General features: G+C 37.6%; 1 long non-coding RNA gene across 1 annotated transcript; it reads left to right on the forward strand.

Moving 5' to 3' along the window:
- The first annotated feature begins 221 nt into the window (after positions 1-221).
- Positions 222-40,508, forward strand: LOC116423296. Its single transcript, XR_004233849.1, has 3 exons — positions 222-406; positions 1,011-1,100; positions 37,698-40,508. It is a non-coding gene; the product is annotated as an uncharacterized LOC116423296 (long non-coding RNA).
- The last annotated feature ends 25,989 nt before the right edge of the window (positions 40,509-66,497 follow it).

Consider the following 66,497-nt stretch of genomic DNA (forward strand, 5'->3'; position numbering starts at 1 on the left):
CCTTCCTTTCCCTTAAGGAACCACTGTCTTTCTGCCCCAGTCACCATCTAAAGGAATATGAATGGAGCTATGTGTCTTGGGAAAATAAGACATGATTGGTTTTAAAACCAACATCTACAGGGCTCAATTCTCTCTCTCTCTCTCTCTGTCTCTCTCTCTCTTTCTCTCTCTTCTCTTTTTTTTTTTTTTTTTTTTTTTTTTTTTTTTTTGGTAATCCACTTTTGGGAGAAGAGTGTTAATTCAGGAATCTGGTTCAAGGGATTTTTTATTCTGGAAACTACCCAACGTCCTTCAAGTCCCTGAGATCCTGGTGGACCTCAAGGATTTCACATTGTGTACCCTGAGAGATAGATGCCTGCTGAATTGAACTAAACCAGGCTTCAGGAGTTAGGAAGCATTTCATCAGGTAATGAATGACACTATCTTTTGGAAGGAATTGGAGATGAGGCCCCGAATTTCAGTGAAACGCATTGACTGTAACTTCACTTTAGGGTAACACATTGTCAGTACTATGTAAGACGACGATATTGCTGTCGTTCTGTCCTTGGTACCTGCTCATTCACCCTTAATACTACTTAGCACAGTGCCATCTCTGGGTGGAACACTAGCAGTCCACCCAGAGGAATTTCTAGTCAGTCTCCTACAATTTGTATTGTAGACAGTAAAGGTGGCCGGCCCTTTGGGGTCATAATGATAAGATCGCACAGATCTAAAGCTGAAGACCGGGCCTGAGAAGTCATCTGGTACAGCTCCCTCATTTTACAGATGAAGATGCCAAGGCCCTTAAGCGATCTGCCCAAAATTACATTGCAAGTAAGTGGCAGACTGGCATTTGAACTGTAGTCCTCTAGCAGTATTCTGGAGTCAGGTAGAACTTCCCTATTGTTCCTCTCTTCCATTGTATGTCATGCTGGTCCCACTCCCTTTTCTCCAGTCCCTTCACATCATTGGTTTAGAACAATTTGAAAACCTGATGTCAATCTTTCTTATCTGAGGACTTTTTATTTCAGCCTTGCAGAGGAATATAAGCAATTCAGTTGGCCAGGCTAATGGAAGGGCAGCAGTGAAAATCCAGAGGAGCCAATAACTCTGAAGAACAGGTAATCCAAAATTCATTTCTTTTTAAATTCTTATACAAATGCATATTTGCAAACTTCCCTTCTTAATTAGACTTACCTCATGTTAAAATGTTTGCATTCCCTGAGTACATAGTGACAGATGGCCACAGGAAGGATGGTGCCTCTAAATCATCCTGGAAGGAATTAGAGAGTGAGTTGCACAAATTCACTACTCAGATCTTCTGTGTACATTGTGGTATTTTCTGATAGTGAGAGAATTTTAATTAGAAGACTTGTTGTCTATCTAGTATAAGTAATTTGGAACAGTATTCTCTTTTCTCCTTCCCTGAGGCAATTGTCCTTAACATTTGGAGTCTCTAAGTCTTTGTTTTCTAGGTATGTTTTAGAACTGAGCTTTCTCATTTGAAAAATAAGGGAATTTTGACTAAATGATCCTTAAGCTCTATTTTGACCCTAAATCCTCTGATTTTAGGTATACTTACTAACTTACCGTAAATGTCACTATCTAGCCAACAGGTATATGAAACTGCAGTAGCATACGTGGTATAGAATTTCCTCTTGTAGTGGCTCACTACACTCCTTGGACAGGTGGATATTCAAAGCTTTTGATCTCTTAATAGAACAATAACATCTCCTGTATCTTGGGCATATGGAAAAAGAATTGTGATTGGCATAGGTTTCCTTTTTTTAAAAATTTTTTTTTTATTTAATAGCCTTTTATTTACAGGATATATGCATGGGTAACTTTACCGCATTAACAATTGCCAAACCTCTTGTTCCAATTTTTCACCTCTTACCCCCCCCCTCCCCCAGATGGCAGGATGACCAGTAGATGTTAAGTACATTAAAATATAAATTAGATACACAATAAGTATACATGACCAAAACGTTATTTTGCTGTACAAAAAGAATCAGACTCTGAAATATTGTACAATTAGCTTGTGAAGGAAATCAAAATGCAGGTGGGCATAGATAAGGGATTGGGAATTCAAGTAATGGTTTTAGTCATCACCCAGAGTTCTTTTCTGAGTGGTTGGGTCATTACTGCTCCACAAATATTTGGTTGATCTGTTGGAGGATGGAGGTCCATCAGAACTGGTCATCATATAGTATTGTTGGAAGTATAAATTCTTGGTCCTGCTATTTCACTCAGCATCGTTGTAAGTCTCTCCCAAGCCCGAAATCATCCTGTTGTCATTTTTAAAGAACAGTAATATTCCCATAATATTCATATAACAATTTATTCAGCATTCTCCAACTAGGACATCCATTCAGTTTCCAGTTTCTAGTTACAAAAGGGTTAAATAGGTTTCCTAATGCCTTCGCTAACAATCTTTACATAGTAGGTGTCGAAAATATTTAGAAATGAATGATAATGCATTTTATCCCCTGGAGGCAGAATGATATATGATATTAATATATATGTGACTGAATTCTAAAGTTAAGTAAAAGGGATTTTAAAGTCATACTGTTTTTTTGTGTGCTTGATTTTGGTTTTATTAAGCAGTTGAAATTAAATATCTTGCCCAGGATCACATAGCTATACATATTAAGTGTCTGTGACTGGATTTGAACTTAGGACCTCCTGACTCCAGGGCTGGTACTCTATCCACTGTGCCATCTAACTGCCCCAATCATATACTGTTTTTAAGAAAAAAATAAAATTTTAAAAATTATACGCAGTTTCGAATTTTCTTGGAGAGAACGTCAGAAAACTCAGATTTGAGCCCTAGTTCTGCTACTTATTGGCAGTGTGGTCCTTAGTGGGTCATTCGATTCATCTCATCTCCATCTGGAAAATGGGGAATTGCACTATGACTACAGAGAGGAAAAATGGTGTAGTAATAGCTAGCTAGCCTAGGTTCGGATTCCACCAGTGACATGTATTATCTGTGTGACTGTGGCTTTAACATTCTCAGGGGAGTCGTGATCAAAGGCATGAGTTTCTCTTGACTAATACTGATTTGAAGCCGTCCAAACCTTCTTATCCTTTATGATTCATATTTATATCTTTCTATGAATCCTTTATAAAAGCTAGATAGTGGTTATCACATCCATCCCATACTCTAATCCCCAACTAACATATCAGACAAGTGATCATGCAACCTCTGCTTGAAGGCCTTAAAGATGGGGGGAGCCTAGCACCTCTTGAGGCAACCCCTGCCACTTTTAAATAAGGATAGGGGTTCACTGGTACAGGGGACTCCTTGGTTTAGAAACTTTTATCAGTGTTGGTTGGCATCTTCTTTGCAATTTATAGCTTTATCAATGCCTAGAGCGCTGATAGGTTAAGTAACTTGCTCAAAGTTCCACAGCAGGCATGAGGCAAAGATAGGATTTAAATCCAGTTTGTTGTTTCCAAAGTTGATTCTTTATCTGCTTGTCATTATTCCACTCTTGATTAGTTCTAATTGTTAGAAACTTCTTCCTAAAAACAAGCCTAAATTTGCCACCTTGAAGCTTCTACTTATTGTTCTCTGGTCCAGATTTCTGGAGTCAAATAAAAATAAATCTAATCCCACTAATAATCCTTACCCTAATTCCATCCTTTGAATCCTTCCCTGATCCTCATGTGACATGGACTCTGTATTCTTCAGCATCCTGGTTGGTCTCCTCTGGACATTCCAGCTCATCAATGTTCCTAAAATATGGCATCCAGAACTGAACATAACACTCCAGAAGTATCTGACAAGTACAAAAGATGATAAGATTGCCTTAATTGAGTCCACCAAAATGCCTAGACATTTTTCAGACTAACCGTTATCTGGCTACCATCATCTTTTTGTGCCCAAGTATTAAACTTAACATTGTCTTTGAATTTCAATTTATTAGGCTAGAAACTATCACCATCTTTTTAATTCCTATCATCCAGTTGGTGATTACCAATTATCTTTGTGTCACCTACAGATTGGACAAATATATCTTTTATGTCCTTATGCAAGTTTTTGATAAAAGTTTTAAACAGCACAAAGCAAAAACATAGATCCTTTGGGATACTCCAATGAATACTTCCTGCCATGCTGACATTGAACTCTACTTTTTGAGTCTAGCTATCCAAACAGTTCTGAATGTAGTTTTTATTAGCCTGTGTCCACATCTCTCCATCTTCTCAATGATAGAATTTATCAAAATCTTTACTCAAAATCTAGGTAAACTACATCTATGTATTTCTCTCATTTCTAATAATGTTTTTGTTTTTGGTTTTTTAAGTGAGATGATGAACAGTTCTTTGTGTGAAATCTTGCTGGCTCTTTCTAATCCCCATTTCCCTTCCTGTTCATCAACTGTCTCTTTAAACTTGGACTATTACAAAATGTTCCCAGGAATTAAAGGTAAGTTTACCAATCTATTGTTTTCAGACTCTGTTCTCTTCTGTTTTTTGAGAACTGTGATATTTGCCCTCACTTACTATTCCCATTTCCCAGTCTTTCAAATAATAATGACAGTAGATCAGCAATAACATCTGTTTCAGTATGAGAGCATGTAATTCTGAGCACCAGCTAATCTGAATTCATGGAGGTCAGGAAGGCGCTTTACTGATTGTGTACCCCACTCCCTGGGGCTACTTTTGTCCAATCATTTTTTTTTAATTTATTTATTTAATAGCCTTTTATTTACAGGTTATATGCATGGGTAACTTTACAGCATTAACAATTGCCAAACCTCTTGTTCCAATTTTTCACCTCTTACCCCCCACCCCCTCCCCAAGATGGCAGGATGACCAGTAGATGTTAAGTACATTAAAATATAAATTAGATACACAATAAGTATACATGACCAAAACGTTATTTTGCTGTACAAAAAGACTCAGACTCTGAAATATTGTACAATTAGCTTGTGAAGGAAATCAAAAATGCAGGTGGGCAAAAATATAGGGATTGGGAATTCAATGTAATGGTTTTTAGTCATCACCCAGAGTTCTTTCTCTGGGCGTAGCTTGTCCAATCATTTTTAAAAGAAAGTCATTCTCCTTAGCAGGAAAGAGAAGTAAAATGATTTAAGAAGATTGTTTCCCTTTGTGACTTTAGAATTTTATTTTTGATCAATTCCCATCCTTCCTGGACTACCTCCTATTAGCATTTTACTTAATGAAACCCTACCTAACCTTCTTAGCAACTGTGGATTTCCTGAAGTCTTGCTGAAATGAATAAAAAAGGGATTAGTAAATTCTTGTTATGTACAGTCACTATGCTAAATGCTGCAGATAAAAACAGAAAAAGTAAAACTATTCCTGAGCTCTAGGAAGTCATACTCTTATTGGAGGAAACTACATAGATAGCTGTTTAGGGCAGCTAAGTGGTGTAGTGAATAGAGTACCAGGCCAGGAAGATGACTTCTTGAGTTCAAATCTGGCCTCAGACACTTACCAGCTGTGTGACCCTGGGCAAGTCACCTAACTCATTTTATCTCAGTTTCCTCATCTGTAAAATGAGCTGGAGAAGGAAATGACAAACCATTCCAATATCTTTGCCACAAAAACCCTAAATGGGGTCATGAAGAGTCAGATATAACTGAAAACAACTGAATGACAACACACATATAAAAAAGTTTAGCAGATGGTGAAGCCCACAGGTCCTTTTTTTTTTTTTTTTTTTTAATTTTTATTTATTTATTTATTTATTTATTTTTATTTAATAGCCTTTAATTTACAGGATATATACATGGGTAACTTTACACCATTAACAATTGCCAAACCTCTTGTTCCAATTTTTCACCTCTTACCCCCACCCCTCCCTAAATGGCAGGATGACCAGTAGATGTTAAATATATTAAAATATAACTTAGATACACAATAAGTATACATGACCAAAACATTATTTTGCTGTACAAAAAGAATCAGACTCTGAATTATTGTACAATTAGCTTGTGAGGGAAATCAAAGATGCAGGTGTGCATAAATATAGGGACTGGGAATTCAATGTAATGGATGCCCACAGGTCCTTAGGATGAAGGGCCTAGAAGTCTGCAGAGAGTAGCAGCAGGTCAAATGAGAAAGCCCAAATGACCTTAGGATACAGTGGCAGGATAGATGTTAAGACCTAGTAGTCATCTCCCCACAAGGATTGTAGTTAGTCAGTCTCATCCCATCTTAGCATTCTGAATTGTCATGTTGTACTTTCTGCTTTGAAGGTGTTAGGATGTCTCCAGGCTTAAAGGAGGGATAAAGGCGCCTCCCTACCTTCAGCTTTTCCCACTTGGAGGCCCTAGAATTTCCTGTCCTCTGTCCCCAAATTTAGGAAGGAATGGTCATCTCCAGAAACTTCCCATCTTTTATTTCTATCTCAGCAACGATTTCTCTGTTAATAAGAATCAGATCTAGAATAGAATTTATTCTCATTGATTCTTCTACCTCTTGAAGAAAGAGATTATTATTAAGACACATCAAGGGGTTATTAGCTGCTCTAATTTGGAGCTCCAGCAGATGTCTGGATAATCAAAATTCCCAGTCACTAATATCTCATGCATGTATGCCAGGCCTGTGATCCTGTTTCCTAGTTTTCTCATCTCAATAATCAGAAGTGAATAAACATTTATTAAGCTCCTACTACATGCCGTGTACTGCTAAGCTCTAAGGATATAAATAAGAAAAATACCTGATTCCCAAGGAGCTATTTGCACTCTGGTAGGAATCCAGCACAGTTCCCACACAGGCCATGCCAGCACAGTCCTGGCCCCAACAAACCAGGAGTAATCCTTGGGGCCTCTGAATCATCAGCAGCACTGGTGGTTTCCAGAGCTCTCAGATCAGAGATATCAAAGACGACTTGGAAGGTCTACAAGAAAGGTTTGTCTCACGAGAACGAGTGACCCTTGGGAAACCAGGCCTTGAGAGCTACTGAATCAGCTGTGGCAACAGTAGTGATAGTGGCAGGAAAGGCAGTGGCTTCTAGAGGTCTCAACCCTTAGACAGTAAGAGAGTTAAACTGGCCAGGAGGTCTCTTCACTAGCACTGAGGAACAACACTTGCTTTAGCATACTAAAACTTATAGTCACAGTGGAGTGGGAACTCTCCTCATAGTTCCAGGGCAGAAGGGAATGCTTGTGGTCACTCAAGAACATTTCTCCTTGGATCACAATACCTTGGAATAACTAAAAACTTACAGATCCTTAAAGGATCTCTGAAAACAGCTATATAATACCTGTGAAACTTGGAACATTATACCCTCCACCCTGGAAACAGAGCCCTACTTTAATAAAGAATTAAAAGCTGAGTAATAGACTGGAGAAATGAGTAATACAAGAAACAAAATTGGCTAAAGTATTAAAACAAGAAGAGAAAACAGAAATAGGAAAATAAAAATACTCCTCCCCTCCTGAAAGAGATCCTATGAAGAAACCTATAGGAATATCATAACCAAATTCAGAAACCCCCCAAGTAAAAGAAAAAATACCACAAGCAACAAGAAAAAAAACAAACAATTCAGATATGATAGAGTCACAATTAGAATCACACAAGAGTTAGCAACAGCTACATTAAAAGACCACAGATCTTGGAACACTATATAGCAAAGAGCAAAACAGAAAACCTACAAGAAAGAAAAAACATACAAAAAAAACCCGAAAATAGTATTCTTCAATCCTCATTCAGTCTCCATAGGGTTGCAGCTGAAAATATATCCAGCAAAGTTAAGCATAATCATAAATAACAACAAAAAAGGATATTCAGTGAATTCCCAGACTTTTAGGATTTTGTTGCCAAAGACCTAAACTTAACAGAAAATTTGACTAACAAGATTTAAAACAAATATAAGATAAACATAAAAGAATAATTACAAGGGACTTAATAAGGATAAACTTTATTTTTTATACATGGAAATGTAAACTGTATATCTAAGATTGTCTTTAGTAATTGGGTAGTTCAAAAGAAAGATTGGGGTAGAGCTGAGGATGGTGTGATTCTAAAAATGCAAAATCATGTAAGATAAAAAGAGTAATTATCTTATACAAATGAGTTATAAGAAGAAGAATTGACACAGAAATTAGGGGAGGAGGGCTGGTAGTTCTGAAACCCTATTCTCATTGGGAGTGGGTTAAAGAAGGCTCTATACATATATATACACATACATACATACATACATACATGTATGTATGTATATATAAAGGGCTGAAACTCTGAATAGGTGTGCTGGAATCAGACAACCAAGCACATAAGGCTAATTACCTATAGGACAATACTCTATTAGCATATGCTTGGAATAATGGCCCTTCTCACTATTCTGTGCTAACTCAATCTTTTGGTGTATACAGATAATTGTAGGAGAGATTAGGGGGTGGAGTAAGACAAGCTAGAGTCACTTTGGAAGAGGACAAGGAGAAGGGAGGTCGGTAGGTAGAGAGCGTGTGGCAGTTTTGTTAATGCCCTTCACTTCTCCCCCTAAAGACCAAGGATTTTGCTTATCCTGGCTGGCTGATTCCGAGGCCTCCAAGGAGCTAACCCGGACTTCACATATATATGTATGTATAAAAGTCTTCTACATTCAGAAAGAAATAAAAGAGTAAGAGAGGGACTTTTATAGAGAACCCTACTCAAATTGGTTCTGGGTTAAAGAGGGAACAATATATATGTGGGGGTTTTTTCCCCCTCAATATTTTATTTTTCCAATTACATGTAAAGATAGTTCCTAATATTCATTTTTGTCAGATTTTTGAATTCCAGATTTTTTTTTCCTCCCTCCCTAAGATAGCAAGCAATATGAGAGAGGTTATAATAATAATGAAAAAATAGAAAAGAATATGAAACATAATTTTAACATCTTTCCATATTGGTCATATTTTGAAAGAAAAATCCGAACAAGAGAGAAAAACCACAAGAAAGAAAAAGCATACAAAAAAAAGTGAAAATAGTGTTCTTCAATCCTCATTCAGTCTCCGTAGTTCTCCGTTTGGTCACAGATGGCGTTTTTCATCCCAAGTCTATCAACATATGTATTTAAATATTCTAAATTTATAAAGAAATAAGAGGGTGAGGGAGTAGGATAAGAGGAAGTAAATAAAGAATAGGAATTAGCAGGAGTGGGATAAAGAGGGAATGACATATATTTGGAAAACTATAAAAGTCTTCTAAATTCAGATAGAAACAAGAAGGTGTGGGAGAGGATAAGGGAGGGATCTTGAATTGGGGAAGGGGTAGGTTAAGTAATAGGAAGGCAAGGTAGAGAATAGCAGTAATACAGAAAATCAGGAGAAATAGGAAATAGGAGATAAACAGCAAAATAAGTGTGAGGAATAGAATTTATTAAGTTAAAAAAAAAGCTGAGATAGTAATCATGATCTCAGACAAAGTTAAAGCTAAAAAAGATTCAATGAAAGGGGAAAAAAACTATACCATGTGTCAGCCATATTAATATTGTTTCAAACTATTTAAAATAACTAGCTAGAATAAGGTTGGAATATTGCTATGGTGTAGGAAATGAGTTGGTGGAGGTAAAAAAATATGGAAAGACTTGTTCTTATAAAGATATTATCTACCTTCAGAGAAACAAAGGACAAACATCTTGAGTTCAAATCTAACCTCAGACACTATAAGACCGTAGGCAAGTTACTTAACTACATTACCTATTCCTCACACTCCAAAATGAATAGTTTTAGTTTTTTTAGTTTTGAGAAGCTCTTTGTTATATTTTGGATACATTCCCCTGGGAGACACCAAACCTGATAATAGGTTGAAAAATGATTGCCTCAGAATCCCTGACCAGGAAATCATCAACTATTACCACCACCACTACTACTTCCTTCTTTCTCTGATTTTACTGTGTAACTTCTAAACTGATAGCTTTCGTGGCCCTACCATATCATGCTTTGAAGGACAATTTCATCATTGGTAGGGCATCCAGTTAATTCTTCAGGAAGAGCTAGCTTTACACCAGTTTATAAGTTCTAAACATACAGCTGCCCTTTTCTTTTTTCTCTTCTCTTTTTGTTCTTCTACTTTCCCATTCCCTGAAAAGGGTCAAATGTATCCTTGAATCCTTTTTCTTTCTCTCTCCCTCACCCTGCTTTGAAGCTTTATTTCTGTTTCCTTTAGGAACAGTTTTCTCAGGAGCTGGGAGTGGGGAGAGGTACTTCTGTAGTGCTTTTAAAAATAACTTGTGGGTATTCACACCTCACTCTAAATATCTGGATAAAAAAAATTTAGAGGCAATTGCCACATCCTAATAGCCTGATAATCCCCAACTGGGTGTGAAGCTTTTAACAATAAGATTTTGTGACTTGACTACAGAGAGAGGGAGACAGAAGCCCAAAGAGGTTACACAGAGAGTAACTTATTAGTCTTAAAAAACAGTTCCCTTGATTCCACATCTCTCCACCACATCATGTTGCTTTTCCAGACCCAGAAATTAACTATTAACTCAAGTGATAAATATGTTCAATTTTTAGATATGAGGATATTAGCTACTAAAGACATAAAAGGATAAATGAACTTTTTGACATTCTCCACTCATTTGGTTGCTTCTTTAGTTTTGCAGAATTTGTCTTTAAATTTTGGATTAAAGTTTGCAATGTTTGAAAAATTAGAAGACAATCAGATCAAATAACTTTTATAGCTATGCCACTAGATTACTTTTAACCAAATTTCATAGACACCCACCTTCCTCTTTTCCACTTTGCACCAAGGTTATCTATTTGGCCACTTTTGCCCCACTCACCAATCCAATCTACCTATTAAATTTAACCCTCCAATTTTTCTGCTTCCCTTTTCTTATTTATCCATCATTGTCTTGCCAACTACCTTCTGCCTTTCTTTTATCAGTCTTTCCTGAATCTTTGGTGCCTTTCATTTTCCTTGAGTCTGTTGGTTCTCTGTCTTCTTCAACAAAACCCACATCTGAATCAATATCTGAACCTGGCAATTATTCTCCTATAAACTGTTCCTATTGTCTTATGAAATTGTCCCAGTTTTTCCTCCTGCATTCAGCTTTTGCCCTTCTTGACTAATCCAGATTTCTCTACATTCTTCCTTATATTTCTATAAGAATTATCCAATTTCATATTTATATCCTTGTATCTTCCACACTTCTTGATTGTGATAACTGTTTTTAACTGAATTGCTTGTTTGTGAAATTAAATTGAAGTCAGGCTACCTGATATCTACATATGGTTTTGTCACCAACTAACTGAGTGCCAGATTATGGAGGGTGTAGGATGTCAAGCAAAGGATATTGATTAGCAAGAGGGGAACCTTTGAAGCTTTTTGAGCCTATATAGTGATATGACCAAAAACCAGGAACAATTAGTGTAAAACCTAAGGATAGTTTAAAAAAAGAACTTTGTAACAGAGCTGTCCAGTAATGGAATGTGTTCCCTTAGAACGTAGTGAATTTCCCATTTTGGGCAGTGTTAAAACAGATAGATGGTGAACGAACTTCAGTCAGAGATGTTATAGAGAACAGGTTGGCATCAGCTTGGAAGTTCTATCTCTTAGATGTTATGAATCTCAAGGGGAAAGCATGCAAAAGATCCAACAGTGAAATGGAATTTTTAATCTGGGAAACCTCCTTAAAGGAGTAGAATTTTGAGTAAGTTTTGAAAGGAGGCTATGAACTGGAGCAGAGGAAGTGGAATGAGCTTAGAAAATACATTTTATTCTCAAGGATCTCTTCCATTTCACTGAAGAAAAGGGCTTCTTCAAAGGTTAATCTACCTCTCAGATCTGTGGAGAAGGAAGTAATTTGTGGTTGTAGAAGAATTATGGAATGCAAAATGGATAATTTTTATTATATTAAGTTGTAAAGTTTTGTAAAAAATGTTTTACATTCAAAGGTTATAATAAAGGTCTCATTTTTAAAATATATAGAGAATTGACTCAAATTGACTCAAAGAATTCAAGCCATTCTCCAATTGATAAATGGTCAAAGGATATGAACAGACAGTTTTCTGATGAAGAAATTGAAACCATTTCTAGTCATATGAAAAGATGCTGCAAATTAAGACAACTCTGAGGTACCACTACACACCTCTCAGATTGGCTAAAATGATAGGAAAAGATAATGACAAATGTTGGAGGGGATATGGGAAAATTGGGACACTAATACATTGTTAGTGAAATTGTAAACTATTTCAACCATTCTGGAGTGCAGTTTGGAAACTATGCCCAAAGGTCTATAAAGCACTGCATATCCTTTGACCCAGCAATGTCTCTACTGTCTCTGTATCCCAAAGAGATCATAAACGAGGCGAAGGGACCCATGTGTGAAAATGTTTGTGGCAGCCCTTTTTGTAGTGACAAGAAACTGAGCGGATGTCCATTAGTTGGAGAATGGTTGAACAAGTCATGGTATATGAATGTTATGGAATATTATTGTTCTGTAAGAAATGATCAGCAGGATGATTTGAGAGAGGCCTGAAGAGACTTACATGAAGTGATGCTGAGTGAAATGAGCAGAACCAGGAGATCATTATACACGGCAACAACTCTATGATCAATTCTGATGGGATTTTGTAGTGTTGTGGTTGGTTTTCTGGTGGTCTTGGAACCAGCCTTCTTTTCGGTAGAGTAATCACCCCGAGAATATCCAGGTATTAAGTCCATATTCTTTATTGTCTCCTTGCCAATACCTGGGGCCTGTGCTAGCTTGGTCTCAGTGGAGGAAATGCAGGACAGGCCACCCACCAGTGGTGTGAGATGGAGTGAATCTGTCTGGCTGAGTTTGTCCCAGCTTATGTGCTCTATTATAATTAGATCATTTATGGTATACTAAGTATAAACCAATCATTATATCACTAGGGAACCATTATTTGTTATAAGATTAAATCAATCATACTGAGCTAAAGAACTATTAGTCAGCATGCTAAACTAGATAACCATTATCTTATCAATTCCATTGACTTAACACCTTATAAGAATCCTTGTTTCAAGTACAGAGTTCTGGCCCATAACAGGATGAGGCTCTTTTCAACAATGAGAGGATTCAGACCAGTTCCAATGATCTTGTAATGAAGAGAGCCATCTATACTCAGAGGACTGTGGGAACTGAGTGTGGATCACAATATAGTATTTTCACTCTTTTTGTTGTTGTTTGCTTGCATTTTGTTTTCTTTCTCTTTTTTTTTCCTTTAATCTTATTTTTCTTGTTTAGCATGGTAATTATGGAAATAGATATAAAATTGTGCATGTGTAACGTATGTTGGATTACTTGCCGTCTAGGGTGGGGGTGGAGGAAGGGAGGGAAAAAATTTTAGAACATAAGCTTTTGCCAGAGTGAATGTTGAAAACTATCTATACATCTATTTTGAAAGTAAAAAGCTTTATTTAATAATAAAAAAGAAAAAGAAAAGGGTTTCTTGATTTGGTAGAAGCAGTAGGAGGTCATTTAGTTCATTCTCTAGTCTTACAGTAGTTCTTCATTCATCTCAAAAACAAGAGTCAGACCTCTCCATTCTCTAAGAGTATTATTGATCTTCAGATTGTGGGAGAAAAAGATTAAGTCCAAGTTCTGCTCAAAAGTCCAGGGTCTACTGGACAGCTGGTTCTGAAGCTTCTGGCAATAAGATTTTATGATTTTATTGATTACAGAGAGAGGGAGACAGAAGTCCAAAGAGGTTACACTGATAGTAACCATTAGTCTTAAAAAGTAGGTCCCTTGATTTCACCTCTCTCTACTACATCATGCTGTTTTTCCAGACCCAGAGATTAACTGTTAATCCAAGTCAGAAATATGTTCAGTTCTAGATTTGTGGACGTCAGCTACTATAGATATAAAAGGCTATGTGAATTTTTTGATACTCTCCACTCATTTGGTTGCTTCTTTAGCTTTGCAGAATTTGAATTAAAGTTTGCAATGTTTGAAAAATTAAAAGACAATAAGATCAAATAACTTTTACATCTGTGCTACTGGGGAACTTTTAACCAAATAAGAAATAGAGATAATCACAAAATATAAATAATTTCCGTTACACAAAATTGAAAAACATATGCAATAATGTAATCAGTTTGACTAGGATAAAAAAGGAAGCTGTTTATTGGGGAGAATAAATATATCTTGTAGTGTGCCTTCTAGAGCCCCCCAAGTTGAGATCTCAAATGTGCTGTGCTTTCTAGAGCCCCCATGTTGGGTCCATCCAGAGTAGCTTTCTGGAGGATCTCAGTACTAGCTCGAGTCCTTGGTCTTAGTGGAGGAGTGATGAGGCAGGAACCCACATGGATGGTCAAACAGGGAGTCCATTTATTTCATGTTCTCTCAGCCCTAATTACCTTAGTAAAATAGACATTGAAATATCCCTCAGCACACTGAGCAGGTGCTCACTATCACCACAGCACACTGAGTAGGTGCTAACTCTAATATGATGATTACATCACTACAGCACACTGGGGATGTGCTAACTAGAAGCACCCTACTTTTACTATGTAAATGCATCTTCTACTGCAAGTCTCTCTGCTTTAAGTACAACACAGGTTGTCACACCTCCTCCTGCCCCTCCTCCCCCCAACTTTTCAGTAAGGGTGAGATGCCCCAAGAGCAGGTTCCCTCAGGGCTAAAGGGTCTTAAATCTCACTGAGAGTGCCCTTACCATTTGTGGCTTTCTACAATGTCTGATAAGGATCTGATGTCCAAAATGTATAGGGAACTAAAACAAATGCTACAGCTATTTCCCAGGAGTTAAGTGATCAGAAGATTTGAACAGTTCTCAAAAAAAAAAAGAATTGCAAACTATTGGCAATCATACAGAAGACTTGTCCAAATCACCAATAACAAGGAATGCACATCAAAACCCTGAGCTTTCATCTTACACCCAACAAATTGACAAAGACAACAAAAGATAATTATGATCAGGGTTAGACTGAAGAAAATCAGACATTAATACATTGTTTATGAAGCTGTGAGTTGAGCCAGCCATTATGGAAAGTAATTTGGAATTAATGATAAGAAAGTTACTAAAATGTATCATCCCTCTACCCAGAGAGTTAATTGCTATTCATATAGCTGTGGAAGGTAAAAGATAGAAATAAAAGCCTCATAGACATTGAAATAGCCCTAGAAGCACTTTTGTGCTGAAACTGGAAACAAAGGAGATATGTATAGATGGACAGCTAAATTGTGGTATATGAGTATAATGAAATACAAAAATATCATTAGAAATTATGACTACAAAAAGTTCATAGAAAGTTGGAAATATAATTTAAACTGATGCAAAGTGAAGATTACGACAGTGAAATTGGAAAAATCCTAACCCCCAAACTTAATGGTGTATGATTATAATTAGCAAATTTACCTCAAACAAATTGGTGAGAAAATGCATCTCCTTACCTTCAATGGAGAAGTAGAAAACTGGAATAAACTGTCAGACTCAGCTGATGTGCTGGTTAGTTTTCTGAACTATTCTTTTTCTTTTTTTTGGGGGGGGGGTTGTGGTAAAAGATGACTCGGGTCAGTCTGGAATTCAAGTTTGAGATTGGAATGAAATGAGAAACTCTTAGATCATCTGAGAGTTAACAAAAGGAAGTCTATTTAGTCATAGGAGGAAAAAGAATCTTCAACCAGGTTAAAGCTATGGTTCAGGTGGATATAGCCACCTTCATCTCCATGTAAAAAATACCATTGATCATCAGGATATAGTTAGCATGTTGTGATAGCTCAAATGACAGTAAGATATTTACCAGGTCTTGAGAGGCACTGGAGGTTTTTTTTTGGTTTTTGTTTTTTATTTTTTTAATGCTTAAACCTGGATAGATCTTAAAACCTTAGCCTGGGTGTGATTGCAATACCTTTGAAAAAAAATTAGCCTAGCCTTCTTGGCTAGCACATGGCAAATATGGCTACAATCTACAAAGGATGGCTCCCTGGGTATGGGGTGGTGAGGAATGTATTTGAAAATGAAGGTGATATCACATGACAAATATGGAAATATGTTAAAAAGGATTGTTCATGTATAACCTAGAGGAGAAAAAATTTGGAACACAAAGTCTTATAAAAATGAATGTTGAAAACTACTTTTATATGTATTTGAAAAAATAGAATACTATTTAGGGGAAAAAAAGAAAATGAAGGTGATATAAAAACAAGTTTTTTTTTTTTTTAAAGGAAAAAACATTCAAACTGAGTAAATCTTTGAAGAAAGTTGAGAAGGTGCTTCTCAACCCTAGGAGACAAAAGTAAGATTCCCCATTATGTGCTTACCTTGATCTATCCCATACTAAATTCTCAAGCACATCAGAAAACAGGTAGGGATGAGGACAATCCATATTATGCCTGTTAAGAATCCTTATATTCTTCTTTTGTTTTGTTTTGGGAAGTGATCAAGGTTAAATGACTTACCCAGGTCATTCAGCTAGTAAATGGTCAAATTTGAAGCCTTCTGATTCCAAGCCCAGTGCTCTAGGTATTGCATCATCTAGCTGAATTCTTATATTCAAGATTGCTCAAATGTCCCCTATATCTACACCTAGAGTACTCCATGAGTCAAGTTGCTCTTCCTTATCAAATGACTATATATTGAATATTTTCTTATCTAAATTTTCATTATTGATGATGCCATGTTGCATTTTGTCTTTGCACTGACTAATGCTTTATTTTTCTGAACTATTTGGTTGGGTTTTTTTTTTTTATTTTTTATTTTCACTAATGCCCTTTGTTTTGTTTTTCATAATAGTTGCTTTGACACAACTACTGTCTTCTGGGGCAAAGGAAAAATTAAACAAAAACATTCAATACAGAAATTCTAGTGATGTATGCAATATTTTGTCTACCCCTTTGCTTAAAGGAAGAAGGTACGTTTTTTTTACCTTCCCCAGGTACTTGATAGGCTTTTCTCTTATTCATCTGTTAAAACAATTTGTTTATTGATCTTTTGCTTTATATTGCCATTATTTGTCAATATCATTCTCTTTGTTCTACTTTTTTTATTCTGCATTATACAAATCTCTCTTAGTTTTTCGTTTTTTTTTTTTTTTTTTTTTATTTAATAGCCTTTTATTTACAGGATTTATGCATGGGTAACTTTACAGCATTAACAATTGCCAAACCTCTTGTTCCAATTTTTCACCTCTTACCCCCACCCCTTCCCTAGATGGCAGGACTGACTCAGTAGATGTTAAATATATTAAAATATAACTTAGATACACAATAAGTATACATGACCAAAACATTATTTTGCTGTACAAAAAGAATCAGACTCTGAATTATTGTACAATTAGCTTGTGAAGGAAATCAAAAATGCATGTGTGCATAAATATAGGGATTGGGAATTTAATGTAATGGTTTTTAGTCATCTCCCAGAGTTATTTTTCTGGGCATAGCTAGCTCAGTTCATTACTGCTCCATTAGAAATGATTTGGTTGATCTCGTTGCTGAGGATGGCCTGATCCATCAGAACTGGTCATCATCTAGTATTGTTGTTGAAGTATATAATGAACTCCTGGTCCTGCTCATTTCACTCAGCATCATCTCTCTTAGTTTTTCATAGCTAATATTTATTAATCAGAAACATTTTGGTATATTATACCATAGATTTTTTTCAGCTGTGGCCCAGTCCATGAGTACTCACCTTATTTGAAGTTCTTTGATATCACAAAAAGTACCTGTTGTGAATATGTTGGCATATATTAGACTTTTGTTTCTATTTTTGACTTTGTTGGGGCATATCCCCCATATGTGTCAAATGTATGACTTTGAAAAATAGTCATTTTTCTTGAATAATTTTAATTGCTGTTGCTTCAATCAATACCAGAGATTTCACCAAAAACCCCACAAACTTCAGTTTACTATTTAAGAACAATATATATACTTCTCATAGAGGATTTTTAAAAAATTGAAATCCAGCATGTTTAGGCTATCATCGGTTCTATCAGTGCAATTGTCACCACTTCTGTTAGCTTTGCCAATCACATGTCTGTGTGGAAATCCCTCTATCAGTAAAGATCAACAAATGTAACTTAATAGTCTATTAAGAGTTACCCAGGGTTCTGACAGGTTCCATGGCGTTCCAGTGTATATCAGAAGTAGAACCTGGGCCCAAGTTTTCTTGACTTGTCATCTAAACTACCATTCTATAAGGTTATGTAAGGAAGTAAAAGTTCACATAACATGTAAATGTATTCATTAATGAACTTCCCATTTATGGAGAAAGCCCTTATTCAAATATCTCTCTCAGCTTAAATCTAGATACTGACCAGCCTCATGTCATTCTTCATAATCTAGACCTCTCCTACTTTTCCAGTCTATTTATACCATATATTCTTTGTTTCAGTGACTGGCCTCCTTGCTATTCCATGAACAAGATAATTCCCTATTTATCTTGTCTTTTTTTTTCCTGCGGCAACTGGGGTTAAGTGACTTGCCCAGAGTCACACAGCCAGGAAGTGTTGTCTGAGGTCTGATTTGAACTCGGGTCCTCCTGACTTCCCAACTGATTCCCTATCCACTAGCTGCCCCCCTATTTATCTTGTATATAGCACATTTGTATATATTTGTTTGCTTGTAATCCCTATTAAACTGGTAGCTCCTTGAAGGCTGATTTTTGCCTCTTTTGTATTCTTGATACTTAGCACAGTGCCTGGCACATAGTAAGTGCTTAATAAATGTTTAGTGACAATCAGCTGACAAAACATATCCCTAAATTCTTTGCATCAATCTCTAGGGCAAATAACGATATTCCAGGCAAATTCCTGAGGAGTAGATTGGAGGGTGGTGAAAGAAGGGGAAGCATATTGGCCATAGACTTTTTCCTCCCTTCTCCCATTCTCACCCTTCCATTCAGCTGGTAAAGAACCTTATGAATTTCAAAGGTTCTTAAGGATTTTAGATGTCTATTGGCAGTGTCTAAAGTAGGAAGCAGTCATTTGGGACTTCCTGCTGGATTTTCTGCCAGATGCTCAAATAACTTGGGTTCTAAACTGGCCTTCTTATTTATAGAAGAGTCACAGGGCATTGGTTAATCCGCCAATTCAAACACTTTGAGTCAATGTCACTCCATTCACTGCAGCTACATTTCCTACTTAATCTAATGTTTGGATTGATAGTTTTTCAAGTATCTGGGCATCTTATCACATTAGGTAGTGGGGCAACTTGCTTTACTCAGCCAATTCTGCTTTTACATTTAGTTTGATTACACAAAATGAAGTCTTCAATAGAATCATATTATCAGTATTTGCAAGGAAAGATTACTTCCCCAGTTTTAACTGGATTCACTTTTAAATGGCCTTTTCAAGTACCAATGGTTCCCAGATAAGAACTTCTTGTATTATATTTATCCATGTATATGTTGAAATTCCTATCCTGTCCACCAGTAGAATGAAAGCTCTCTCAGGCTTGGGGCTTTTTTTTTCTCTATTTGTATCCCTCCCCCCTTGCACCCAGAACAGGGTGGGTCCTTAATATTTGTTGTTTTGAACTGAAGGGATTTCAGATTCCATCATGGTCAAGGACTTCATTTTAAAGGAGAGGCAATTGAAGAAGGGAGTGGTGTGAGGGGGAAGGGAGGAGAATTGAACATAATTGGAATTTAAACCCAGATCTTCCAGCTTTATCTATCTTGACACATACCACCAGTGGCTTGTTTCTTCTGGCTGCTGGGGAAGGTGGAGGGCCAGATGGGCGTTTTTGGATAGCCAAGAAGGGAAGAGGATCAGGGATTTAGCTCTTAGAAATCATCCAATCCAGAAAAGGAAACTGAGGTCCAGAAATTTAAAGGCCTGTGTGTGTGTGTGTGTGTGTGTGTGTGTGTGTGTGTGTATGTGTATGTGTAGGGGTGGGGTGGGGATCGGTGCTGAGGAAGCAGAAGTATTTCCTCCGAAATGTCTCCGAAGTCTGTATTACTCCCGCTTCACTCGGGATTGGGCAAAGTGCGAACGCGCTCGCTCTGCGCCAAGCCCTCCCAGCTCCGGATTCGGAGACCGAACCTGGACTCTGGGTTCCGGCCCCTCACCTCGGGTCAGAAAACAAACTGGGAAGTTGGGGGATGGGGGCGAGCGGGGTATATAGGGGCACGGATTTGGGAGCCCGCACCGCCGCTTTCGCCCTGTAGAGTTAGATCGGGGTGACGCTAAAGCCTGCGCTCCGTCTGCTCAAGTCTGGCCCGCAGGGCTTCCCAGTCCGAGTCCACAAAACAAAGTGGGAAGTTGGGGGCGGGGGAGGAGGGTTAGGGTTAGCATCTGTGTATGTAGTGTATAGGGGAAGTGGGCGTGGCCGTGGCAACTGTCGTTGGGCAAGGAGAGGCTCTTGCGCGTACGCATTTGAAATTATTGGATACTTTCACTTCTCTCTTCCAGCTTCAGTCTAAATGTTTGTCGGTTTTGCTACTGGGCTTCTAGGCTTTGTCTTAAGAGGTGTCTCTGGGACTGCATTTATCGCTGTCCCTCTTTTCTTTTTGTCACCAACCGCAACTGGGTTGGCGATAGGGAAGTCTAAGGGATTAATGGGTCTGTCACCAGCTGTCAATCCTTAATAAGCCCTGATTTTTAGGGTGTATTTAGTCTTCTATAGATATTTACTGTCTTCCCGCACTACTTTCCAAAGATTATAGGGTCTCGTATTTAGAACTGGAAAGGAAACCTTGCTTAGCCCTCTAATACAAATGAGGAGAGGTTGGGACTTAACTTAAAGTTCCCCAGGTAATAGTAAGTCTTCTGAGTCCCGAGCCAGTGAGTTTGAGTTAGGTGCTGCCAGGATAATTTTCCCATTTCACAGAGAATAGTCTAATGTGGATCTGCAGACCCCGGGCCAGTGCCTGGGGCCAACTATTTAGCTGTGTGAATAAAACTCAACACCACTAGCTAACTAGTTAAGAAATTAGTCTATTGGAGTGTATAAAGTGCAGAAACTTTTTCTTTTCTACTATATACATGGAAATTCTGCTTTAATTTGTTTTTTTTTTTTTTTTTTCTAAATTCAGCATAAAAAATAGTGGAAGAAATTAATGAGGAAACACTGTTACAGCTTCTTGTTTTTCCATTTTGAGGAAGTATGACTTAAATCCATTGAACAAATGGGGGAATGAAATTACCAAAATTTGGCAATTAAATGTATATGGGGGGGGGAGGGGAGGAGAGGTGAGTGAGACTGAGGAAGCAAGAAAGATACTGAGGTTGTTTACCTCAAGAACTGGAAAATGATGATTGCCCTTGGTATCAATAGTTAAGGCCAGAAGAGAGGTGGGTTTAGAGGGGAAGAGATAGAGTTCTAGTCTGGACATGGTGAATTTGAGATGATTACAGACATCTAATTTGAAACATCCAGTAAATAGTTAGAATACTGAGAGGGTGGAAGGGAGTTTGTCACTAGCAAGACTTTTTTTTTTTTAAATTAAAGATTTTTATTTACACAACATATGCATGGGTAATTTTTCAACACTGACTGTTGCAAAATCTTGTGTTACAAATTTTCACTACCTTCCCCCCACTTGCTCCCCCAGATGGCAGGTAATTCAATACATGTTAAATATGTTAAAATTATGTTAAATCCAATATATGAACGCATATTTATGCAGTTATCTTGCTGCACAAGAAAAATCGGATCAAGAAGAAAAACAAAATACAAGCAAACAACAACAGAGTGAAAATGCTATATTATGATTTGCACTCGGTTCCCACAATCCTCTCTCTGGGTGTAGATGGCTCTCTTCATCACAAGATTACTGGAACTGATTTGAATCATCTCATTGTTAGAAAGAGCCATGTCCATCAGAATTGATCATTGTATAATCTTGTTGCTGTGTACAATGATCTCCTAGTTCTGCTGATTTCACTTAGCATCAGTTCGTGTAAGATTCCCCAGGCCTCAATGAAATCATCCTCCTGATTGTTTCTTACAGAATAATAATATTCCATAACAGTCATATACCATAATTTTTTCAGCCATTCTCTAACTGATGGGCATCCACTCAGTTTCTGCTTTCTTGCCTCTATAAAATAAGGGCTGCCACAAACATTTTTGCACATGTGAGTCCCTTACCCTCCTTTAAGATCTCTTTGGGATATAATCCAGTTGCTAGATCACTTTTTTTTTTTTTTTTTTTTTTTATTTAATAGCCTTTTATTTACAGGATATATACATGGGTAACTTTACAGCATTAACAATTGCCAAACCTCTTGTTCCAATTTTCACCTCTTACCCCCACCCTCCCTAAATGGCAGGATGACCAGTAGATGTTAAATATATTAAAGTATAACTTAGATACACAATAAGTATACATGACCAAAACATTATTTTGCTGTACAAAAAGAATCAGAGTCTGAATTATTGTACAATTAGCTTGTGAAGGAAATCAAAAATGCAGGTGTGCATAAATATAGGGATTGGGAATTCAATGTAATGGTTTTTAGTCATCTCCCAGAGTTCTTTTTCTGGGTATAGCTAGTTCAGTTCATTACTGCTCCATTAGAAATGATTTGGTTGATCTCGTTGCTGAGGATGGCCTGATCCATCAGAACTGGTCATCATCTAGTATTGTTGTTGAAGTATATAATGATCTCCTGGTCCTGCTCATTTCACTCAGCATCAGTTCGTGTAAGTCTCTCCAGGCCTTTCTGAAATCATCCTGTTGGTCATTTCTTACAGAACAGTAATATTCCATAATTTTCATATACCACAATTTATTCAGCCATTCTCCAACTGATGGACATCCATTCAGTTTCCAGTTTCTAGCCACTACAAAAAGGGCTGCCACAAACATTCGTGCACATACAGGTCCCTTTCCCTTCTTTATAATCTCTTTGGGATATAATCCCAGTATAGATCACCTTTTGATAGCCCTTTGGGCATAGTGTTCAAAAGACATTTAACAGAAGTAGGAGATTACCAGACTCTTGGCATTAACTTTATTAATTTCCAGATTATCTATAGTATATACATATATATATTATGTTTTGTTTATCAATTTTAGGAAAGTCTGATTTTTTCAGGACCCTTTTTGAGGTTTTCATGGCAAAGATATTGGAGTGCCATTTTGTTGATGAAGAAAACTGCCCAGGGTCACACAGCTAGTTAAGTGTCTGAGACAGATTTCAGTTCAGGTCTTCCTGACTCTAGGAGTATTCCTGACTCCACTTTGCTCTCATTCCCAATCCCTCCTGGACTCAGCTGCCTACTTGATTTTCCTAATACATCTGCCTGCCAATGCTGCTCCCTTATTCAAACTCCAAGGCTCTCTATTACTTCCCAGAATAAAATATAAATTCCTCTGTTTGGCATTTACAGTTCTTCATGACCAGGACCCTTCTTGCTTTTCCAGTTTCCTGGAAGATGCTTCACATTCTCTATAGTCCAACCACATTGGTGTACTTGCTTGTTCCTTGAACGAGACGAGCTATCTCCTGATTTCTGTACTTTGGTACTGCCAGCTTTTCCTTCCTTCCCATTCCTGCTCGTGAATGGAATGCTCTCTCTCCTCACTTGGATCTCTCAGCTCCTCCGGCATCATTTAAAGACTCATTTTATGTCCTTCTATAGTAATCTAATATCTGATAAACCTTAAGACTCAAGTTCCTGGGATAAGAAGTCCTTATCTGACAAAAATTGGTATGAAAACTAGAAAAGAGTGTGGCAGAAAGTAGACACTGACCAACATCTAACACCTTATACCAAGATAAGGTCTAAATGGGTTCATGATTTAAACATAAAGGGTGATACTATAAGTAAATTAGGAGAACAAGGGATAGTCTGCCTCTCAGCTCTGTAGAAAGAGAGGAATATATGATCAAAGAAGACTAGAAAACTTTATGAAATGCAAAATGGATAATTTTGATTACATTAAATTAAAATAACATTACATTAAATTAAAAAAGTTTTGCAGAAATAAAATCAATGCACCCAAGATTAGAAAAGAAGCAGAAAGCTGGGGAAAATTTATTACCGCCAGTGTTTAAGGCTTCATTTATTTTTTCTTTTTTTTTTTTTTTAATATTTAATAGCCTTTTATTTACAGGTTATATGTATGAGTAACTTTACAGCATTAACAATTGCCAAACCTCTTGTTCCAATTTTTCACCTCTTACCCCCCACCCCCTCCCCCAGATGGCAGGATGACCAGTAGATGTTAAATATATTAAAATATAAATTAGATACACAATAAGTATACATGACCAAACTGTTATTTTGCTGTACAAAAAGAATCAGACTCTGAAATATTGTACAATTAGCTTGTGAAGGAAATCAGAAATGCATGTGGGCATAAATATAAGGATTGGGAATTCAACGTAATGGTTTTTAATCATCTCCCAGAGTTCTTTCTCTGGGCGTAGCTGGTTCAGTTCATTACTGCTCCATTGGAAATTATTTGGTTGATCTCATTGCTGAGGATGGCCAGGTCCATCAGAACTGGTCATCATATAGTATTGTTGTTGAAGTATATAATGATCTCCTGGTCCTGCTCATTTCACTCAGCATCAATTCGTGCAAGTCTCTCCAGGCCTTTCTGAAATCATCCTGTTGGTCATTTCTTACAGAACAGTAATATTCCATAATATTCATATACCACAATTTATTCAGCCATTCTCCAACTGATGGGCATCCACTCAGTTTCCAGTTTGTAGTCACTACAAAGAGGGCTGTAAGGCTTCATTTCTAAAATATATAGAGGATTAACTCAAATTTATAAGAATATAAACCATTCCCCAACTGATAAATGGTCAAAGGATATGAACAGTTTTCAGATGAAGAAATTAAAGCCATTTCTAACCATATTTTTAAAAATGCTCTAAACCATTATTGATGAAAGAAATGCAAATTAAGACAACTCTGAGGTACCACTACACACTTCTTGGCATTAAATGATAAGAAAAGATAATAATAAATGTTGGAGGAGATGTGGGAAAACTAGGACATTACTGCATTGTTGGTAGAGTTATGAAATGATTCAATCATTCTGGAGAGCAATCTGGAGCTATGCTCAAAGTGCTATAAAACACACTGCATTCCCTTTGATCCAGCAGTCTCTACTAGGTCTATATCCTAAAGCAATCCTAAAAGAGGGAAAAGGACCTATATGTATAAAAATGTTTGTAACATCCTTTTTTGTAGTGTCTAGAAATTAAGTGGATGCTCTTCAGTTGGGGAATAGCTGAATAAGTTGTGGTATAAGAATGTAAAGGAATATTATCATTCTAAAAGAAATGATGAATAGGCTATACTATGCTGAATGAAAGGAGCAGAACCAACAGAATATTGTACACAGTACAAGATTATGTGATGATCAACTGTGATAGAATTGGCTCTTCTCAACAATGCAGTGATTCAAGGCAATTCCAGAGAGAAATCTATGGAGACTAAATGTGGGTCAAAACACAATATTTTTACCTTTTTTTTTTTTGGTTATTGTTGTTGGCTTGATTTTTTTTTCTTTTGATATTAAGGTTTTGGTTTTTTTGTTTGTTTTTTTGGCATAACATGATAAATATGGAAAAATGTTTAAAAGAACTGCACATATTTAACCTATAGCTGATTGCTTGCTGTTTTAGGAAGGGGAGTGATAGGAAAGGAGGAAGAAAAATTTGGAACGCAAAAGTTTTTACAAAATTATTTACATATATTTGGAAAAATTGTTGTGCCACAGTTCCCCTTTAATGTCCTCACCCAGTTTCCCTAATTGTCCTATTTAGTTACTCTGCCTCAGGTTATAACCATTCTCTCTTAATGTTTGATAGGATAAAGGTCTTTATATCTTAGACCTTAGGCTATACTTATTCCCTCTTAATGTTTAATGGGGTAAAGGTCTTTATCCATTTTAGATGCCATTAGAATATCGGGAGTTTCTCCAGTACCTCCCCCATTATGTCATCCTCAGTGCCTCCCCCATTAGGTTATCCCCATCCAGGTACCCCCTCCATTATGTCATTGTTCTTGTTATTCTATAAGAATCTTGTATCTGATATTCATGGCTGGATTCTTTGAGAAGATAGTCTCATTCAGCCCTGGGACCAAACATGGATCCATTTGGCCCCAGTAAATCTTTCCAATTAATAAACTATTAAATTGCTCTCTAATCTCTGTCTTGCTCAGTTTCTCCGGCATTACAAAATAAAATACTATTGGAAAAAATTCTTAAACTTAAAGTTTGAAAACTTACATATCTGACAAAACTTTTAAGTATTTATCAAACATGCTTCAAGTATTTTGGCCAATAAACATTTCCTTTGACTTTAAAAAAAAAAAAAAAAAAGTGTCACCTCCAGCATAGGATTTCTTTGGGATATATTTAGCCAGGTCCAACCCCTCATTTTATCCTCTTCTTCAGTGCCATTGGAGAGTCCAAATGTGGACTCTCTACTGCTGTTACTAATGTCACTCTCAAAATGACGTTAGATCTATAACATCCCATGCCTATTTGTTTCCTTTCTTCCATTTTTGTTATAAACTGATTTCAGAAAATTCTGGCTTTGTTGCTTTTCACAGTTAAGTTCTCTACAGGTGTACTTCCTTTCAATTGCTTTTCCAAAATTATTTTGTTTACAATTTCTTATCCTGTTCTGTAATGTTCTGTAAATTAACTTTTGCTCTAAACCAAGGCTGTCCTTTGTTGCCATATTTCTTTGCTTAACTAGGAAGTAAGATTCCTTAGTTCCTTGGGACTCTTTTTTTCCTTTCCTCCCCCTAGAGCAGGGTCCTCAAACTTTTAAAATAAGAGGCCAGTTCACTGTCCTTCAGACTGTTGGAGGACTGGGCTATAGTAAAAACTAAAACTTTGTTTTGTGGGCTTTTAAATAAAGAAACTTCATAGCCCTGAGTGAGGGGTATAATCGTCCTCAGCTACTGTATCTGGCCTGCAGGGTAGTTTGAGGCCCCTACCCTAGAGTTTTGCTATCTTTTGTTTTTGTATCTCATAGAATTTCCCATCTACCTCTCTCTTATTCACAGTCATCCTTTATAACAAATAATTTTTTTAATGAACAAAAGAAGGGGAAAAATAAATTCACCAAGATCAATCAATTTCATTGAAAATACTAACATTATATGCAGTGTTGCACACAATATTTCCCACCTCTGCAGAGGAGCAGGGAGGACATGTCTTCTCATGTCTCTTATTTGGGGACAAGCTTATTTTTTTTTATAATTTCACAACCTTAATCTTTTTTGAATCTTATTTATACTGTCATATTTATAGTATATATTATTTCCCTGACTCTTCCTACTTCACTTTACATTAGTTCATCATGTAAATCTTTCCATGTTTCTCTGTATTCACCATATGCCATTTCTTATAGCACTGTAATATTCCATTCCTTTCTTATACCACAATCTGCTTAGTCATTCTTCAGTTGATAGGTATCTACTTTGCTTCTTTCTACAAGTGTTGCTAAAACATTTTGGCATACATAAAGAGCCTTTCTTTTTGTCAGTGACCTCCTTGGGTAATGTGCCTAGCTATGCTATCTTTTGGTCAAAGTGATGAAATGTTCAGTGTTAGGTGTGGTTAGTAGAGGAATTGATCCCTGGGCAGGCAGAAAGCTTTGATGGAGGTCAGTTTAGCTTCATGGTCACACTGTTGTGCCACAGTTCCCTTTTGATGTCCTGACCTAGTTTCCCTAATTGTCCTATTTAGTTATTCTGCCTCAGGTTATAACCTTTCCCTCTTAATGTTTGATGAGATAAAGGTCTACCTCAGTTGCTCTGCCCCAAAACCCCAGGCTATAATCATTCCCTCTTAAATGGTTGATGAGATAAAAGTTTTATATCTTTAGGCTATAATCATTCCTTCTTAATGTTTGACAGGATAAAGGTCTATCCATTTTAGACATCATTAAAATATCAGTAACCTCTCCAGTACCTCCCACCATTGTGTCATCCTAGGTGCCTCCCCCCATTAGGTTATCCCCATCCAGGTACCTCCCTCATTATGTCATTGTTCTTGTTATCCTATAAAAGAGTCTTGCTGTTTAATACTCAAGGCTGGATTCTTTGAGATGATAATCTCGTCAGCCTTGATTCATGTGGTCCCAGTATATCTCTCCATTTAATAAACTATTCAATTGGACTCTAATCTTTGTCTTGCTCAGTTTCTCTGACATTACACCACTCTTTGGGGAGGTAGTCCAGTCTGAAATACAAATTATGTCAAACTCCTAAGACCCACCCTGTGTGGAAATGTTAGTCATGTCCTTGAGGTTAAATTTTTCTTGTAAAACCTACTTGTAGACTATCCCATGGCTGCTACCTTCCTTTGAGTCAGCCTTGCCATGGCACTCTGCTCTGTGGTGTCTTTTCCCCCATTCCATTTTGTATCTCCCCTACCTCCACTGTGCTTCCCAACCCCAGTTCTCACAGTTAACTTTTTTAGAGTGCTAAGTCTCTTTCACAATTTAGCCTGCCAGCTGAGGAACTTGTTTTTCATATGCTCTCCTACTCTATTTTGTATTTACTATTTATTCCCAATGTCTACTACATCCCTTCATTTTGGCTGTAACCGTTTCCCTAAATAAACCTATATTTAGTTGTGAATTCTTCACATGACCAAACCCCAACTTTTAGTGCCAAAACCCACATCATGGATCACGTCAAAAGTACATATATATTTTAGCTACTTTATATAATTACAAATTGTTGTCTAGGATGGTTATACTAATTTCACAGCTGCAGTGTTACACCAGTGTGCCTGTTTTTCCATACCCCTCTACAATTGATTATTCTCACTTTTAGTCTTTTGCCATAAACAAAAACGAAAAGAGTTATTTAAATTTGCATTTCTCCCATTACTAGTGGTTTGGAATGTTCTTTCACAAAAGTTAATTATTTGGTATTCTTTTGAGAACTATTTGTTCATATCCTTTGATCACTGATCTTCTGGGGAATGGCTTTGGTCTTATAAGTTTCTGTTAGTTAACTATATTACTTGAGTGCAAAAATAAGCATTTCAGAGGCAACCATTTTCTTTTTTATACTAGATATGTTATTTTGTACAAAAGTTTTTCAGTTTCATGTAATTCCCCATCTAGTCTTTTCCACTGATCTACTTTTTTTAGAACCAGTAACCAAATGGCTTTGATATTGCTACTCTATATAATATAGCTTCGTCTACTATTCCTTCTTTATTCCTTTATTCATTATTTCCTTTCCTTCAAGTAAATTTGTTATTATTTTAGGTAGCTCTATAAAGTATCCCTTTCATAATTTAATGGGTATAGCATTAAATCTCTAAATTATATTTAGTAGTATTATCATTTTTTATTATGTTGGCATGGTCCAATCACGAACACTGAATATTCCTGCGACTATTTCAGTTCTTTTTTGCTTTCAAAGTAGCATTTTGTAATTGAATCTGTGCAAATATTGAGTATCCTTTGATGGACTGACTTCATTTGACCTTTTTTTTTTTTTTAAGAGAACTCTTTCATATCAATTCATCTACTTTAAGAAATAATGAGGCATAGGGGCAGCTAAGTGGTGCAGTGGTTAGAGCACCAGGCCTGAAGTCAGGAGGACCTGAATTCAGATTTGATCTCAGACACTTAACTAGCTGGATGACCCTGGGCAAGTCACTTAACCCCAATTGCCTTAGCAAAAAAAAAAAGAAAGAAAGAAAGAATGAGACATTTCAAAATTCTCATTCCATCTAAATAGATTAACTTGGATCTGTTATAATTATATAGTTATTTTCCCACATCTTTATCCTTTTCTTTGAATTTAGCATTAATTTAGATCTTTAAGTGAGAAACTAACTATACAAAGACAACCTAATTTAAACCCTAAACTAGTTTATGATCATGAATTATTAAAACAAGAATCATAAATAGATTGGTCTCCCAGACTGGTTAACATTTTAAAGACAGTCACCACAACTGTATGAAACAAATTTGATGGGAACTTAGTTTTCTTAGACTATCTTTGAAACAATCTCACTATCTTAATAAACATCTTTATTACTAGATCCTGCATCTGCTCTCCTGAGACTTTAAAAGTTATGTTCCTCCAAATTAAGGCCTTCATTTATTTGTAATTCTCTGTTGTATTTGCTTGAGCTCTTGGAGCTATTCACATAAAATAAAATAGCAAAGCTCTGTTTTCTGTCATGAGTGTTCTATCATAGTTGCTCCATGTCACAAACCGAATCTCTATTGTACTACTTTTATAATATTCTTTTACAATTGTGCTCTCCCAGATTTATTTCATATTATCATTTCTGGCACCTTTTTTACCACATCAAACTGATTTTGAAGTGACTTCAGTATCAGTAACCAGTACTTTCCTTTTATTTCTTGTCACAATGCCCAGCATAAGGTAGATACTTAGCAAATTTTTTTTTGACTAAGTCAATTTTTATCAATGACCTCCTTGGGTTATGTGCCTAGTTGAACTAGACAACTTAATTGTAAGCAGTTGTAATATGATATGGCTGAATATTCCATGAAATGATGCTTTTCTTATCTTCCATTTCGCTACAACTTTGTTTTCTGGTTTTATTCATCAGTGAGAATGTTTTCATTTTAAAATTAGCTATCAGTTATTCATAATTGATAAAATTGATCCCCATTCCCTTCCCTCATCTGTTCAGATAACTTTATTTATGAGATACAATGTTTTTTTCTTTCTCCTTCAACTAAACATGCTTGTAGCTATGTGAGTAGAAGCACGAGACCATTTTCTTTCTGAAATAGAAAAAAAAACAAAACTATTAAATATTCTTTGGTTTTTGTTTACATTCCTTTCCCCTTTAGCTCCTTGGCTCCTTAAGACAAACTATGAGATATTTAATATCTTACTCTGTTCAATTAAGAGATTTCTTCCTAGAGTCAAGAAGTATTGGTTAGGGGTATAAATGTAGATAAGGGGATTCTTCTTAGACCTTGTGGGGTTGTGGATTGATTAGTGCCAGTTACTGCAGCTGTTCCTCTCTGATAACTTCCAGAAAAGGTTTGATGACCATCCTTCCAAGTCAGCTTGTGGTTTATCAAGTATACGCGAATTAGTGGCAACATTTGGGTGGTTCAGGCTGGTGTTTATCTGGTTACATTTGCTTTTAACTCAGCAAAAAATTACTTAGTATTTATTGCACAAAGAAGAAAAGCATAAATAATACACAGCCTCTACCTTCAAGGAGGTGCCAAACTTGTAGGTTGGAATACAAAAGGATCACAGATATCTGTAAAGCAAATGGAACACTGTAAGAACCCCAGAGGTGTTTAAAAGAAAAAAATTAGTATTATAGCTCAGAGAAAGTAGAGAAACATAATGAAGGATGTGACTGGTATTGGAATTGAGCCTGAAAGGGTAGATAGAATTTCAACTGACAGGTTGTATTCTAGGATTAAGGAACAATAATGTGAGGAAAGTAACATAAGTGACATGGCTCAGAATACATTCAGAGAAAGTTCCAAAATCCAATTTGGTAAGACCATAGAGCAAAGCTGAAGGCAAGCTGAAACTATGGGATGCGTAATCACCTTGAATGCAACACTCAAGAGGATGCTATAAGGGACACTTAGGAATTTTTTTTGAAAGTTTAGAGATTGTCTAATTTCTCCCCCATTATTTTAAATTATTTTTTATTCTTCAACACCAAAAGAAAAAAAATTAGCATTTTCATAGTAGAACAAAATGATTTTATATGAATCTGGAAATATCTAAATGTATAGTTTGCTTTTTTTAATTATTCAATTTTTAATTAATTTAATTGTTCAACTTTTGATAAATGCTTACAATAGCACTTCAAAAGATCTGTCTCATCTGTATGGATGCTCTGTCCATACTTTAGTGAATGGTTTAGTGAACAGTTAATGAACTGTTTTGACAAAAAAAAAAAAAAAGAAGAAGAAGAAGAAGAAGAAGAAAGAAGGAAGGAAGGAAGGAAGGAAGGAAGGAAGGAAGGAAGGAAGGAAGGAAGGAAGGAAGGAAGGAAGGAAGGAATTGTACCTGGTAATTTTGTGGTGATCATTTTCTCAGCACTTAATGATCATGGACAGATTTTGTCAAGAGGACTACCCTTGAAATCTTTTGGATTTGGTAAAATCTACCAGAGCTTGTGTACCTTCAGCATAATCTTAAAGATGTCAAGGTCATCATTATGCCATGCTGAAACATGAGAGGGAGGACTTTGGTAGATGTTCATAAAGACCTTTTTAATTTTGTTTTGATACTGAAAATTCAGTTGTACGCAATATAGTTATTTGTTTTTTGAAAAGTGAAATTGAAAGTTAAGACTCAAAACCTCTCATTGTTGAGATTATGGGGTCCAATCAGGCTCTTCCTGCACAAGATCACCAGAATAATGGAGTCTGGGATGAGACTTTAAAAGTAAATTTGGGTTAACTGTCAGTGTCAAAGAATTTATAGGCATAGACCTCCAAATCAAGAGGAAAAGATTTTTTTTATGCTGCTAAGAGCAGGCTAAATATATAACAATCTTTAGCAAGGAAAAGATGTTTTAGTAATTAACAAAGGGGGAAAATGTCATTAAGGATACCCATGATGGGCTAACTCTAAAAGGGATTTAGTACTCCAAAAAGAAATAGCAGTGATCTACAGTATGAGATCTTTTATAGGGGAAATACAACCTTGAAAGTTTGACATCATAACTTGGCTTTCTTATTGGATAGATAGGATTTCTAGAGACCTTCACCTGGGATGGAACTATATAACCAAAAGTCTGCTTGAACAAAAAACCCACTTAAGGCTGAGATGATCCAATCAATGCTTTTCCCTGCTTACCTTGGGGAGTAGCTTGGTTTCTAGCTTGTTTACAGAGATTCAGGCTTTCTCTGCCAATGCTCACCTGCTACCCAGGACCTGGTCCTCGTGACTAGAGTTGCATGAGAACTGGAGAGGTTAGAATTTTGAAGCCTTGTTTGAAACTCACAAATGACCTGTTTAGCCTGTGTGTTTGACAGGGAGTTTCCCTAAAATACAACTCTAGACAGACAAGTTGGGGTCAGATGTGGAAATCTATAAATTATTATACTAAGGAGTCTCCTAAGCTTTATGTAATAAGCAATAGGGAACTCTTGAGGGTTTTTATGTAGAGGGAGTAACATAAAGGGAAACAAGCCAAGGAGTTGTAATAAAGTTAGAACTGGAATGATTATGTGAAGAGAAGGGAGGAGAATCTTGGGTGTCCCTTCCAGTTCTGAAAGCTATGAATTTGTGATTCTGCAGTTTCAGATCTGAGTAATAGGAAGAATGGCAGCATCATGAATAGTAATAGAGAAGTTAAGAGGAGGAACTATTGTAGAAGATAATGAATCTACTTTGGAGCAAGTAGTGTTATACTTATCAGGAATACAATACAATGTAGGTGATGAGGATCCATTTTCTTTTTACACAGCAATTAGAAAAAAGGCCAGAGATATGGATATGGGAATGATCTTCATAAAAATGACTGAAGTCTTGGGAATGGTTGAGCTTGACAGAAGTATAGAGAAGACCAGGGGTTTAGGACAAAGCCTAGCATTTGAATAGTTCTTTTTTGAATCTTCTTTAAATTTAAAAAACTTTTCCATCTATTATCTCATAGTTGAAAATGCAAGGATAGTTTTCTCCATGGTCCCATAGATCCTATATTTCTCTGGGGAGGTCTTCCAATCAGAAATTCCAGTTAGGTCAAACCCCTGAGACCCTCAGAGGAGTTTCAGGATAGTCTCACCTTGCCATGCCCTGTCAGAAATTCCAGGCATGTCCCTGAGGTTAAATTCTCCCTACAAAATCTACTTATGGGCCATCCTCTTGATGTGATCTATGATGTGGGGTTTGTCACCAAATGATGGCAGACACCAAAAGTTGGGATGTGAGGAATTCTCAAGGGCCGTTCCCTTTGGCAAAAGGTAGATTTATTTAAGGGAAAAGGTTAGACAAAGTGAAGGGATACAATACACACCAGGAATGGTAAATATGAAATAGAGTGGGAGAACATATGAAGACAAGTTGCTCAATGCAACTTACAATTACCCAGTAGAAAGGGAGCACCCCATACGAATGGGGCATGCCCTTAGCTGGCAGGCTAAATCCTGAAAGGGACTTAGCCCTCTAAAAAGAGTTAGTTAGCTATACAAAGAAGTGGGGCTGGGAAAGATAATAGAATTAGGGGAGATACCATATGGCATGGGGTGGGGAGTAAAGACAAAGAAAGATACCACAAGGCAGAGTATCATGGAGAGATGACGCAAGAAGGGCAGGGATCATGGGATGGTCCATAAGTAAATTTTATGGGGAAAATTTAACCTCAGGGATATGACTGGGATTTCTGACAGGGCATGGCAAGGTGAAACTACTTGAAACCCATACAGAGTGGGTTCTCAGTATTTTAACATGATTTGAATTTCAGACTGGACCACCTCCCCAATGGGTGGAACTATGGAACTAAACTGATCTCTATCAGTGCCTTCTGCCTGCTTGCCTCAGGGATCAATTCTTTAGTTTCTCTTGGTCCAAAATAATATTCTGGATCACCATGGCTGCTGCCTTCCTTTGGGTAGGCTCCCTGAGACTCTGCCTCATGGTGTCTTTCCCTTCCCCCTTCCCCCATACCATGTGGTATCTCTCTATGCTTCCCAACTCCACTTCTCCTCCTTATAGTTAAGTAATGCTTTTAGGGAGCTAAGTCCCTTTCAGGATTTAGCCTGCCAGCTAAGGATATGTCCCAATCTCATGGGCTGCTCCCTTCCTACTGGGTAATTGTGAATTCCACTGAGGAACTTGTCTTTCATGTGCTCTCCCACCCTTTTTCATATTTGCCATTCCTGGTGCTTATTGTATCCCTTCACTTTGTAACCTCTTCCCCCAAATAAATCTACCTTTTGCCAAAGGGAATGGCCATTGTGAATTCTTCACATGACTGAACCCCACCTTTTGGTGCTTTCCATCCTCTGGTGTCTACATAATCCACATCATTTTAGTGCCAAACCCCCATAACAGTCATCTTTCAAATGAAACCTGATATCTAGAAAGAAAGACTTCTGGGCTAGGAATCAGTAGACCTGGCCTTTGTCCTGGCTGTGCCCGTAAAGCTTCTAGGACCTTGCCACTCTTCTTACCTCTGAGCCTTCATTCCCATCCAGTGGGGATGAGAGTGTCTGCCCAGCCTATCTCACTGGGTAGTTCGAGACTCCAAGGTAAAGCACTTGTAATGTTATAAAGGGTGGTCTATGATATTCATGCCAGGAGAAAAGAGGGGTAGTAAAAGTGTCCAGATTCCTCTAATCTCTGGTACTGGGAGAGCCCAGGCTTGGAGTTAGGAAAACCTGAGAGAAAATATGACATGAGAGATTTTCTGGCTGAGCTAATTATTTATCTTCTGTCTGCTTCAGTTTCCTCAGCTGTAAAATGGGAATAATTATGGCATCTATTTCATTGTGTTGGATAGGGTTGTTGTGAGGATCAAATGAGATAATATTTAGAAAGTGTTTAACTCAGTGGCTGGATTGATCATTGTTATGATTCATTACTATGTATGTAGTCTATAATTGTGCAGCCAAGCTACCCCCTTTAGTTCTGGTTTTATATTGATGTATTTCTTGTTTTCCCCCAAAGCCTTGGCCTTCATTCTTAATAAGAAGGTATCCTTTTGTCTGTTTACCATTGGATCATATGTCTGGAGGTTGGCTGGTTTGCTGCCCTGAGCGTACTCTTGGCCAAAAACACTGTTCCTGGTGCTGGGGTATGGAGGATGCAGAGGGGGCTGGGCTGTACTAAAGAGTCTTCTCCCTCATAGAACTCAATGGGCAGAGATCACTCTTCTCAGAAGGGTGCCAGACCTCAGCCTAAATCCGCTAAATTGGGTCCTGAGAAATGGAGCTTAGGGAAAAGAAAGGAGTTTGTTGTATGACTGATGCCTTTCTTAGTGTCCTCAGAGGGACCGGAGCAAGGACAGGATCAGAATTAGGAATTCCTTGCAAAATTTAAGTCGGGGTGACTTTTTTCCAAAGCGGGCCCAGGTGTATAATTTCTTCTGTCATTGGCAGTCCCCACAATGCTACAGAGCACAACAAGGCTACGATGGGCTGCCAGCTTGGTAGCAGGACTGGGAAACTGCACGTTTACAGGGAGGAAGCTCGCCCAGAGCGGAGTGTTAAGTGTGGCCAGGGGTGGAAGCAGATTTAAAACTGGGAAACAAAACAAAACAAAAGCTGGAAAAACCCCATCACGGAATATCAAGGCACGGCGAGCTGTATGGAGACAAACAACGTGGAAAAAGAAGAACAGATTTGAGGGTGAAAGAGCAGTTGGCTGCTGCCTTCTCTGGGTCTGCTGCCAGGACCTGGAAGACGGAGGAGGAGGGGCTTGAGGCTCTCCGTCTGTAGGTGACTCAGCCGACTGAGCTGGAACCTCCACGCCCACAATCATGTGTCCTCCACCTGTCCTTGGTTCCCCCATGAATCAGCAAGTTTTTTCCTCTGGGCCTCATTACAGGACTTCCCTTGTGGCAGATCAGAGGATCTTGCGTAGTGTTAAGTAACCCAGCTGGGTGTGAGCAAGAACGCGCAGATTCAGAAGAGAAGAGACAGGGACTCCGGGCTCCAGGGGGAAAGAGGCCGAGCTTTCCCTTAGGGATTGTGTGGGGTGAAACAGTTAGTTCCCGCAACCTGCACAAAATAACTGGAGAAGACCTTTAGAGCAGCACTTCTCCAAGTTGCTCCAGAAGCTCCCTGCCAGCCGGCTCTGAGATCCTGGGCAAGTGTCCTTCCCTTCCTTATAAAGTAGGGAATTGCAGTGATGAAAGGAAACAGTATCTTTGAAGACTAGGTGAAATTACTATACAATTTACAGAATTGTATAGAATACAATACAATTGTATATACAATAGAATACTACACAATTTAATACTACACTGGCTCACGACTGAAGCTCAAAGGCCAAATTCAATCTTGGATGTTTCCCAATAATTCTCAATTATCTATTGGATTTCATGTCTTCCCTTTCCCTATGCTTTCCCTTGGGACTATCAGAATATAGAACATTTCTAAATCTCCACACAAAAAAGGAGTTCCTATGAAAGCACTCATGTTATAGCAAGATAAAAGATTTAGGACAGATTTATTAATTAAGCAATCAGCAAACACAAAAAACTTGGGTTCACTCCATTTCCCTCAGTAGTATATTTCTGTTCTTCCACAGAGGACCTATACAGCCCATCCAACTTATCCAACATTGGGTATACCTTGCAAAGGAAAAGCATTTAGGATTATTATCTCCTCTCTGATGGACTTTACCTTCCACAGGGAAGACAATAAAAACAGTTCAGTGGAATGAGTACAGGATTTGAATTCAAAAGGACCTGGAATAAAAAAATCAGTTTACTCTGTAATCTTGAGCAAGTGACTTCTCTTCTTAGAAGCTGCATGTCCTCAATTTGAAAATAAAGGGATCAAAATAGGTTCCCTTCCAGAGTTGTTAGTTGATATAGTGGGTAGAATATTCCTGGAGAACCCAAGTTCAAATCCAGCCTCAGATATTTACCAGTTGTGTGATCCTGGGCAAGTCACGTAACCCTGTTTTTCTCAGTTTCTTCATCTGTAAAATGAGATGGAGAAGGATGGGAAACCAAAGAGTCAGACTTGACTGAAAAACAACAATAAGGTCCCTTCTAGTTCTATTATCTGTTATCTGGTATAATTACTATAGCTTGATGGTTCCATTTTGGGATTGAGGCCATCTTAAACAGAAAAAAATTGAGAGTTGGAACCAGTGAAGAGGAAATCTAGATTGTTCTTCTTTATCATAGTTCATTCCATGCTTTGTTGTAAAAATGTGCTTTGTTTCTTCCCAGCAACAACTCCCAGAGCTCCAGGATTGAGCCACATCCCATACTTGAACTAAGAATTCTCATCGCTGCACTGCTAGCTGCTTCTGTCTTGCTGCCACCCCTGGAGCTTCATGATTTCCTATAATACATCTCTGCGTGTAGCTGTACTCTGTCAGACCTTCCTTCTCTTCTGTCCTCCAGGTTCCTTGTGGCATGTGCCCTTTTCCCTGTACCCCTTAATGACCAAACCTAAAAGTAATAGCTAAGTAATGTCACCTTAGTTCGAACTTGAGTTTGTGCCAAAAGGCTAATCCAAGAGTGAATCAGTTTATGCCTTGCTCAGGTAACAATATTCAGGTAACAGTAGATGGAAGAAAAGTTGGACTAGATGGCCCCTTTGGTTCTTCTACCTATCAATCCATCAACAAATATTTCCTAAAGGCCTATATGTGCTAGGCACTATGCTAGAACCAGATGGTCACTTTGGTCCCTTCCACCTATCAATCTATCAATAAACTTTAACTAAGGGCCCTCTATGTATTAGGTACTATGTTAATCTCTGGAAATACAAAAAGAAGCTGCCCTCAAAAAGCTCACAATTTAATACATCTGTGATCATCATATCCCTATGATAGGTTTAAATGACACCTCTTGCTATTTATTACCTACTAGTGTCAGTCAACTAGCATTTAAAAGTCTGTACTTACTCTGTGCCAGGCAAATAAAGGTGAAAAAAACAAAATGAACCCTGTTCTCAAGGAGCTCACAATCTAATAAGGGAGGTGATAGGCAAACTACTATGTACAATCTATAGGCAGGATAAACTTTGGGCAGTCTCATAGGGAAGGCTCTAAGAGTGAGGACGACTAGGAAACTCTTCTTGCAGAAGGGAAGACGTTGGCTAAGACCTAAAAGAAACTAAGGAAGCCAAGAAGGAGTAGATGAGATCACTGAACCTTAGGCAAGACTTCCCAGTCTTAAGAGACTCATGTGGATTTTGTGTAACATAAGACGGAACTATATACAGGATCACTAAGAGTCTTTCTAGCTCTGAATCCTATGATTCTGTGCCAAGTCAGGGTAGCAGTCTCTAGACCCTGAAAATCTCTTTCCTGATGAATGGAAAACAAATAAGATGGGTGGACTCCCCATTTCTCCACAAAGAGACCTGCTGGGTAGAGAATACACCATTCCCTTTCCTGGCTGCCTTACATAGAGATGAATCAGCTTTTTCTCTGTCTTTAATCCCTAAATGTGGTCACCTTGCTTTTGCCTCCTGGCAGGGTGTAGGAGGGACGTGGTCAGGATGGTCTCTGATGCTTCTTTGTGGGCTGTCAGATTGCCTTCTCTGGGTCACTCTATTCTGGGAGTTGCCATTTGTCCAATCTAGGCTCCCTCCTCCACCTCCCCTGCCCCTACCCCTTCTATTTGTGGTTACACTAAATGTCCCAGACAACCCCACCCTCCCACAACCAGGAGCCGTTAAAAAAAATTCTGCTGCCTTTTATCCTTTGGTTCTGTGGCACTCTTAAGAAAGCCCGGGAGACACCAATTAGCCCCCTTCCCAAAGAGCAGGCAGAGCTAGGCTGGAACGTGGGCAGAATGTAACCCTGATCCGAAGCCCAATATAGCTTTCCTGAGAACCTTACCCTGTAATCTGTGCCTCAGGGACTGAACAGGGGATCCAGAGCCTGTCATTATCCCCTGAATGGGGGGGCACCTCCCAGGGAGTGGGTTTGGCCTGGGATTCCCTCCCTTTGGTGTTTTACCCAGGGTCTAAGCCAGCCCTATTCAGCATAGTTGGGGCCAAAAGCATTTGAATTTATGCCAGAAAAAAGAGCGTGGCAGCAGACTTTCAGGCTATGGGACAAATAAAAGTCAGACAGTGAGTGATTGACACTCAGCTGCCTTCCCCCAGATTTGGCTGCCTTGAAACTGCTGTGGCAGAAAAATAATAACATGAATGACTCATTAATGTCACACTTGAAGGTTTACAAAGTGCTCTGACAGAATGAGAAGGGAATTTAGGGTACATCCACCCTGTAGCTTGGAGACTTTCAGGGGGATAGAGGAGAGCCCCTCATCTCACAAGGAAGCCCCAATCCATCTTTGGGCACCTCTAATATTTGCTTGTTTACAACTTCTTCCCATTCCTTTTAGCTTTGAAGACCAAGTAGAATGAGTCTAATTCTACTTTTATAGGACTACTCTGCAAATGTTTAATAGGATCATAGGCCACAGAGTCAGAGGAAATTTCAGAGACCATCTCCTCAGCTCATTTAACAAATTAAGAAACTAAGGCTTGAGGAGGAGGTCATGGTCAAATAGGCAGTAAATGAATTGAGGAGCTGTTCCCCACATGTAATGGAGATGATGTGTGGCTCAAAGGGAGGCAGAATAGATATCTCCAGGATTTTCATAACCCCCCACCTTTCTCCAAAGGGCATTTTCGTTTCCCCAGGAGGAGAAGCAGAACGGTGGGTACATGAGTTTATCCCCTCAGCTCTCTCCAGAGACAAGTAGTGTCGGGCTAGAATTGTATCTCTCTGGTCCTTTAAATAGTAGTAGTCTAGGAGATCTGATCTTCAGGTTCAGACTTACTTCCAATTGCTATTTTATTATGGGGAAAGGAAGAGGATCTCAAACTTTATATCCAAAGCTTGACTCCTTTCCCCCCAATTACCAGATTCTACAATGATAGCAATTAGTAGAGAAGTCTCCATTTATCCAAATCATAGCAAAACAGAAAGTAGAGAAAGTATGTATAGCAGAATGGCAACAAGGTGGCACAGTGGTTAAGAGTGCCAGCCTGTAATCAGGAAAACCTGAGTTCAAATCTGGCCTCAGATACTTAGCTGTGTGACCCTAGGCAAGTCACTTCACCCTCTCTGTCTCAGTTTATTCATCTGTTAAATGAACGGGAGAAGGAAATGGCAAACCATTCCAGTGTCTCAGCCAAGAAAACCCCAAATAAGTTCAAGAAAAGTCAGATTGGAAAAAACTACATAACAACTCCAGCGGATCCTTATGGGACATGTACTTGAGAACCTCCACTATCCTGACTGCCTTCCTTGATGAACTCCAGTTTGTAAAAACCTTCCCCAAAATGTGATGCTCAGATCTGAACCTAAGCTTCCAAATGGGATATGAGCAATGCAAAGAATAGAAGAACTTTACCTCCCTCGTCATGATTTTTTCATTTAGTTTGTTTTCTGTCTGTTATGCTATTTCTCCTTAAAGTTCTATTCCACCGTCTTATTATGAAGTGAAAATGATCTTGGGCTCCCAGAGGAGTCCAAGTTTTGGCTGGTTCTACTATGAATACAATACCAAGACACAAGCTGATGATGCAGTGGAGAGAACATGAGGCAGAGACCAAAAAGTCTTGATTTCAAACTAGCCTGAGACTTATTGTAGCTGTCTGACCCATGGCCAAATTTCTTAACCTCCACCTCAAATTGGGGATAATAACAGTACCTCCCTCCAAGAGTTTGTTAGAAGGATTAAATGAAACAGTATTTGTAAAAAGAAGAAGAAAAAGCCTAGCACACAGTAGGTACTATATAAATGCTTATTCTGGCTCCATCCTCTAACCCTCCAATCAGAGGGGAAAGATAACTAAGGATGCTGAAGAGGTGTTGAAGAGCAAAGCTGAATCCTCACATTCAAGAGGGTGACTGATTGTAGTAAAGGCCTAATCTACCAAAGCCCAGCAGAGCAATGTTTTGTAGCTCAGCACTCAGACTTTTTTTCTGGGGTTTCTCCTGCCCCCTCCATCACTTTCTGGAGCTGCTACCCATCCTCCACCTTCCTAGTGCTAATCTTCCCATTAAACACTATACCACTTAGTTTTCCCCACTCTCCTCAGATTCTGAAGCATTTCTTGTAGTTATTCATAATCCCTCTGTGTCCCATGGTATTCTCTTCCTTTTTTGCAACTGCCTGCACCCCGTTCCCATCCTGATGCTTTTCTCCTTCCTACTCACTGATACTCTCCCCAACCCCTTGACTGAAGTTTTTTTTCCCCCAATTACCCACAGTCCCCCACCCTAGAATTCTGATTTTTTTTTTGTCCTCCTAGTTTGGGTGCATCTCCTCATTTCCTAGGTGTTGTTGTTGCTCATCCCTCCCTTATCCACACCACCACCTTCTCCTGATTATTAGAAAAGTGAATATTGAGGTGGAAAAAAGTAATAAAAAATAAATGCTTATTCCTTTACCTGCCTCCCCTTCCATTTTCTTTATGTCTCCTTTCTGAGGACCAGCCTAGCTAAGTATTAAGGGTCTTTTCATTAAGAGTTTTCTCCAGAACAACCAAAATTCAGCTAGACAAACCAACCAAACACACAAAATTACAAAACAGTCTGCGGGCTTGAATGACTGCCTTTGGTTTGGTGATGAAAATAGGAGAATGGTGGAGGAAGCAAAGGGTGCTAAGAATCACAAATTATCTGTAGAAATTAAACAACTGATAACATGCTAAATGTGAGATCCTTGTCCAGTGAATGAGCCTTTAAAGAACTGACTTTCAATAAATTTAACATTCCTATTACTAATGAAACCAAAAGACAAAAGAAAAACTAGTTGCTAATTGGAAAGAAGGTTTAAGGTTCTCCCTCATATGTACAAATGAAGGGACTGAAGTTGGTTTCATTGTGTGTACAAAGATAACAAGAAATTTCATTTCAGAGGATACTGTGCTATTTCATATTGTATTACTCATACAATAAACAATTGCAAAAGAAAGATAATTGCAGCATATGTGAAACTGTCTTTTATATAAAATCCAAATCTATTATAAAGGATGAGGAAGTAGAAAAATTATGTGAAGACTTGTGTGGATCATGTTACCACTCAATGATTTCAGTGGGCTTGGGGGAAGATAGCAGTATGACATGCTAGAAGACATTTGCTTGTAAACAAGCCAGGTCAATGGCATATAAACCATACATAAGGGATGCCTTCCAAGGGAAACTGCAAGGGCCAGTGGAAAGCCCATTGTCTCTAGCAATACAGGGCCTAAAGCCTCTTATTCCAGTGCTTTCTCTCTATTGCTTATTTTCTACTTACCTCACATATAGCTTGCTTTGTATATGTTTGTAATTTTCACTCCCAGTAGATTGTAAATTCCTTAAAGGCAGGGATTATTTTTTGCTTTTTTGAGGACATGGCACACAATAGGTATTTAATAAATGTTTGATTGATTGATTGAAATCTCAGTTGTGTTACTTGAGTGAAGCAAGGTTTTTACACAAGGCCTCCTTTTTCTCATTTGTAAAATAGCAGGTTGGACAGTTGACTTCTACTGTCCTTTCCAATTCTAAATATATGACTCTGTAATTATGGAAACCTTTTCAAAGACAACCAAGAAACTGGAGGTGGTGAACAACTGTTGTTATTGTTTAATCTCTCAAGTCAAGAAAACCTGAGTTCAAATTTGACCTCAGATACTTACTGTATGACCCTGTTTCACCCTATTTGTCTTAGTTTCCTCCTCTGTAAGATGAGCTGGAGAAAGAAATGGCAAACCACTCCAGTATCTTTGCCAAGAAAATCCCAAATGGGGTCAAGAAGAGTCAGACACATCTAAAAAACTTGAACAACAAAAGTGTCAAATATCTATCATATAGATGATGTGGAAGTTAGTTTATATTAATGTGTGTTTAAAAGAATTGTACATGTTTAACATATAACAGATTACTTGCTGTCTACAGGAGGGGATGGGGGAAAGGGAAGGAGAAAAATTTGGAACACAAGGTTTTTGTGTATGTGTGTGTGTGTGTGTGTGTGTGTGTGTGTTCTGTTTTTCAGTTTTTTTTAAAATTTAATTTTATTTATTATAATAACTTTTTATTGACAGAACCCATGCCAGGGTAATTTTTTTTACAACATTATCCCTTGCACTCACTTCTGTTCCGATTTTTCCCCTCTCTCCTTCCACCCCCTCCCCTAGATGACAAGCAGTCCTATAAATGTTGAATATGTCGCAGTATATCCTAGATACAATATATGTGTGCAGAACCAAACAGTTCTCTTATTGGACAGGGAGAATTGGATTCAGAAGGTAAAAATAACCTGGGAAGAAAAACAAAAGTACAAACAGTTTACATTCATTTCCCATTACATTCTTTCTTTGGGTGTAGCTGCTTCTGTTCATCATTGATCAATTGAAACTGAGTTAGATCTTCTCTTTGTCAAAGAAATCCACTTCCATCAGAATACATTCTCATACATTATTGTTGTTGAGGTATATAATAATCTCCTGGTTCTGCTCATTTCACTTAGCATCAGTGGAACACAAGTTTTGCAAGGGTAAATGCTGAAAACTATCTTTGCATATATTTTTAAAATAAAAAGCTATTCATAATGCAGTTCAAGTTCATGTGACCAGTTCTGGACAGCAATCAATAACTTTGTTCTGTTTCCAAAGTTTAGGCTGAAGATGGATTTGGCTTTTGGTGGCAAGGGGAGAAGACATGGCTTTACGGGTAAAGCTGGGAGTCAGAAGTCCAGCACCAAAAAAATCTAAGCTTCCTTGTCTCAGCTCACCACAGACCAAGTTAACCAAGGTTGAGCTTTTCAATATGGGAAAGACTAAAGTTAAGAGGCAGCTAGGTGGCATAGTGGTTAGAGCACCATCCCTGAAGTCAGGAGGACATGAGTTCAAATCTGATCTCAGACACTTGACACGCCCTAGCTGTGTGACCCTGGGCAAGTCACTTAACTCTAATTGCCTCCGTTTAAAAAAAAAGATTGAAGATAACATGGCTGCTACTCTGATTTAAATTCTTCAGCAAACTGTCCAGTTTTAATGTAGATGACTGCAAGGCAGAAGCTGCACTTAGTATCAGAGAAAAGAGACTGAAGTTGTAGTCAGATTCACTTTGTGCACCTAGAGTGGTTAGTGATAGAAGCCATGATTGAAAATTCTACAAACAAGAGAAAATTGTTTCTCTTTATGAATGAGGAGAGCAGATTTTTACCTATAGTTCTAAAAATAGAGACTGACATTCTCCAGCAGAAGCAATAAGTATCTAAAATGGATAATCATCTTGCATAAAAACTTGATAAAATTCCTTAATATTTGCCCTTGACAATTAGCCCTGTAAATTAACAATCAATTTAAAAATAAATAGTATTTGAATGAATGTTTTAAAAAAAGAAAAGAAAAAACTATTTTTAAAAATTATATTAATGTGCAAAATAAATACAGTACCCCAAGAATGTAGTAATCTCTTGCTTCCAATTCCCTAGACAAGGTGGCTTACAACCTATGTGACTTTTGAACAAGTCATATAATGTCCTTGAGCCCCAGTTTCTTTAGCTGTAAATAAGAGTCTACTTTATTGAACTACCAAAAAAAAAAAATGTGCTGAGTCCTGGTAAACACAATTGCAAGCAGAAAAAAAAGCAGTGATTGCTACCTTCAAGGAGCTTATGTTCTAATGGAAGGAGATAATATATAAAAGGGAGCTGGAAGGGTACTTAGTGGGAGGATTGATAAAGTTTAATGGAGATGAATTAGAAGTGCAACCTAGAGATGAATAAAGACATAACTGGCCTGGTCCAGGAGGTCCTGGTTCCAGTAGAAACCAGCCAATCACTCAGAGAGGCTCTGAGGGGTTTGGGTTGGAAAAAGAAAAGGATGGGAAGGGGCTCCAAGTAATCCAGGGATGACATGAACTTCCAGAATGAAGAGGTTTCTATGCCCTGGTAAAAGTCCTATGGAGACAAGTCAGCTGTGTAGTCTAGGAATGTCAAGAGAAGAGATAAGGCAGCAAAGGACAATATTGGTTTAGAATAAAAATGTATTTGTAAAATTTTATGATGGAGGATGTTGGAAGCTCACAAATAATATTGCCTCATAAAACAGAAGCAGTGAAAGAAAAAGCAAGCATGGGAAAGTTTATTGCACTACCCAACGAAAGAAAATAATCCTGAGATGATGTAAGGATGAAATCAAGAAATCAAGGATAAAAAGAAAAGATCTGTAAAAATTATAATCCGAGACTTTTCCTCCAGTGTGGCAGTGGGGACACCAGAAGGGTTAATAAGGGGGAAAAAAAGATGGGCATAACTATTGAATGGGATTAAATATATATACAAAGTAGATGCATGCAACATAATTGTGATAATGTCAAGGAATAGATTCTCGGTATATCTGAGAGAGGATACACAAGGCTCAGAGAATAAAAATTCAAATCTTTTTTATTACCCTCTGTTCTCACCATAAAAAGTGACTAAGAAAATGTCACTGTGTAATGATATACACACAACCTCAGGAACATACTCTTCCCCATACTATAAACTCCAGAGGAGTAGGCTCAAAATTAGTCTTGGTCCTAAAGAGTATTGATTCTACCAAATTCATGTTTAGATGAAACAGAAATACTATATGAGTTCTCATCTCAACTTCAACTGGCTCGAGTCTAAAAGGTCACTCCTCATTCCTTGGGGTTTCAATACTGATTTGGCTACAAAACTCATTCTAGAACACTGAGATGCCAGTGTACCCTTTGAATTTTTTATTATTTTCTTATTTAAAATTTAAATAGAAAAATAGGAAGAAAATGAAATAGAAAAAAGAAAAAGAAAAAATTGTCATGTCCACATCAGAACACAAGAGAATTCAAAAATATGAACCAATAAATTTCTGTTTCAAGAAAGTGTATATAATAGTAATAAGCATATTGTATTCAGAATTGTCCATCTTTGCTTCCTGGTAGGTTTTCTTTTGTTCTCTCCTGTGCACTTTTTACTTTATTCTTTTTTCCCTTCCTTGCTCCTGCCCCAAACAGGCTACAATTAAGCACAGATATATTTATGTGAGTAGGATTTCAGAACTACCAGCCCTTTTCCTCCATCTAATTCCTCTGTGTCAGTTCTTGTATGAGATAATTATTCTTTTTACCTTTTCCTACACAGTTTTACTTTTTAATAATTATACATCATACTTAACTCTATCCCATTCTTTCTTTTGGACTATCCAATTAGTAATGACAATATTAGAGATATCATCTCCATTTCCATGTATAAAACAAGTAGTCTGTCCTTATTAAGTCCCTTGAAATTAGTTTCTGATGTTGACTCTTACATGTTAAATTTTCTATCAAGGTCTGGTTTTGTTTGCAACAAAATCTTGAAAATCTGACAGTTCTTTGAATATCCATTTTTCTGCATAATATTATATTTAATGTTGTTGGATATAATATTTTTGGCCACAGGCCTAGTTCTTTTGATTGTTGATAAATAATATTCCAGAATCTGTGGTCTTTTACTAGAGCTACTGATAAGGCATGTGTGACTCTAGTTGTAGCTCCAGCATATTTAAATTGAGTTTCTTATTGCTGCTTGTAAAATTTTCTCTTTGATCTGAGGGTGTCAAAATTTAGCAATGATGTTCCTGAATTTTTTCCTTGTAGGATCTCTTTCAAGTGATGATTGGTAGAATTTTTTTTTTCTTGTGTCTACTTCTCCCTCTTGTTCTGTCACTTCAGGACAATTTTCTTTTATTATTTCTTATATTATTGTATCAAGCTTCTTTTTTTTTTTTTTTTTTTTTTTTTTTTTTTTTTTTTTTTTGATCATGGCTTTCAAGTAGCCCAATTACTCTTATGTTTTCTCTTCTTGATCAGTTCTCCAAATCTTTTGTTTTTCTTATGAATTATCTCCCATTCTCTTCTATTTTTCCATTCTTTATATTTTGTTTTATTATTTCTTGGTCTCTTATAACTTCACTAGTTTCTCTTTGCCCAATTTTAATTTTCAGAGTCATTTTCTTCTTTAAAACTCTGGATCTCCTTTGGTTGGTTGACTTTCTTTTCATAGTCTTCTTGTTTTTCTTGGATTATTCTAAATTTTTTTTTTTTGAAGTTTTTCCTCAATCTCATTTGATTTTTAATCTTTTTTGAGTTCTTCTATAAATTCTTTTTGGGCAGCTAGCCATTTAATATTACTCTTGGAGTAGGAGAAGTTTTTTGTTTTTTATTTCACTGTTCTTCTCTGAAGATGAATCTCTGTCTTCCTTATTCCCATAGTATTCCTATTTGGTTAAGTTCTTCTTGGCCTTTTTTGTTTTGTTTTGTTTTGTTTCTAAGAGCTTTTTAGTGAAATCACTTCTAATCTGGAGTGTGAGGGATGGTACCTCTGACTTCAGGTATTCCTTCAGTTTTCCTTGTTAGTCTGGAACCTAAAACCAAGAACTCCATCCTTCTGTAAATGCCCCCAGCTAGCAGCTTCTTTGTCCTACTGGTTCTGCCTCACCAGGTGTGTTCTGGTTCCTTCTTATCCAGGATGGAGTTTTGCAGAACTGGGCCTGGTGTTCCTTATCAGAAGAGGTTCCCTCAGTCTTCCAGGACTCAGACCCCCCAATTCCTTTTGCTGCTGGGGAGGTGAAAGTTCCTGTGGTTGGGGCTGATGCTCTCCATTGGCTGTTTCAGCAGAGCTAGCTTAGAGATGTTTACATTTCACACTAGCCAAACCTCAGTCCTGGGGCCTTTCTGAAAGTTTTCTCCAGTTGTCCCTAGAAGATCCCTCCTGTTTTCTTCTCTAAGGCTTATTTTTTTTTTTTTTTTTTTGTTTGTTTGTGAGAAAAATCTGGAGGGCTTGAAATTTTCTTATCTACTCTTCTATCTTCCCAGAATTCTCTCTGATCTACATAATTATTGAAGATATACTTGATGAAGGTATTAAGTAGGAACAGAGAAAACAAACTTTTGAAAATTACATCCCACAGTAGACTTGCAGTTACATAATTGAATGAAATGTGCAAAGATTACAAAATTCTGCCATTTCCTATTTGGTGACTATAAAGCAAACAAGAACTTGATGCTGTGGAACAAATTGCAACCTTAAAAGTTCCTCTATAAGTTGTCTTCCTTGCATATAGTAAAGTTTTTAGAAATCTATAAATCTATACTAATATAAGTCCATAAATAAATATATAAGCAATATGCCTGTTTTATGCCTCATTTGAAATTAATAACCAAATGAGTATATTGCATTCTCATCAAAGGAGCTTGTCACTATCATAGAGGATGTCCAGCAGAAAGTTCCAATCTAAGAGGAATTCTCCTCCAAATGTTTGTCAGTAGTTAGTATGCTGATTGCATTAAATTCTACAACACTGTAAATTCTTCTAAATGAGATTCTTTATCATCCAAACAAGTAGAACCTAATTATCCACACAAAAACCATATGATTAGAGAATGCCAATTGTTTAACTATGACATGAAGTTGAATGGATTAATACATAGATCTGGTCTATCAATACAAATATCTCGGACAAAAACCCTACTTGGACAATGAACTGGAGCTATAAATTAAAAAGGAATAAAGAGTATGAGACTAGGAAATTACTGTTTTTATGACCCGAGAGTATTCCTGAAACAAAGACTTATGTTTTTGATACTATTATTGGGCAACTAACTGGTACAAGTAGGTAGTCAAGAAGATTCACTTTCCTGAATTGAAATTTGGTCCCAGACACTGCCTAGCTGTGTGACCCTGGGAAAATCACTTAACCCTGTTTCTCTCAGTTTCCTTATCTGTAAAATGAGCTAGAAAAGGAAATGACAAACTACTCCAGTATATTTCCAAGAAAACCCCAAATGGGATCATGAAGAGTCACACCAAGAGAATGAAAAACAACTGGACAACAACTCATAACTAGTCCTGTGTGACTGTAGGTCATATAAAATAGTGGCTCACCCAAACAACAATGGAGAGGTGTATTATGAGTATTCTTAGGTTGTTGGACATTACTAGAAAGAATTATATGGGGAAAGCTGGGTAAAATTTATTATCAGAGAAATGTATGGCCAGAAAGAGATGAGCCTGTTATATAGGAAGGGTGAAAGATATTTGATGAGCAACTTACACATTCCCTTGATATCCATGCAAACTCAAGAGATGCAGAGGAAGGCCCAAGAATATTGGATGGCTACCCTGCAGAGGAATCATTGAAGGACATGGATAAGAATCATATGGGTTGAGAAGCTGTTGGACTTGTGATTTACAGTGTTGGGGAACATCATATCACTGAATAGAATTATCAACGTGTTCCACAGTGGAGTCACATTAAGCTTATAGTCAAATAAAATCCTCAAATCTTTTTCAGATGCAATTATTGTTTACCCATACCTCCTCCTTCATCTTGTATGTGAAGAATTGATTTTTTTTAAAAAACACAAGTATAAAACAATATTTATCCCCATTAAATTTCATCTTATTAGATTTGCCCCAACATTCTAAACTGGGAAAATATTTTTGGATTTTGATTCTGCATCCAAAGTATTAGCTTTCGCTCCAAGCCTTATGTGATATACAAATGAGATAAGCATGTTATTTTTCTAATTCAACATAAAAATGTTTAAAAAAACAAAAAACAAAACCCAGGGACAAGCAGCAATCCCTGGAGCCTCTACTAGAAATCTCCTTTGGGGCTGACACTGACACTATCTATGAAGTTGATTATTTTGGATTTTCAGCCATCCAATCAGATTTGAATCTATCTAAACATACACTATTGTCTAACCTTCATATGTCCATATTTTTAACTTTTTCCATAAAAATAACATGAAAGTCTTTGTCAAAGGATTAGCTAAAATCTAGGTCAATTCTATCTACAGTATTTCTCTGAAATACCAGTCTAGTAAGAAAAAAGGAAATATGGTTATTCTGACATGATTTGTTCTTTGAAAATTTTTATTATTTTTTCCAATTAACAAGCATTTATTTTTCTCCTCCTTTCCATCCCCTTCAATTGGACAAAAAGAAAGGAAAAAACAATTCTTGTGCTATAAGACAACTTCTACTTGCCCTCCCTTATGTTTTGAATTAAGTGGCAAATCCACTAGAATTTAATTCTTCCAGAGGAAGAATTGGCTGCAGACACAGTTGGTATCAAAATGAGGAGAGCATTCCTTGAATCAGGTAAACCTGAGTTCACCTAGGACCTCAGACACTTGCTAGCAATGTGATCTGGACAAGTTATTTAACCTTCTCCCTTGCTTTGTTTTCAGCATGCAAAATGGGGATCAAAACAGCATTTTGATTAGAATCAAATAAGGTAAAATGTATATAGTGCCCAGTACAAAGGCATTTGATAAATGCTTATTTCTTTCCTTCCTAAAGATCAAATTGTACCTCCCTTGATGCAGTTTAGTCTCTAGCTTGGTTGATGTGGTTTCCTTGGGGAGAGATCAGGGCAGTCACCATACTCAGCCCTGCTAGAAGTATTTCCATATGGAGATGGGGTTTGGGGGTAATGGTATGGGATATGACTAAGTTAGTGTTCTTGTTAATTTTTGAATTACTTAGGAGTACCTCATTAATTTCCAATATTGAACCTGAACTAATAGGGTATTTACCTAAGTGAAGCTTGCCCTTAATACCTCCTCACAAATATGCTTAATCATATCATGCAAATTCCTGTCTTGGCCATATCCAAAAATGTATGTCTTTTTTTTTTTTTTTGCATCCTGAGATTTATCCATCATATGATCTATTTTTGATGAAGTCCCATTGGGATTCTGGGATCATCACTTTTATTAACCATGCCTTTCACAATGCATTTTATAGAAATTTCCATCAAGCTCACTGGCTTATGTTTTTCAGAATCCACACCACCTCCCCTTCTTTAAAAAAAAAAAAAAAAAAAAAAAAAAAAAAGGAGGGAGGCATTTGCCTTCTCCAGTTTTGCAATACTTCTGTTTTCCATGACCTTTAAAAGATCAATGATGATGGCTCAGCCATAATATCCATTAGTTTTGTTTTGTTTTGTTTTTTTCAGTATCTTGAGATGTATGGTCCTAGTGATTTAAACTTATCAAGTACAGTTAGGTGCTCTCTTGCTATCCTTCCAATTATCTTGAGCATCAGCACTCTATTAGTCACTTTTGTACTGTCCTTTCCAGTTCAAAGATCATTCTCCCTGACAACAAAAACAGAAACGAAATGGAATTGACCTGCTTTTCACCTTCCCTTTGTCATCATTTATTGTCCCATCTTCCTCAAATGGCAAACCTATTTCTTCTTTAATTCTTCTTTTTCACCAATATAGTTTAAACAAACAAATAAAAATAATCTTTGTTATTTTCAGCACTCTTAGCTCATTTTGAAATCATTCTTATTGGACCATTCCATTCCTTTATTTTTATCCACCATTACCTATCCTTGCTTTCATTTTCTGTCCATGTCTTTTAAAAAGTTCCCTGTGATACTTAAATGTTCTCTCTAAACAACTACAGTAATCCCTTCCACATCTCAGGTGTTAGGGATGCAGAGCCCCCACTATCTGGAGAATCCATACAAAAATTTTTGCCCCTGATGGGGAAGGATTCTGGGAAGATGGTGGAAAAGGTAAGAAAATTCAAAGCTCCCTAGATTTCCCCCACAAACAAAAATTGCTCCTCAGGGCAAACCTAGGTGAAAAATAAATAACACCTGGGACAGAACATAGGTCCTTTTAGGACTACTTGAGATCCCCAGGTCTGAAGTTTAACCAGTATAAAGTGTAAATACCTCTAGGCTAGCTCCATAGTAGCAGTGAGTGGAGAGTCCTGGAGTTAGCTGGGTTTAGGGGTAGCTTTAGAACCACAGGAACTTTCACCTCCCTGACAGGTGGGGAGTCTTGGAGATCACTGAGGGAACCATCCAAGAAAAACAAAATTATGGAGGAAAAAAAAGTTAACCAACTGGACAAGGAGATACAGAGTCTTAAAGAAGAAAATAGTTCTTTGATAATTAGAATTGAGCAAGGGAAAGACAGTAAAATTATGAGACCAAGAAATAACAAAACGAAATATAAAGAATTAAAAAATTAAAAGAGAATGTATAAATGCATGTATATGTGTGTGTGTGTGTGTGTGTTTGTAGGTATATGTATATGTATAGATATATGTACTGGGTATGGGTGTGAATATGGATATATATGCAAATATGGTTATCTATATATGCATAAAATACATATATGAATGTGTGTACATGCACACATATGTGTATACAAATACATCTGTGTTTAATTACACATGAATATACATGGGTACATAAATATGCTCATGCTTAACTGTAGCCTGCTTAGAGAATGAAAGGGGGAAAAATAAATAAAAACTGTACAAAATAGAACAAAAGACCAGTCTATAAGGAAGCAAAGGAAAAATGGATAATGATGGATAAAATCTCTTTTATTATTATATATGCTTTGTGGAAATGGGAATCCATATGTTAACATATTTTGAATCGTTCCTGATGTTCTTCTGGACACATGCCAATGTTTCGTTTTGTTTTTCTTCTCTCTGCTTTTCTTTCTTTTCCTATTTGGTTTTATTCTTATTTTATATTTAATTTTTTTTTTAAATGGAAAAAAATATTTGTTCCTCTTTTCCTACCAGAAAAGTTTGAATTTTTTTTTCATCCACAAAACTCCCCCAGAATTCCCATTTAATTTCTTATCAAGACCCATGATATGTTGAAAATATATTCGAATATATTATAATATAGGAAAATCTTGAGGTATAAAAGGGATAATTGTACCTTCTATCTTCCTCATAAGAATTGTTTCTCTTTAATCTCCAGAAATTCCTTTTTGACAGCATCTATTTTTCCTGAACTGACTTCCTCTGTAGAATTTTGGTATACTGAATTCTGTCTATCCTTTAACTGAATCCTTTGAAAACTGTTCTCTCCAAAATATCCATGCTTCTTCTTCTTCCCTTTATTTTTCACAAGTTATAAGATGGAGTGCAGGAATGCAGGAGAGCCACCACGATGGTCTCTATCTTGAAGTCTCTCCCTGGCTCAGTTTGTCCCCAGTTTATATGCTCTATTACCATTACATCATTACAGTATACTGAGTATATGTATGTATGTGTATATATATAAAAAACCATTACCTTATTAATTCCACTGAGTTAACTAATACCTTGTTTAAATCAGTCATACTGAGCCTTAAGTATATTTCTCCAAAGTTCCTGCCCTTTACAGGAAAAGGCTGATGTTCTACAGGTAGTGGGACATAGAGTATAGGAAGAAGGGTAGTCGAATCAACAAATATATATTAAGCACCTGTTCTGTGCCAGATATTATGCTTAAGAGCCAGGGATACAAAAAGGGGCATTCTTCCTGTAATGCCGGAGAAACTGAATAAGATAGAGATTAGAGAACAATTTAATAGTTTATTAAATGGAGAGATTTACTGGGACCAAATGGATCCATCTCAAAGAATCCAGCCCTGAATATCAGACAGCAAGACTCTTTTATAGGATAACAAGAACAATGACATAATGGGGGAGGTACCTGGATGAGGATAACCTAATGGGGGGAGGCACCTAGGATGACACAATGGAGGGAGGTACTGGAGAGGTTACTGATATTCTTTTTTTTTTTTTTTTTTTTTAATAATAATAGCTTTTTATTTACAAGTTATATGTATGGGTAATTTTACAGCATTGACAATTGCCAAACCTCTTGTACCAATTTTTCACCTCTTACCCCCCACCCCCTCCCCCAGATGGCAGGATGACCAGTAGATGTTAAATATATTAAAATATAAATTAGATACACAATAAATATACATGACCAAACCGTTATTTTGCTGTACAAAAAGAATCAGACTCTGAAATAGTGTACAATTAGCTTGTGAAGGAAATCAAAAATGCAGGTGGGCAAAAATATAGGGATTGGGAATTCTATGTAGTGGTTCTTAGTCATACAACCTAGAACCAGATGTAGCTAGTTCAGTTCATTACTGCTCCATTGGAACTGATTTGGTTCATCCCATTGCTGAGGATGGCCAAGTCCATCAGAACTGGTCATCATATAGTATTGTTGTTGAAGTATATATGATTTGGTCCTCGTTTACCCAGCATCAGTTCATGTAAGTCTCTCCAGGCTTTTCTAAATCATCCTGTTGGTCATTTTTACAAAAATAATATTCCATATTTCATATCCCAATTTATTCAGCCATTTCAACTGAATCCACTCAGTTTTCCAGTTTCTGGCCACAAAACATTCTGCCTACAGGTCCCTTTCCCTTCTTCATGATCTCTTTGAGATAAAGCCCAGTAAACTGCTGGATCAAAGGTATCCGCGTTTGATAACGGCATAATTCAAATCACTCTAGAATGGCTGAATTTCCAAATTCCACCAACAATGATCAGTGTCCCTGTTTTCCCATCCCTCAACATTCCATTTATCTTTCTCTGTCTTCAGCCAACTGACAGGTGTGTGTGTATCTCAGAGTTGTCTTTTTGCATTTTCTGATTAATAATGACTTGGAGCATCTTTTTTTGGCTAGAAATAATTCAATTTCTTCTCACAAATTGTCTTTCATATCCTTTGAGCATTTATCAATTGGAGAATGGCGTTTCTTATAAATTAGTGTCAAATTTCTATATATTTTTAGTCCTTTATCAGAACCTGACTGTAAAAATATGTTCCCATTTATTGCTTCCTTCTAATCCCATTTAGTTTTGTTTGTACAAAAACTTTTCAGTTTGTATAAAATAAAATTTTCTATTTTGTGATCAGTAATGATCTCTAGTTCTTTTTGGTCTAAATTCCTTTTCCTTCCAAGGTCGAAGAAAAACTATCCTGTGTTTCCTCTAATTTAAATTTAATAATTTCATTCTTTATCCTAGGTCATGAACCCATTTTGACCTTATCTTGGTGTACAGTGTTAAGTGTGGATTGATGCCTAATTTCTGCCATATTAGTTTCCAATTTTCCCAGCAATTTTTGTCAAACACTAAGTTCTTATCCCAAAAGCTGAGGTCTCTGGGTTTGTCAAACACTAGATTGCTATAGGTATTGACTGTTTTGTCCTTTGAACCTAATCTATTCCACTGATCAACTAATCTATTCCTTAGCCAATACCAAATGGTTTTGGTAATTTTTTATAATATAATTTTATCTGGTACATGCCACCTTCATTTGATTTTTTTTTTCATTAATTCCCTTGAAATTTTATTTTTTTTTTTGAGGTTTAATATTCAATGATATTAAATGGATGAACCTTATCCGTTAAAATTAAGAAAATGATTATAGCCTAAAAATATAAAAACCTTTTTCTATAAAATTAAGAGGAATGGAAAAGAGGGAAAAACTGAATAGGACAATTAGAGAAATGGGGTCAGGACATTAAAAAGGAACTGTGGCACAACATTCCCTCTCTCAAATAACCAAAACAAAAAAAGTCCCTGCTCACAGGTAAATAGGGTTAAGTGACTTGCCCAGGATCACCCAACTAGTAAATGGCTGAGGCTACATTTGAACCCAAGTCTTCTTGATTCCAGACCTGGTACTCTATCCACTGCACTGTCCTCAATGTCATGATTGCCATAGTGATAATAACTCATACCTTGATATCTGGGGTTGGAAGACAGATATGGGCTGTGGTCTCGGGTTATATCCTCAAACCAAGTAGAATTCTTTTATCTTTTTTAATAATATGTTATTTACCCAAAAACATGTAAAGATAGTTTTCAAGATTCATTTTTGTAAAACTTTGTGTTCTAAATTTTTCTCCTTCCCCTTTACCCCACCTCCCCAAGACAGCAAGCAATGTAACATAGGTTAAATATATGTAATCCTTTAAAATGTATTTCCATATTTGTCATGTTATACAATTAAAAAAACAGACCAAAAGGGGGGAAAATCCATGAAAAAGAAAACAAACAAAAAGATGAAAATATTATGATTTGATACACATTCAGTCTCCATAGTTCTCTCTCTGGATGTGGATGGCACTTTCCATCCCAAGTTTGTTGGAATTACCTTGAATCACTGCATTGTTGAGGAGAGCCAAATCCCTCACAATTGATCATCATATAATCTTGATCTTACTATCTATAATGATCTCCTGATTCTGCTCACTTCATTCAGCATTCCAGTTCATGTAAGTCTTTCTAGGCTTTTCTAAAACCAGCTTGCCCATCATTTCTTATTGAACAATAATATCCCATTTACCTTCAAATACTATCACTTCAAATAGTTATTTTTAAAAGAAATATCCACTATTTTAGCAGTTTCTTTTTACTGATACAGAAAAACTTAATGATGACTATAAATTCTTTTGCAAAAAGATCATCTTGGAGGCAGCTAGTGGACAGTGGATAGATCACCAGCTCTAAAGTCAGGAGGACCTGAGTTCAAATCTGGTCTCAGACACTTAACACTTCCTAGCTGGGTGATCCTGGGCAAGTCACTTGTCTCAGTAAAAGAAAAAAAAAAGATCATTCTTGGTTTTCACCCAAAGCGGAGAGGATTTGGAGCTGGAAGTGTTGAGGTTAGGAGTACAGTCAGACTTGTTCCTGTACCAGACCACCAAAATGATGCAGTATGGGGTGAGACTCCCAAAATATATTGGGAGGCAGCTAGATGGAGCAGTGGATGGAGAATTGGCCTTGGAGTCAGGTAGGGCCACAGTTCAAATCTGACCTCAGATACTTAAATTAACACTTACTAGCTGCATGACCCTAGATAAAACCCCAATTGCCTTGCAAAAAAATAAAATTTTTAAAGTATATTGGAGTTACAGGCCAGTGTCATAAATCATCCCCAAAAGATCAAAGGGCAAAGGTTTTATTACACTGCCAAGAGCCAGGCCAAATCCAAGAGGAATTAGTTTAAAAAAAAAAAAAAAAAAAAGTTTTAACAATTAACAAGGGGAAAGACAAGTTTCCCAGCAGTAACTAGGAGGAAAATGTAATTAAGTGGTTTAGCATCATAATTTGGCCTTCTGATTGCATAAGTAAATGTGTTTTCTAGATAGTCTCACCTGGGGTGGGACTGTAACTTAACGTCAAGTTGATCAAAAGGCCCACTTATGGCCGAGCCGATCCAATCAGTGCTTCTCCCTGATTATCTCAGGGAGTATTATCATCCTATCTGTGCTTCAGGCTTTCTTTTCCAAGGCCCACCTGGATACTCTAGATTTCATGGGAAGAGATTGTTCAACCTCCTCATGTTACAGATGAGCAAACTGAACCCCAGGGAAATGAAGTGATTTGCCCAGTGTCACAGTTAATGACAGAGCTAGAACTAAAATTTAGTTCTTCATTTATAATATGGATAGATAGTGTGGGGCAGTGAATAGGGCACTGATCCTAGAGTCAAGAAAACCTCGTTTTTCCTATCCTTGAGAAAAGCTGTTCAACCTCTTTGTGGGGCTTGTAATAATAAGGATTCATTTCCTTTGGGACTAAACCCTTTAAACCCATGCGTCCCTTTATACCTCTCAAATGTGGTGATTCTGTGACATATTGACTGTGTGATCCTGAATGAATCATTTGGGCTTTCTGTACTTCTAATTCCTCATCTGTAGAGTAAGAGAGCCTCTGAGGTCTCCTGCTCTAAATCCATGTTATCCTGTGACACTCCCTCCTTTTCATCTGCTTCTCTTGAAACCTTTCCATGTTGTCTTCCCTGTTAGAATGTAAGCTTTTTAAAGGCTGGAGCTGTTTTGATCTTTCTTTGTATCCTCATAACAGCCCAGCGCTTGGCAAATTTTGAGGGCTAATCGAATACTTGTTGTCTGATTGACAGTTACCCCCCCCAAACCTTTCCTCTGGGGCTCAGTTTCCTTCTTTGCAAAAATGTTCTCTAAGGTTCCTTCCAACTTTGATATACTATGGTTCTTTTCTTCTATGGTAAGAATGAAGATTCAGAGTCATGATTACTTGTACTTGGAACACTACGATTACTTAACCCCTTCTAGCTTATTATAACAAGAAACCAAGCTCCCATAGAGAATAAAACTCCCTTGCATAACCAACTACACATGGGAGGTTAGACACCACATCCAAGGCAATATCCTCAGAAACTGAGGACAAAGAAGACTGAGGGACTTTGGACAAATGATTCAGTCTGTTAGACCCCCGAAAACCTTCCTCCTTAAATTGAAACTAATAAATATCTCACATCCTAAAATGTTTCATCGTTATGGTGTGAAGCTGGTAAGGCTTCCAGCAGGGGCCCAATAATTGGATCAGCCTACATGCTCAAAAGCTAATCTCCAACATTTATCATCCAGAAGTGAATAATTTTTTAACCTGTGCAACCTGGGGTTCAATTGCTCCTCTTTGAAGGAGAATGATTCCTTGCTTTTAGGAGATGCAGAGTTTGTGAGAGCCTGAGAGAGAAAAGATATTCATTCTTCTGGCTTTGGGTTTCAGGAGGGGACAAACATGATTCCAGATTCAGGAGACGGCAGAGGAGGATGAGAAGGATTCCATGAAAAAGCCAACTTGTACAACAGCTAGTGTCTAATCTGATTCTCACTGGCCACCTGTAGGCCATTTGGTCATCCTTTGGGTCCAGACTGACTCAGAATGAATGTAAATAGCAATCATTTCTGCTTTGGCCAGAAACCCTGAGGGGCTTCCCCCTTCAGATTCATTCATTCTTTTATTTATTTGGATTGCTTTGGACTAGGGGAAGGAGGAGATTCTTTGCCTCTTGTTCCTGATGGGTGCAGCTGCAGTCAAATTGAGACCTGTTGAGGACCTTAGCTTGATGAGGTCTAAATATGGGGTACCTAAATGAAATTGGGGTTTGAGGTCTAGTGGCAGGTTCGGGGTACAGGGAGTCAAATGGAGTTCCCTTGCAACCCCATTGGATTCGATGCAAGGATACGGAGTTAAATGAAGCCTAGTGGCAGTGCGAGTCCCCAATAAAAGTATTTATTGGCCCAAAAAGCTAGATTGATAAAAGAGGTTTAAATTGGGGTTTGGAAGTAAGGTTAAAGTATAGTTAGGAAATTGGTGAAGATAGATAAGAAGGGCACCGGACAGAGTTCCAGTGGACAGAAAGTCCTGACATGCCAGGTGTAAGGTTGGCATGTTTGGGATCTCTGCAAAGAGGGGGTCCTCGCTTGGCCCCTTTTATAATGGGAGATTCAGCTGGAGGGGCCTGTGGGTGTAGCCCCAAGTTGGCTCAGATCCTGATGGGGCTGAGACAGGTCCAGATCTTATATTGGAATTCAAAGGGACCAGGATTTGTGAATCAAAAGGTCCTTGATTGATAATTATATCAACTAAGAGGGGTTGGGAATCAGAAAGAAAGGAATCTTAAAGGGACCACACCCACATCAAGCTTAAAAAGGCCAAGGTCTGCCCCTGCATCTAGAGCCATCTCTGGTCATTGGGATCGGTATCTTCCAGGCTGCAACCTGAGGAAAGTGAGGTGCGATTTGCATACCATCATCTGTAAGTGAATTGGATTGAAGGGAGGTAGGGCTGGGCAAGGTCACCTCCATTCCCTTTCCCTTCGGAGCTGTCTGGGTCCAGTGTCCAGATAGAGATCAGAACCACTGGAGATGGTATCACCCCTGAAGTCGCCGTCTTAACAATATCTTAGTTAGCATAGGACATAACTTGTCACAGGGCTTTCGATATGAGTGGGATATTACAGAAAACCCTTCTTGGAGGAAGGGTGTGTATGACTTGGATGAATAACTTGAATGTAATGTCACTGAAATACATTATATTCCACATGCCTTTTAAGTTCTTTTGTTGTAGTTTTGGAGCAATTAAGGTTGTGAATCATCCTGGACAGATAGGATAGGATGTGTCAAAGGCCAGATTTATGCCTTAAGGCCTTCCTGGATTTTGAAATCGGTTCTTGGCCAGCTATTTTGCCAAATTGCCTTTCTAAAGTCACTAGACCCGCTCTAGTCACTGAGGGAGCCTGGGGAAATGAATATAGAATAAATGTTAGACTGGAAGTCAGCAAGACTTCTACTGTCTTCCAATATGAGTTATTTTGTTTATAAAAAGTAGGGTTGGATTCAATGATCTCTAAAGTCCCTTTGAGTAGATGGACCTTGTATGTAGAGTCAGGAGAGACCTAGGCATTACCTTCTTGATACTTTCTAGCTCCAAGTCCCTTCATTTCTATAAAGTATTTTTCATCTGTAAATGGAGCTTACAAATCTAGTGTAATAATCCCACAGGGTAGTTTCAAAATTGGTAAATTTTCTTTAACCTTGACTAATGCATTAAGTTTTTATTCTTAATTTTTTCCCTTTAAAAGTTTTCCATGCAAAAAGTTTTCAACATTCATCTTTGCAAAACCTTGTTCCAAAATTTTCTCCCTTTCTTCCTCCCTTTCCAAGACAGCAAGCAATCTGATATAGGTTAAACTGTAATTCGGGAGAAACTGAGCAAGATAGATGAGAATGATTTAATTTATTTAATGGAGAGATTTACCGGGACCAAAGGGATCCATGGTTTGGTCCCAGGGAATGTCAGATACAAGATTCTTTTATAGGGCAACAACTTAATGGGGGAGGTACCTGGATGGGGATGACCATTAATGGAAGCAAGCACCTAAGATGACAAAATTGGAGGTACTGGAGAGGCTCCTGATACTCTAATGACATCTAAAATGATAAAGACCTTTATCCCATCAAACATTAAGAGGGAATGATTATACCTTGGAAGTCTTTATCCTATCCAACATTAAGAGGGAATGGTTATAACCTGAGGCAGGACACTTGAATAGGACAATTAGGGAAACTGGGTCAGGACACTAAAAGAGAACTGTGGCACAACAAAACAAAATGTGCATTTTTAAGTATCGACCACATACAAAGGTGAAGGTTCTAGGGATCAAAGACTAACAGTCCCGCTATCTAGTTTATCATGACTTTCAATCCTGTGTGTGTAACTGAATTTTTTGAACTCCAAATATGTTAACTACATTAATAATGATGTAATTTATAGATAACACAAATTAATAATAGTGATAAATCTATAAATCAAATTGTTTGGTTCTGTCCCATTCTTAAAACTCATCTTAAAACCACTTCCAAGTAAATTATTTCCCCAGGTAGAAATTATTTTCTCCCCCAGACCTCTTACACCTTATACTTTTAATTTATTAATATTAATTTAACTTATTATACTTTATTATCTATACTTATACCTTATACTTTTTTGTATGTGTCTTCCACATGTATATAGCTAGATGTTTCAGTGAATAGATCATCGGGCCCGGAGTCAAGAAGATACGAGTTCAAATGTGGCCTCAGACACTTATTAGCACTGTCATCCTGAGAAAGACACTTAACCTCTACCTTCAGACACTGGATAAGGAAAAGGCAAACCATTCCAGTATCTTTAAGTCAACTTCATATCCATTATGGACCATGGGGTCATAAAGAGTCAGATGATTGAAAACCAATGAAGACAAAGCTGTGTGACCTTGAATAAGTCACTTAACCTGTTTGCCTTGCTATTCCCAACTATAAAATGGGGATAATAGCACTTGGCCTCCCAGGGTTGTTAATGAGAATCAAATGAGGTAATAGTTGTAAAACACTAAGCACAGTGTTTGGCACATACCAAGCACTATATAAATGTTAGCTATTATTATATCTAATTGATATCTGTATTTCTTCTCCCCCATCAGAGTATAATCTTAAGGAGGGTAGGAGACATGATCTAAATTTTAATGATATGATCTTCAGATTATATCATGGTTATTTTAATACAGCAGGGTCTTAAAAATTCTTGTATTTTATGCCGAGGATTATCGGCACTGTTCAATTTTGGATACTGGTTCTGTAGACTGAAATCATCAGGCTGCCACTATCCTTTAAGATATCCTTTAAAGATATCCTTTAAGTCAGGACTCTCGTCCCCTTTTGCTCTAATTCTGGGCTTACTAACCAGCCTTCTTTCTGACTTTGTAATTTGCTCTTCTGTGTATATTGAGCCACAAAAAGGGAGTATCCCATTCAGAGAACTGACTAGTATATTTATGGTGACTGCATTTTCCAAACTAAATATTGGGACACCTGATGTGACCTAGTATATCCTATTTATAACTCCTCACATTAAAAGCACCCTTTCTTTTATGGAAACAAGAGATATTTGTGAACATTATAATAGATCAGCAATCTGGTTTATTAATCCGGATGTGGTAAACTTGAATGAATCTGTTTCTTAGAGTCTAATCACCTTTGGTTGGGTTGATAAAGATAAAAGTTACCCAGCCTACCTGTAGAGCCAAGGACCCAAGTCCAGACCCTGACCTGATGTGACTCTCTCAAGGTACTGCCAATAGGAGTCACCCAGTCTGAGCCACAGACCAGCTTCTTTTCTCTGATATTCTCCAAATAGAACCTTGCTCTGACTTCCAGACCAGCTTTCTATTTCTTCTTGGATCATCTAAGGATAGTTAATCTGTAAAATGTTTGCCCACATCAAGGTCTCAAGCTGGCACATATTCAATCTTTCTTCCTTTCTCTCTGTATCTCCTCTGTTTCTCCCTCTCTGTCTCACTACCAGCAATCTTTCACCCAGCTTCAAATATTTTCTCAACTCTGGGGAGGACTGGGGAGAACTGGGGAGATATCTGGCCCAGCATGTTCCTCTTTTACCAAAACCTTGATTGAGAATTAGGCCTCCCTTCATAAGAGATGTTAGTTCAGTTCAATCACAAATGTACTACATGGTTTTAAGGTAAGCTCCTGATCATAAAGTTGTGGTTTGGAAGAAACTTCAGAGATTATCTGGTCCTGAAAACTGAGGCCCAAGAAAAGTGGCTAGGTAAAAACTTCTAGGCAGAAGTTGTTTCAAGTTCTATAAGATTATATAGCACTTAGTACGGGTGCTCAGTGTTTTACAACTCATTTGTTTCTCATAACAAGCACAAACCTAGTAAGTGCTTAATAAAAGTGTATTGACATAAAGGGGACTTGCAAATTACTTTAGAAACATTATCTGATTGAATTCCTGCATTCCTGTCCTGCAGGCACAGGTAAAGTGACAGTGATTAGAGACTAGAGTTCAAATCTAGTCTCAGACTCTTATTAGTTGTTATGTGACTTGGGTCAAGTCACTTAATCCTGATTACCTAAAAAAAAATCCCAAATTAATGCTATCGGGTCAGTGATAAGGATTTCAATTTGGTTAGCAAAGGATTAGAGATCAGTTTAACTCCTTAGTCTCCCCCCTTTGGAGAGGTCTTCCAGTCAGAAATCCACCTTCTCTATGGATCTCAAATCTCACCTTGACATGCCCTGTCAGAAATCCCATGGTTAAATTTTCCCTATAAAATCTACTTGTGGGCCATCCCATGACTGCTGCCTTCCTTTGGACATGATGTCTTTCCCCTTCCCCTTCCTCTTCCCTCATGCCCTGTGGTCTCTCCAACTCTGCTTCTCTTCCTTACAGCTAAGTAACACTTTTAGCGTACTAAATCCCTTTCAGGATTTAGCCTGTTAGGTAAGAATATGTCCCAACCTTATAGGGCATTTCCTTTTTCCCTGTAATTGTGAGTTACACTGAAGAACTTGTCTTTCATATGGTCTCATAACTCATATTTATCATTCCCAATATCTGTTGTATCCCTTCAGTAATCTCTTCCCTAAATGAACCTACTTTTTGCCAAAGAGAATGATTATTGTGAATTCTTCACATGATCATCTGGTGTCTCTGTTACCCACATCAATCTGCTCTTTTTGTTTTTCTGTGACACAACTCATCTCAAATGAGATATTTGTGAAGTGTCTGGCACAGTGCCTGGGATGTAGTGGGAGACAAATAAATGCTTATTCTTTCCCACTAGTCCTGGATTTGCAACCTCCCTCTCCCTCCACCCCATCTCGTTTAATTGATCTTGTCTTGCAATCAATAATTGCTAATCACCGATGTCCTAGACACTATGCTGACCGTTGCGGTTACCAAGAAAGGCCTAATAACAATCAGTGCCCAGAAAGAGCTCAATTTTATTTCACATTTCATCCTCTCATTTTTCATTCTAGACAAATTGGCATATGTTGAGCCCTCTGCCATGACATTTAATCTCCCATCCCAAGCCTTTGAATGGGTGTGTCCTCCATCCTTGAAATTCCCTCCTTCCTAGCTTGTCGGCTTCTGGATTCCTTGCTCCCTTCAAAACTCATTTTAAATATTAAAAACTCATTTAAATATTAAATTAAATATTAACAATTAAATATTTAAATATCTGTAAAAAACAGAAATAAACGAGGTTAAGTGCCTAGCCTAGGGTCACACATCCTCGAAGTATGAGACCAGATGAGATCAGAGTCGAACTCGGATCTTCCTGACTGGCCAAGTACTTTACACTTTCTAGCTGTCCCTTTTACAGGAGGGTTTTTTGTTCTCTCTTCCCTCCCACAACATAATGACATTTATTTTGAGTATTTTGTTTTTACTTAACTTGTGTACATACACATACACATTGTGTACATTTTCCTACAAAAAGTAAGCTTCTGCACAGCAAGTAATTTTATTTTTGTCAATGTTCTGGAATCCTAACATCCTTGGAATCCTTGATGAATTAAATAGAATTGACCCTCTCTCATACCATTTACCACTCCCATTCCTTAACCTGTACCCTCAGGTGACTGATTAACCTCTGATTGCTTCCTCAGAATTTTTTCTGGATTTCCCTATTGGTACCCTCCTTTCCTCCCCCTCCCCCCCAATACACACACACACTCCACTTCAGGCCTCTCTTCCCTATTAGGACCAGTCTTGTCCCACCTGAAATATCGGGTCTCAGAATAGCTTTGTCTACCCTAGTCTTGTCCCCTCCCCCTCTTCTGCCCCAACCCTCCCAACACCCACTTCATGATTCATGGTGTAACCTCATCTGCTGCCCAGAGATAGCCAGGGCCTACGGAGCCCTGCCCAGAAGCTGCCCTTTCCTGTCTTGTCATTGTAGATACTCTGCTTCTTTCAAGCACTCCAGCCCAAGTGTGGGAATAGTCTCTTCACGAGCAGTGAGAACAAACTACTTAGACATAGAAGGAAGCTTGATGCAGTATAAAGAATTTTGAAGGATTAAGAGTCCAGAAGAGTTGGATTCAAACCTTAGCCTCAACTCTGTTTGGATTGGATGCCCTCTGAGGTCCTTCATGGCTTTAAATAAAATCTATGATCCTTATTTTGGTCCAAACTCCCTTATTTTATAGGTGGGGAAATTAAAATCCAGAAAGAAGTGATTTGAGCTGGTCAAGTCTGAACACAGATCTTCAAGTTATGTGGAAAGATATTTGAGGTCTTGATTTGGGATCTTCTGATTCCAAATGCCAAGGGACCCAACATCAGATAATCCAAGCTTCTCCATTGTTTAGCTCAGGCTTATATTCAAATGATTTTAGGGGTTTGTTTCCCCACTTTTTGTAGGCACTGGTGAGCCAAAGTAGGGAACTAGATTCTGATGGGGCATTTGCCATGGAAAATCCAGAAATGTGGAAATAGTGTTTGACACCAAAAAGGATCTCCCACTATGGAATACTTGGAATGACAGTCTTGGCTAACCTGGAGGAGAGAATGACAATCTCTGCAAAGTTGTCTCTTGCTACTTGCCAGCCTGCTGTCTCCTTTCTCTCTGAAGTCCTTCCTTAGTGTCTTGATTGGGCCCGTGTTTTTTCCCTTGCATCCTCTACTTCCATCTCATTTGATGTTCTGGATACAGCTTTTTTTTTCCACTTTCCCACTTACCCCACCCAGGGTAGAAAACTGCAGCATCGAGTTACAGAATGATGATCATTTAAATAATAATAATAAAGGAAGAAAGAGGAATCTGGATTCAAATCCCAGTCCTGGCCACTCGCTGTGACCTTGGGCAAATCGTGGAACTGCTTCCTTATTTGCAGAACCAGATGGCCTCTGAGATTCCATCTTTGATTTTGGGGAAAGGGGTGGGGGTGTATCAAGCCTTTATGCGCTGGGCGTTTAGACCGAATTTAAGATTACACGATTCTTTACTTTTGAACTAACGAGTATGAACTTGAACGGATTTGTTCATGGAGGGTGGGAACCTTGTTCGAGCTCAGTTTCCTCTTCT

This window comes from Sarcophilus harrisii, chromosome 4, assembly GCF_902635505.1.
Source record: "Sarcophilus harrisii chromosome 4, mSarHar1.11, whole genome shotgun sequence".
NCBI classification, from domain to species: Eukaryota; Metazoa; Chordata; class Mammalia; order Dasyuromorphia; family Dasyuridae; genus Sarcophilus; species Sarcophilus harrisii.